Source organism: Lissotriton helveticus, chromosome 5_1 (assembly GCF_964261635.1).
Source record: "Lissotriton helveticus chromosome 5_1, aLisHel1.1, whole genome shotgun sequence".
NCBI classification, from domain to species: domain Eukaryota; kingdom Metazoa; phylum Chordata; class Amphibia; order Caudata; family Salamandridae; genus Lissotriton; species Lissotriton helveticus.
The window spans coordinates 1,756,196,933-1,756,269,021 of NC_136065.1; positions in this window are offsets into that span (position 1 = coordinate 1,756,196,933).

Sequence of the window (72,089 nt, forward strand, 5' to 3'; positions counted from 1 at the left end):
ATAACACCGGCAGGGATACGCCTTTTAACCTGGGTGCATCGGCTTGGACACTTTTTAAAATTCCATCAATTTCATTGATAAATAAAATAAACAATAATGGAGCTAAAACACAGCCTTGTCTTATGCCGCGTCGGACGCTAAATTTGGGGGTGCATTCTCCCTTGGTTCCAAAGTGCACACAGGTTTGCAGTTTTTGGTACAGCCTGGCAAGGAAGAAAATTATACCCTCAGGGGCTCCCATTCGCAACAAAATGGGCCATAAAATTACATGGTCAACCATGTCGAAGGCGCTGCTCAGATCAGCAAAACATAAGTATAATGCGCCACCTTTAGCTTCGGCATATTTCCCAAATATGAGGTCAAGATTTAAGCATTGGTCTAATGTGCCCCTACCTTTCCTAAATCCAAACTGGCTTTCCACCAGAATTCCCTTTTCTTCAACCCACTCCTCGTGCCTGGCTAACATGAGTCGGCTCATAACTTTTACAGAGGAGTCCAGGAGGGAAATGGGGCGATAATTTTTTACTTCAGACCTATTACCCTTCTTGAATATTGGGATGATAATAGATTCCCCCCAGGTATTTGGAGCGACTGAACATACGGCTGCATTAAAAATATTGGCAAGGAGGGGGCTCCAGATCTCCGGGACTGCTTTATAGATATCAATAGGAACCCCATCGGGACCCTGAGCTTTCCCCCCCCTTGCTTGCACGGATTCCTGACTCGACCTCGGCCACAGAAAAATTTAAAGGTAGAACGGGCCCGTTGCATGGGGTAGTAACTGGGCCACAATCAGAGCCAAAAATATTAGAAAAATGCGTTACCCAGCAATCACTAGGGACATTAGAGCTTAATACAGGGATATTATCCTCACTGAGGAAGGGGGAATTAACCGTTGCCCAGAATAATGTATTATTGTGTAGCTCTGCAGCTTGGTTAAGGGAATCCCATGCTTCCTGCTGTAAATCTCTTTTCCTCTTTTTCAATGCAAGTTTATATTCTGCTCTTTGTTTAGTTATTAAAGTGGTGTCCCTAGGTTTTTTAGCTACTGAGTTTTTCAGCTCTGTTAATAGCTTAGTGCACGAGTGGTCGAACCATCCTTGTCCGTGACTGCGTTTGTCTCTAGTTGGTCTGGTAAACCTAGCATCAATTGATAGGTTAATGTTTTTAAAAGCAGTTAAAACACATTCACACTCAGTATTATTTTCGAGGATGAGGGTAATGTCTGTTAAACAATCAGAAACAATAGAGCCTATAAATTCATTTGCTCTATCCCCAACCCATCTGACTCTAACACCATTTGGTCTGTGGGGTTCCACATTAATGATAGTATGACCCACAGCTATAGGACTCTCACTCCATAGCGAACAATCTAGGATAATATAATTATGATCGCTCAAAGATGTAACTTCAATCCTAGGGGCTTCACAATGAGAACTAATACTCGAAGACACAATAACGTGGTCAATCACCGAACTGGTCCTCCAGTTTTTAAAAGTAGGGATGGTCAGCCCGTTTACATCTTTAGCAAAGTCTAGGATTTCCAGGTCATAGTTGCTAATAAATTTGTACAGAATTTCTCCATAACTATTATGCCTAAAGTGGAGATCTTCACATCCAGCATTATTCACAACCCCACAGACTTTCTGAGATGACAATTCACATAAAGAAATGTTAAAATCACCCAACCAGATAAAATCAAAGAAAACATTAGATTGATTAATTAAGTCATCGATAGTGCTAGCTAGGTTTTTTACAACAGACGTCCTACTATCATCAAAAATATTATTATAATAGTTGATTAGGAGGACGTTTCGACTGTGGTCATTGCGTAGCCACAGAATCTGTACATGTGACCCCACAGTCAGATATTTTATAATCTTAATCTGTCTATTAATCGAGACCAAAATCATAAGGCCCCCTTTAGCTCCCCGCGAGGCGGAACTGACTGCCTGTAAGTTAAACAATACAAACCCCGCAAAATATACCTCCTCCCTACACCAGGTTTCCTGGAAACAGAGTATGTCATAGGTGTTAATAAAATCCTTCCAACCCAAGGCGTCCTGTTTAGATTTTAATCCAGCGACATTCCAACTGACTATGGAGATGCCACTAAATACTTTGGCACTGGGGATATTTGGGGGATTAGAGCCTACTACCTCTTCCACATTTGTAAAGTTCTCAGCTGCTCTAGAACTGGTACCACTTAATAGGTGTTGGCCCTCCACCAAGGTCAGATCAGGGTTGGAAGAATTTTCACAAGGATTAAGCACCTGAGCAATAGCTGGCTGGCCTGGAGCAGGTTCCCCTTCCTTGGCGAGTCAGTCATTTGAGTCCAGAGAGCATAAAGCTTGGAATCTGTTTTGAATGGGGACCCCAAATGCCGGGTAATGGATAGGCGGGGAATTTCTGTTTCCATGGTTATACGGGGGAATTTTAGCTAAAAGACTATAGAAATAGCCAAGAGGGTGTACACCGATTCTATCTTCACCGGGAATTAAGAACGCTGCCCCTTAACAAAACTGTGGCCACGTGCTGGGGGTGTTTAAAGTTGACAATGACACAGTCACCCCTGCATGTTTTACTAGAAGTACCTATCCAATCAGCCCTTCTGGTGGTTAAAATTTGATCGGAATAAGTAGTTGGGAAACCACAGTTATTGTGCAACCATGAAACCGTTTTGTTTTTTAACGAATCGTGAGATTCCTGCTGGGGCCTAATAGAGTCATTCTCAAAAGGTGGAACATTAGTCAGAACGACCACATATGGTGCACAATCTGGGGCAAATCAATAGGGCGTTTTCTTCTGGTTTCGACAACTCTGGCTGGGTTTGATGGGCCCACAGCAATAGCAGCTGGCTTGTTCTGACAAATGGTGGACGATGAGTCAGAAGGTAAAGGGGCCGATATAACAGCCTCCTTTACTAGTCCTCCCCCAGTTAACTGTTTTGGAGCTACTTTGGTAGGGACTAGACCATCATTGACGGGCCCATACTTTTCAACCAGAGCAATATGCGAATCAAGAAGACCACCTAATCTGATTACTTCTGTTGAAATCTGGTCCAGGTTATCCACCAAGGGTTTAATGATCTTATCAACCTTGGCATCTATAATGCTTATTAAAAGCTTAAATTGTTATGTATTCATAAAGGTTGTAACATTCTTAGCTGTCAACTCTTCGTCCCCTGCAGAGCTTTTGGGTAGGGTTTCACCTCTTCTTTTGTTATGGGTACGGTACTCCCCCCCCCCGATTAGTAGGAGCTTTTCGGCATGCTCTCAATGCTCTAGGTGCCGGTGAGAATTGAACAGGAGATACACTGGGTGCAGCAGAAATATCTTGAATGACTACAGTTTGGACTTAGGTTTCTATTGAGATATCAAGGTTAACGAGGTCAGGGTGGTCATCTGTATGTAAGACGGTGTGAGAATCAGGCAGGGTAAGGCATTTAGTTGGGGAGTTCTCCTTCCCTAGTGACATCCTTCGTTTCTTATTAATTTTACTGACCACTTTCACCAAGTAGTTATCCATTGTGGACAACACTGGGGGATTTTTGGGAGCCTTCTGTTTAGACATTATATAGCTAAATGCACAAAAATGACCTACGAAAATGTAAATTCAAATATGTGAATAAAATAAACAAAGCTTTCATGAACTCCAAAAATGCTGGTGGAATAAAACCAGCAATATAAAATAAATAAAACTGACCCTTAACGTTTTAAATAGTCAGAGGTACAATATAAGCATGAATAGAAAAAGTCTCACTTTGGTCCATAAGTCACCTCACCAGCGAGAGCCAAGGGGGGAGGCCCAGCCCAGCCTCGGCCTGCCCCAGACGGCCACACCGGCCCGCCCTTTTCCCGGGCTTAGCCCGGCGCACTCCCGCGCGCGTCCCACGGGGCGGGAGACGTTCTGCGCTGTTATAGCGCCTACGGGCACAGCAGGAGCATCACGGGAGCGCTGGTGTGCCGGGGCTGCTGGGGGATGTAGTGCGGTCTGGTCCCGCTAGTCCCGCTGAAGCCGTTCCCCTCACAGTAAGAATGGCATGGTTGCTGGCCGTTCCCCTCACGGCAGGTAAGGCTGTTGGCAAGTGCCTCAGAATGCCCCATGCCCCGCTCGATGCTCTGCGCTGTTATAGCGCCTACGGGCGCAGCAGGAACGTCACGGGAGCGCCGGTGTGCCGGGGCTGCTGGGGGATGTAGTGCGGTCTGGTCCCGCTGAAGCCGTTCCCCTCACGGCAAGAATGGCGTGGTTGCTGGCCGTTCCCCTCATGGCAGGTAAGGCTGTTGGCAAGTGCCTCAGAATGCCCCCATTTTATGTCTATAATAATATATTAAAGGAATCTATACGTATTTTACATATATATTTATCTATTCTTTTGGAATTAGTTCCCTCCTTTTGATTCTATTTATAATCACATTTATTGGTAAATATATTTCATTCAGTTTAAATATGTACTATTTTGTTCAATGTTTTTAGTTGTATCTAGGTAATAATGAATTCTTGTCTATTTTTATGATTGTTGCTCTCTTTTAACACTCATTCTCTATCTGTTTGTTCTCTATATTTTTTCCACACACATTTTGCTCTTCTGTTTCCATCTTTATTTTCTTCTATAGTCCTCATAGAGTCTTCAGTCTCAACCCTCTTGATGCCGTTCCTATCCGTTGTGGTGATCTAGTGAGCCCAGACCCGTGGCTAAAGCTTTAAGGTTTCTTACTTTATTTTACATTCTTTTTTTCTTTGGTAATTCTTTCCCATTATATATTCTCACTCAACAATTCTCTTACTAGTATTCCCCACCTTCCCTTTCCCCCTTTTCTTCCTACTGATTTTCTATACTCTTTCTTTTATTTCAGCCTTATTCTTTTCCCCTTCTTTTCTCCTGGTGTTTCTGTGGTAGGCCAGAGTACCCCTTTTCTATACTGTGTTCTTTCTTTTTCTATTCTATCCCCTTTAATCTATCACTTCTTCATTTTGACAAACATATTCACTCTTGAATTTTTAACTCATTTTCACATCGCCCTAATATGATGAGTACTCGCCCCCTATGTACCATTACCTGGAATGTTCATGGACTCACCCACTACATTAAAAGAAAAAAAATACTTTCCTATCTACAATCCAAGCACATTCATGTGGCTTTATTACAATAAACCCATCTAGATGAACTAGAATCTGATAAACTTTGCAGGGATTGGGTGGGAAAGGTTATCCACAGCAGCGTTCAACAAAGTGAACCTACAGATACTGCTCCTATTCACAAATGTGGTGTAGCGATTCTCATTCACAAATCACTCCCAGTCACCGTTTCCAAAACTTGGTCAGATCCTGATATCCGCTATGTGTTTGCTAAACTACGCATTGGGAATTCTTTATATGCCTGGGATCAGTTTACTCTCTGACAAGAAATAAGAAATCATTCTTCCTCCAATTGATCCGTCTACTAACGGAGATTGATGCCTCACAATTTCCTATTGGTGGAGATTGGAATATTGTATGTGACCCAATTCTGGAAAAAATGGGTTCATTAGATAAAGGGAATGCAACAGATAGAGCCATTTTGGATGATATAATTTCAGACAATGGATTGATGGATCACTGGCGTCTTAGTCATCCAACAAACACAGAATACACATTCTTTTCCCCCACTCATGGCACATTCTCCTGTTTAGATAAGTTTTTAATGTCGCATAGAGCCGTCCAATTGGTTCTGGAGTCTCGCATTTTAGAAGCAGCTTCAGCTGATCATTCTCCTGTTCTCCCATCCCTTGATCTTGGTCTCTCTCGGCCAGGACGTAAACCAGGGCGCATGAGCCTAATACGGCATAGGACCCCCAAGGGTAAACTTCAATTGCAATCCCATCTTCAAGATTATATTTCTATTAACAAGATCTCTGTAATTTCCAGTAGGACTATCTGGGCTGCGGCTAAGGCCACTCTCAGTTAATGTGTGATGCAGCACTCGCTAATAAGCAGAATGCTGCCCTGAAAATAGCGTTGCAACATGACATTCAATCTTTCTCTCATTTCTATGCATCTAGTCCATCTTTGCAGAATCGTAAATCACTTGAGCAAGCACGTATGGCTTCTGTTTACCTCCAAAGCTGAGTATGCTTTGCAGAGAATTAAGGAAAGACATTATGAGCAGGGGGAGAAAGCAGGGAGATTTCTAGCTGCACAGTTGCGTCAAAGAGAGACAACCATGGCCATTCCAGCTATTCGATCTATGCAAGGCGATATACTTACAAGACCTCAAGAGATTGTCAAAGAATTTGCTTCCTTTTACCAATCCCTTTATACTCCAAGCATTCACTTGGATTTGGATAATATGTCTTTCTTTCTTACAGGAGTGGATCTTCCTTGTTTCTCTGATGATGGTAGAGCCCTACTTGAGGGAGAAATCACTAAGGAGGAAATTTCTAAAGCCATTACTGCTCTACCTTACCATAAAGCCCCTGGTGAAGATGGATTCCCTGCTGAATTTTACTGGTGGGCAGGACACAATGGTATTGATACATTACATTCTGCATTTTAGGGGGCAGATAGGGAATCTTCATTAGGACCTCTTTCTAACAAGGCCGTTATTGCAGTATTACCCAAATCCGGCAAAGATCCCCTATTATGCAGTAGTTACCGCCCCATCTCCTTATTAAATTGTGATATCATAATCCTAGCCAGCATTCTAGCGTCCCACATCTGTAAAATCTTACCCTCCCTAATACATCACACCCAAGTGGGCTTTGTCCCTGGGCGTTCCTCTCGGAAACATTTACATACGTTATCCCACACATTGTGGTCTACTAAACATCTCACAGAGGATGCATTAGCTCTTTCACTTGACGCTGAAAAAGCGTTCAGTCGCATCGAATGGGAATATCTTTTTGCCACAATGCAATGATTCGGGTTAGGCAATCAATTTATAACCAAAGTCCGCTTGCTGTATGATAATCCTTCTGCTCAGGTGAAATGCGTTTTTTTTTGTCTGATACATTTCAGATTCGGAGGGGTACGCGCCAGGGATGCCCACTATCCCCCCTTCTTTTACTTTTGGCAATGGAGCCATTAACTGCAACAATTCGCCAATCCACGGAAATCACTGGCGTTCCACTCCCAATTGGACACTCTAAAATGCACCTATATGCAGATGATACACTACTCACCCTTACAAATCTCTCCCGTTCTCTCCCGTCCCTTCTTAAAATCATTGATGACTTCTCTTCTTTCTCAGGCTATAAAATCAACTGGGATAAGAGTGAGGTCTTACCCATTTCTGATGGAACCACAAAGGCATCTATATACGGCTTTCCTTTTCATTGATAGACCTCACGCCTTAAATACCTAGGAATCTTAGTTAATAAAGGCTTGGAAAACATAGTCACTGATAGTGTAGCCCTTTTGCTTTCTCAAATGCAACGAGATTTTGATAAATAGAAAATCTTAGGACTATCTCTCTGGGGCAGAGTCCAAGCCATCAAAATGGTCACTCTCCCGCGTTTCATTTATATTTTAGACATGCTCCCCCTTGAAATCCCTCGATCTACGCTTCGATTGATTGATTCTAAAATTAAGTCCATTGTAGGGTGCTCTGCCAAACCTCGCCTTGCAGTGGCAAAATTAAAAGCCCATCAAATGTACGGAGGAAAGGGTCTCCCATCCATTGAACACTATTCTCTTGCTTTGCACATCTCTCAGTTTTCTTACTTCCTGCCAGGTTTAAAAGACACTCTGCAATGGGTCCATATAGAGCGTCATCTTTTAGCTAGGGATTTAGGTCTCTCTCTTTTGTATGGATGCGGCACTAGTCGCCCTGATCCTAAAAATCCGTTTTTTTCAGCTATGCATAAATATTGGCAAAGAGGACACCGTCTCTTGGGTTCAAGCGCACGTATTCACATTAAGGCCCCTTTGTGGAATAATTCTTGGAATACGCATTAATGGTTGCATGTTATCTTTGCCATTCTGGCTAGCAGCAGGCATCCATTCTCCAGATCAGCTTCTTCATGATGGCGAATTTAAATCCTTCTCACAATTGAGGGAGGAATTTAAACTTCCTATCCAACATTATCTTAAATTTCTTCAACTTCAACAATGTTTGAAGAAACACTTGGGGTCTACCCCTTGGTTGCTTCAAACATCTCCAATATTATCTTATTTATGTGTGTGGGGAAGTATAGGGGTGTGATTTCGGGTCTTTATAAAACTTTTACGCTCCATCTTTTTTCACAATCCCTCTCTCATAATCTCTGACGTCGCAAACTCATTTATCAACTTCTTTTACAGCTATAGAATGGGATCACATTTTAGAAGGTCTACATAAAGGAGTTCGTGAAGCATGGCTTAAATTTTGCCTGTTTAAAATTCTCCATGATTGGAATTGGTCACCGGTCAAACTACATAAAGCTGGTTTACTTTCAAATGCTGATTGTTGGAGATGTTCCACTTCTGGCTGTGACATAACTCACATTATTTATGAGTGTCCAAGAATTAGACCTTTTTGGATTTATGTTGGTAAAACATTACACTCTACAATGCCCTTACATTTACCAGTTACATCTGCCAACATTCTTTTGCATGACCTGCGTCATTCTCCTAAGCTTTCTAAACTACAACACAGTCTCTTCCACACTGCAGTGGCTACAGCTAAAATGTATATTTTTGCACTATTGGAAATCACCGGCCCCACCCTCTCAAGAAGAGTGGTTAGTGGCAATGATTCAGACAGCTTCACATGAACGATTGATTTATAACCTACTTGATCAAGTTTATATATTTTTACAGACCTGGTCACCCTTCCTTAAAGCCAAAGCTGAAGAAACTGACACCTCTCTTGTCCCTCTTAATACTCTCAGTCAAGCAGACTAATTCATCACTTTTATCCCTTGTCTTCCAAGCTTTTACCATTACTATTTACTCTATCTCACTCATTTTGCTATATTCACATCATATTAATCATATTCATTCTTCCTCTCTCTCTGTATTCTGGCTCCACTTTTCCACATTATTCCTCATGTTTTTTTTTTTTGCTCTCCTTTTACTTTCTTATTCTCCCCTTCCTTTTGTACACTAATCTTTTACTGGATGAGTATTTTTATATGATAATATATTTCTTTCCTTTTTCTATGATGCTCCTATGTATAGTCATTATTTCATATTTACATTTAATCTATTTATATTCATCAATTGATGTATGCTTCATTAATTCATTATCTACATTGACTTTTATTACATCTCAATTTGCTTATTTATTTGCTTATGTGTCATATATCTTTATAGTCCATATTTATTTATTTTTATTCAACAGCAAAATGTGATACCTCCATTAATATATTTTATTTTTATAGTATTTATTAACAAACGTTTTATTGAATTGTTCTTAACTTGTATTATATTATAAAACTCAATAAAAAATGTCAACACAAAAGTAAAAGAAGTACCAGCTGTGCGTACGCAACATACAATCCTGCTTCCCGTACATTACATGGTCCTCCCCAAATTAGATGGTTGAAGGTATTGAATGTTCAGTGTGCTTGGAAAAACGCGGCAGGGAAGGACCAAATTATGTGGCTAAGTTGACTACATTATATGGCAAGAGAAGGCAAACTATGCACAATAACATGGCACATTGTGTGATAGTATTTCTTCATTATTTTGTCATTGTTATTCATGGTAACACTGTTTGGGCACCAACTTTCCTTCTTTAGTACCAGTTTAAGCACCAAATATAGCAATGAGTAATTGAAAGTTCATCAGCCAGCTTTTGCAAGGACCTTCGACTCCACGGGCGCGCGTGCCTGACGTTTTTAGTACCCTTTTACCCGTTTGACCTAGAAACAATGTAATTGTTAAAATCTGCAGATTATGCAGCAGATGACGGAGTGTGTGGCAAATGCTGCAAGATCATAATTGTGCGGACAACATTGCAGCCACAGAAACGCCTAGTTCCAGTGGCCATGCGAATGTTTGTGGACTGTGTGTAACTTAAGGTGAGATGGCTAGTTTTGCTAATTCACCTGGTACAACTTGAATCGGGCCCCCTGACCTCACAAGAACTTCTAGTAGCGATTGAGGACACTGTGGAGATCTCGAATCAGCATAGTTAGCGTAATGCTGTTTACTTCTCTGGCACATCCCAGTGAATGCACTTAACGGTGTAATTTCTATTTGATTCTACTCAGACCGGCCCCGCCCGCCTACTTATGAGTTTTTGCTATCTGTGGAAAATGAACCTCAAAACTCTTGGCTGCTTCTCTCGAAGCTCTTGGCTGCTTCTCCCAGGGGCTCGTGCTGAAGGTTATGCGTGCATACCGCAGTGCCTCTCGCCGAGAAGAAGACGAATTTCTAGCAATGTGGAGATTGCTCGAATTAGCAATTCAAATTGTCACCGAGTCCCAGCTGAGGAATCCACATTTATCCTCATCAGCGTGACCTTTCCGCTCGTGGAAAGCTACCCTATTTCATCAAGTGTCGGCCTTGTTTCAACAACAGGTTAAAACGTATAATCAGATCTGGAACGGCAATTTTATGGATAGACTCGGTCTCTTTAATGAGTAAAACCAATGCATTTTGGGAGTGAGACATGAAGAGACAGCCTCGTCTGATGGGTTCCGTGGATTGCGAGGCCTGGCGCAGCGCGTGATGTACTAATGCCGCGTTCCAAGTCTGGCTCTCTCAGCGGAATCTTGGCGCACGGTGTCCCTGATCTGTCACAGAATGTTTGCCCACACTGGCCTAGTGCCTTCCGATGCAAAGTAGGCTTCTCAGCGTTTGACCAAGGGTACTTGGAGAAGAGATACGGGACTGTGAGAAGAAAGTTGTATTTTATTTAATCGTCGTAGTTTTTTAAAGCTTATGGGGCAGATTTATGTTAAATGGCGCATCCCCAGGGATGCGCCAGTTAACATGCGCCACAGTGCGCCACAGCTCCGCCACCCATGGTACGCCGCATTTATGATGCGGCGCACCATGGGGCAAAAAAGGCACAGATGCGTGACGCATCTGTGCCATAAAGGTGACGCATTGCTGGAGTTGCGTCGCAAGCGCGACGCAGCTCCAGCAAGGCTCGGGGGTGCCCCATCTCCACAATGCTGCGTCAAGACCTACGCCTGCTTCAAGCAGGCGCAAGCTTTTGACGCAGCATTGGCCTGAAAGTGACTGAGTGAAATCTTATAGATTTCACTCAGCCACTTTTGCGAGGCGCACCTGCCCCGGAACGCCCACCCTGCGCCGGAACGCCCACAAGCGGCGCAGGGCTTTACAACGTGACGCATCTGCCTAGATGCGTCACGTTGTAAATCGTTCGTAGGGATGCGCCACGTTTACGCCGCCTTGCGTGACGCAACAGCGGCGTAAACGTGGCGCAAGTGCCTCATAAATCTGCCCCATAGTGCTTTATATATGCCACGTGCCTGTGTGGGATAGCTGAGTGGGTTCAGCGCATTTGGCAGTGTATGACATATCCAAACTGAGGGAGGGCAGGCTCATTTCATCTTTCTGAGCTTGCTAGCACAAGCCCTCAGTTTTTGGTAACATTTGTGCCTTTTCATACACTATTCTGATGTAAACAAAAAAGTGATGGATGTAATGCTTGAATATACCTTAGAGGCCGAGGTAGCAGGCTCTACCGGCCACTTAAAGCCTGCTGCGCGCCTGCGCTGCCCTATGGCAAAAAAACCATAAATGAGGCCCCGTATACTGAGTAGCTCTTATGTATTTAAGGATGCTTTGTAAAACTACGGGACATATTTACAGGCAGCCCCGTCCCCTGGAGGTAAGAGCGGTGGGGGTGGGGGGGCGTCTGACGGGGATTTCGAGAGACGAGGGACAATTGTTATTTCATTTTCCCTTGTGGTCAAACTCGTACTCCCCCCCCCCAAGCCGGCCTCACTGCTCTTACATGCAGCAGCTGCGGCTGTTTACAAGCCCCTTACACCGCAGGTGCGTTACTTTTAATATGTGAAAAAGTGACATAGGGCTGCACAAGGGGCTTGTAAATAAGCCACTAAGTGTTCACAAACATGAAAGCAAAACACCAAAATGTAAAGAAAACAACACCAGTAGTCTCAAGGATACTTGCAAAGCAAGAGAGAGTGTCTCGAAGTATGTGTACATATTCAGGGATACTCTTGAGCACACAGTGCACGAGGAGGACCTGACAGATCATTGGATCAGGAATGATAGCTAGCCTACTACCTACTGGACTACAATGCTCAGCAAGGCCAATGGAGCATTGGAGTCATGGCTCTATTTATCAGCTAGTATGGAGAGCACTGTGCTTGTGAAGCTGAGTAACTAAAGTCTTGGTTCTGCTTGCAGGGCTTAATGGTCGGCCATCCTGATCTGTTGCTAGTTGGGAAATTCACAAAGTGTCATGTGAAAACGACCACAGATTGTGTTTGATGATTATTTTCAACAACAATGTATATACATAAAATGGACCCCAATTGCCTGAGCGTTTGAACTGCAATTTTCAGGGAGCGATTGGCACCTCAAAAATGATGATTGTATGAAGCCAGCTGGGTCTTAGTTCAAGGGGGACATGAGACACTGCTCACATGGGTCTATAGGCGAGGAAACCAAATGGGTCTCCCTTCTCCGGGAGGTGACATGAGGCACCTAGTCTGCAGTTCGCATTAGGGGCTCCTAAAACATTGTCCATAAACAAAAATGTAAGAATATCAAAGTGCGCAGTAAACATTTAAATAGAAGGGGTTCCTGCTTTTTTGGACCTTCATCCTCACAGTAATGTATGGAGTTATGAATGGCGAGGTAAAATAAACCTATAGGGAAACACATGACAAATAATGTGTGATTGCAGGAATTGGAGGCTGACAGTAGGCAGTTACAATGGACCACTTATGGATTCTATGCATAGACTAGCACAGGTTAAGACCCTTATACTATTTGAGAAGATCATAGATATGATAAAGAAGTTAAATACATAGGATAGGAAGTACTAGGCAAGCAATTAAGTTAAGCTTTGGACCTCAGTTTCTTCAATGTACCAAGAAACTGGTAGAAGGGTGTCTTGAGCTTACACATAGGCGGCCAACTTCAATAGGTCATTGTCAGAATGTGGCAAATGCAGGCAAAAGAGAACAGGAGTTACCAAATTATGATATAAAAATAGGGACAATGATAATGATTTAAACATTTTCGTGAGAAATCAGCCCTTCTTCAAACTGAGCTTAGAGGCCTCGTGCAATGATGGGACACGAGCAGGATCTGCATGTTCAGCAACTTAGAAGTCTCGTAGATCTCAGCTGAATATTCATCAGTACTTTATCTTACGTGAAGCAGGTGAGGCTGTCTGTTGTAGATATTTTCCCTGAAGCAGCTCATTTGAACCTGTGCAGCTGTTCCAGAGTTGATCAAGGGAAAATGAAGCACTGTTGCTATGCAAGGCGAATAAAAATACTTCAGCCGGGTTAGGGCGTCCATACTGGCCTGCAAATACGATGAAATCTATATTTAATTTGCTAGTGGAGTGAGCAGAGGAGGAAGCGTCGTATTGTGCTGCATATGCACCAGCGCTTGTCTCATCCCACAGACTTCGGGCGATGGCAGGGGGAGCATATTTGGAAAGCTGATTTCTACCATTGAAGGTGATATGGAAGACAGAAGGGAATTTGAGTTGGTGAATGATGGACCACTGAGGGTCGAGGTTGGTGTGGTACCTGAACTTTACACTCAGTTTTGGCTCGCAGAGTTAATGCTGTGGGACAGTGAGGCGGGCGAGGCTGGGAGGGGGGGTAGTGAAGTCCGACTAACGATGACAAAGATAAATAAATAAATAAAAATCTGCCGTTTAATGTTGGACTCCACTACCCCCCACCCAGCCCGCCCCCGCCCTACCGCCCCACAGAGTAACCTCTGCGAGCCGCCACTGCTGACACTGAAGAACGAATCGGACTAGAGCTGCTCCTCCTTTTAGGAATCACTGGCCGAATGCCACCCTACCAGTAGGAGATCTCAAGACTCCCCCATCCACATTTCTCTTAAGTCTGGCCCAGCAGCTGCAGAAAGTTGCAGCATGATTAACATTCACTGCTTGCCCTTTCCTCAGAAGTCCTGCTCGAGGCTGTGCACTGTGCAGGATGAATGCATGACTGCCACAGATGCCCTAAGAACATCTTATACGCTGCTCCAAAGCTTTCAATGCCTGCTCTGAGCTCCTGTTAGGGGGCCTAACTGGCAGTGAAAACTTTCATGGCTACCTTAAAAGAGAGGCAATGCAACAGACGGCATACAGTGGCGATGGTATTGACTTTATACTAGCATCAGCCTCTACGGAGTCCCCTCTTTAAAGGTGCTAGAAGCCGGGAGTGCTTCTGCTATGGGTCACCAGGACCCATTCTCCTTGTAAACAGTTTGGGGTGCAGGAAAGGAGTGCTTGTATTTGATTGCTAGTGTAGGGCTAGGGCCACAATACTCATTCCAGGTACACTATCAATCCACTTAGCATTGCTTAAACCCAGGGCTTAATTGTGCCACTTGCTATTTTTAAATATTTCTTCATTAGGAAGGATGAAGGCAGGAGACTATAGCCCAAAGTCAGCAGGCTGGAAGATCACAATTGTACATACACATACATCCTCTTGGACTTCTCCGCAGCCTTCGACACTGTCTCACACCACACACCAGCCGCCAAACTCCACAACGCAGGTATACAGGGGCCTGCCCTCGCTGGATCCGTTCCTTCCTCTCCGGCAGAACCCGGAGGGTCCGACTCTCCCCCTTTTCTCCCCAACCCCACTGACATCGTCTGCGGAGTACCCAAGGATCCTCGCTAAGCCCGACGCTCTTCAACATCTACATGGCCCCTATCCCCGCCATCGTTAGACAGTATGGACTCAGCATCGTATCCTACGCTGACGACACCCAACTCATCCTCTCCCTCACCAATAACCCAGAAACCACCAGAATGAGCTTCCAGGAAGGAATGAGAGACGTAGCAGCCTGGATGAAGGACAGCTGCCTAAAGCTCAACTCCGAGAAAACCGAGGTCCTCATCCTCGGACCCTGCACCTCCACCTGGGACAACACTGGGTGGCCCTTCGCCCTCGAGAGCCCTCCCACTTTGACAGACCACGCTTGGAACCTCAGTATAATCCTGGACTCCTCACTCTCCATGAACCGCCAGATCAATGCCGTCTCATCCGCCAGTTTCAACTGCCTCCGCATCCTCCGTAAGACCTACAAATGGACCCCCCCAACTGCAGAAAGACCGTCACCCACGCACTCATCACCAGTAGACTCAACTACGGAAACGCCCTTTATGCCGGAATTAACAAAACTCTTCTACGCAAGCTCCAAACGATCTAGAACGCTGCTGCCAGGCTCGTCCTAGGTACACCGCGTCACAAGCATATGTCCCAGCACCTTTGATATCTCCACTGGCTCCCCATCAAGAAGAGAGTCACCTACAAGCTCCTCACCCATGCCTACGATCCCTCAACTAGATAGGACCCAAATACCTCAACGACAAAGTATGTTTCCACGCACCCAAGAGGAACCTCCGATCCGCCGACCTCGCCCTGGCAGAGGTCCCCAGCATACACAGAAGCAGAACGGGCAGGAGAGCCTTCTCTTACATCGCCGCCAAAACCTGGAACATGCTCCTGGTCAGCATCAGACGCTCCCCAACCCACCACACCTTCAGGAAGGACCTCAAGACCTGGCTTTTCAACTGATCCTGAGCTGCTTGTCTCCCCCCCCCGACCAGCGCTTTGAGACTCTCACAGGTGAGTAGCGCGCTTTACAAACGCCTGATGGATTGATTGATTAATACACAATGGTGCCCACCCTTAGCATTACGATGACTCTTGCATAATGGTCACAAATATTGCAATATCTAGGACATATATGGCACAATGTGGTCTGTGCAATATTTAAAGTGGGTCTGTGTAGTATGGTAATAATTTGTGGTATCTTCTGGGAATAAATTACATGGTGATGTGCATCATGACATAATATGAGCCCTACTTTAAAAGTCCTCATTTTTGAAGCTACGAAATTATGGTGCCTACTTTGTGCATTATGTTGGCCATGGAGTAACAGTGGTGATTCCTGACATTTTGTGAGCATTCATGTATGATGGTGCACATCACAGCCATGTTAGTACTGGAAGACTGATGGCAATTCGTGATCTGTTGTGAAGATCCAGGGCATAATGCTGCCCACCCATGGCATAATGGTGGCCCTGACAATATGGAGGTTGTGGCTTCTATTGTGAAATGGTAGTAACACCTCGTATAATGTTGTTTCCTGCACCGTGATGGTGAATTACAGGCATATTGTTGATCTGCATGGCATGATAGTACCCACCTTCACATAACAATGGCACCAACTTAATGGTATAAATTCCTGGCATATTGCAGTTATACATAATGTATTGTTCACTAGGGAAACCAGTAAATAATTGTAAATATATTATTGTACAAACAAGCTCAGAGACAAAGAGGGATCAGTGCAAATGAACATGAGTAAAATACACTTGTGAACATTCTTAGCCAGGTTTCTCTTTAAACAACATAATGGATATGAAGTTTCCAATACTCACGATTTTCGAGACGGAGTTGGGCAAGATGAAATCTACTGCCCTTATATATGCTTATCTGAAAAGCCGACTGTACCACATATTATACCTGCACCGTTCTGTGCTATGGATCTACATTCTGGGGTAAAACTGTACAATCCTAACATTTTGCACCATCCTCAGAATCATTTGATCAGTTTCAATTTCCGTTTTCAAGATAAAACTATGATCATTTCACGGTTGCCTGCCCAATTCCTAAGCGGCTGCATCAAATCTGTGCATGTGTGTGTAGAAGCAACCTCTAGCCTAATAAATGGGCAATACCACCCAAGTGCAAAAATGAAAGACACCACAGACAACCCATTGCCACATTTTATAGGACAAGACTGGAATTCCAGTCACTTGAAATTGTTGCATACACTGAGCCTTGTTGCGGACCCGAGCGGCCTCAAGAACTTCTGGCCCATGTCCCTGCTTCCGTTCCCAGCAAAAGTCATCGAGAAGATTGTCAACACCCAACTCACCCGCTACCTAGAACACAACAGCATCCTCGACCCCTCCCAGTCAGGATTCAGCAGGAACCACAGCACCGAGACTGCCCTCATCGCCGCCACAGACGACATCAGAATCCTACTCGACAACGGCGAGACAGCAGCCCTCATCCTCCTGGACCTCTCTGCCACCTTCCACACCGTCTGCCATCACACACTACGCACACGCCTCTACGACGCAGGGATCCGATGCAAGGCCCTGGACTGGACCACCTCCTTCCTCTCCGATAGAACCCAAAGAGTACGCCTCCCTTCGTTCCACTCCGGAATCACCAAGACCGTCTGCGGTGTCCCGCAAGGATCATCCCTCAGCCCGACGCTATTCAACATCTACATGGCACCCCTCGCACGCATCGCCAGACAACACGACCTCAACATAATCTCCTACACCCAGTTGATCTTCTCCCTCACCAAGACCCCCCTCACCCTCAAATCCAACCTCCACCGTGGTATGAAGGCCGTCGTCGACTGGATGGATGAAAGCCGGCTCAAACTGAACACGGACAAGACAGAGATCCTCATCCTCGGGCCCAACCCCTCAGCCTGGGACGACTCCTGGTGGCCCGCATCACTGGGCACCCTCCAGCACCAACCAACCACGCACGCAACCTAGGATTCATACTCGACTCGAAACTCAGCATGACCAACCAAGTCAACACAGTCTCCTCCACCTGCTTCTACACCCTCTGCATGCTCCGCAAGATCTACAGATGGATACCGACAGACACACAGAAAACCGTCACCCACGCCCTCGTCAGCAGCAGACTCGACTACGGATACGCCCTCTACGCTGGAGCCCCGTCCAAGCTCATCAACAGACTTCAAAGAGTCCAGAACGCCTCTGCACGCCTGATCCTTGATGTCCCGCGCCGAGACCACATCACTCCCACCTGAGAAACCTGCACTGGCTCCCCGTCGACCGAAGAATATCCTTCAAACTCCTGACCCACGCACACAGGGCACTCCACAACACCGGTCCAGCCTACCTCAAAAACCGACTCTCATTCTACGTACCCAACAGGAAACTCCGCTCCACCGACCTCTCACTGGCCGCCGTCCCACGCAACCTCAGAACCACTTCCGGGGGCAGGTCCTTCTCCCATCGCGCCACAAAGACTTGGAACACCCTCCCTCTCTTCCTACCACAAACTGAGGGCCCGCAGACTTTCAGGAGTCTACTCAAGACCTGGCTCTTTGACCACTAGCAGCGGCTCCCCCCCCCCCCCTCAGCGCCTTGAGACCCTCGCGGGTAAGTAGTGCGATTTACAAATCCTCTGATTGATTAATTGATTGATTGATTGCAAGGTTTACTTCCACATCCGCGAGTGACACGACTAAGTTAGTTCAGTGCAGCAAACTTGAATGTTGGAGACAGTTTTTTGCAACACTGCAGAAGTCCTCCCAAGACAGAGTTGAAGTGGCATCAATGCTTTTGGGTTACTAACAGTCCGTAAAAAAGGATCCAGGGTTACTGTGGGAATCAGAAACATAGCTTTTTGTTCTCTTCAATCATACACACACATAAGATGAGCTAAGAAAAAGGTACTTTAGCTAAACAGTATGTTCGCTTCACCAGGTGAATCCTGTTGCTCAACACATCTAAAATAACTACATAGAATAAGATTAAAACAGCACAAATGCCCATTGCACACAGGATAAAAAAACATTTCTAACATCATTGAAATTTCATCTAAAAAACTAACATCCTAAAACCAACTTCTATGCGCTACGCTATCAGAACATAGAAAGTTGAATAACTTGCAGCTAGATTTCTTTTACTGAGGATGAGCACCCTGCACACAGGGTATACCAGGCATCAGGAAGGCTGCGTTCCCTACTAAAAGCAAACACACATTCGGCATCAGCATCAGCTCTACCCTGGCACGGTATAAACTTTCAGTAGAAACTCTGTTACGTGACAGCATCTCCAGCAAGCAGGATAATCTTCTGGTAAGGCAGTATCTTGCTCATGATAATCTGAAGTAAAGGACATCTCCTGACATGTAGTGAAGTGGCATTTCTTTTATGCTGTATCTTATCTGAGATGAAATTTGCAATGTCACCTTAGGAGTGTTTGATTTAACCAATAAGCATCATGATGCTAGTCTGAGACACATTCCTTTAAACATATAAGAAAAAATTGTGACAATTTGGACTACACTATTTTGACTATTGCTCTTTGTTTGACCTTGAATTTGAGATAAAAAGCTACTTATTCCGGACTGAAATCGCTTTAGTGATTCTGTTGATGTCAAAATGACTTGACACTTTCACAATTCTTAAAAAGATAAGGATAGACAACACCTGTGATCAAGACAGACATGGATAATACACCAAAAATACAGAGAACGGATCTGCACCCTACTTAAAATGGAGTTGGGCCATATATTTTTACGGCATCCCCAGCTTGTACATCTGAATTTTGATGTCATAGGGACGGAGAGAGATATGGGGATTTATCTAATTTCTATGGCAATCCATGTGCTCAAAATATTGATATGTAACATTGTATACTTAACTAATCTCATACGATATGAAGAATATAACCAGACTAGGGAAGTAATGCAACATTACAAATGCATGAGTATACGAAAAAGTAAGAAAAAAATACAGTAAGCTATGCATTCATTTTATTTAAGCCTTGTATGTTTCAAGAAAATTAAAATCTAATAAAATATTCATCATCATGAAAGCATTTACATCTGCTAAAAGGATGCATGTTGGTGATTAAATAGATTAGGCTTGATACTGAACATGTCCAATAATACAATTATGTTGTTTTGAAAAGATAAAAAGAGAAAAGTTTGTAAAAAATCTTCAGTTCTTTGTTATAGCTTCTGTGGTAATTTAGAGTTCAGCTCCTAATTCTTATTTGAGGAGATATCAACATCGTCTGGTGCACATGCGGTGTACTTATGGTCATTGTAAAATCCAGCTAATGCATGCTTGTTGTTGTTATCTCACACATTAAATGGACCAGAAGTATGGTACAATTCCAAAGTATACTTGAATCAACAAGAGAGGAAGGGAAAAGTTTCGAACACTCCTACTCCCCAGAGAAGAAACAAAACATCAACAAAGGAGTGTATCTAAGAAATGAAATAAGAGCAAGCATGTTTACAAATCACAGTGAAAATCTCCTGTGAAGAGAACCCGTTAGGTTTATTAGAAGGCCTTCATTCACCAACCTGGTTGGTGACATGCTTCATCATCGAGCCCCACCAGGAGTGGCCGGAGGCCACCCTAGTGTGCTGCAACGGCAGTTTACTGCGGAGCTGGTTCTCACTGATTGGTGAAAGTTGAATTTGTGAGTTAAAAATGTCCAGATTGTGTAAAAAATTTTTTTATTAGTTTTGCCAAATAGACATGAATAAAATAGAGTGTACGATAAAGAACTAAATAAAAAATTCAGTTTTATCCCTGTTGTGTGGTCAACATGTTTCTGCCTATGTGTGAGCATTTAGTCAGGCTTTCATCAGGACCAAAAGTGTAGCTGGGAACCCCGGCGGTATGGGCACGCTAAGGCCCACCCTAACCTGGGGTTACTAGTGTTAAAAAGTCATTAAAAACACTGAGTACAGATTCCCTCGAGAGTAGAGAGGAACCGAGTTTATCCAAGTTAAATCATTTTTAACAAACAATGACAGACAAACATAAAGAACAAAAAAGACAAAAGGATTATGTCAGTGTGTAGTCAGTATGCAAACATGCTTGCTCTTCTTTCATTTCTTAGATACACTCCTTTGTTGATTTTTTTATTTATCTCGAGGGGAGTAGGAGTGTTCGAAACCTTTCCCTTCCTCTCTTGTAGATTCAAGTATACTTAGCAGCGCACAGCTGTAAGAGCCCCCTCTGCCCATCTTTTTTGTAAGGGAGTAGTCGGATCTTCTGAGCTTTTACTCCTTTATCTTCTCTTTTTGATTACGATCTCTGGGTTCAAGATGGCAAATCTGGGTCTGACATACCCAGAGTCTGAGGTGGATGCCATTTTAGCACGCCCTTCTCTGTTTGCGGACTCTTCCATTTCTCAGGCCATCACTCACACCAGTGAGTGGGACCAACTGTCGGAACTTAAAAAGAACAGAATTTGCACGATTTTGCATGGCACTATTCTGATGGAATATCTTCGGACAAACACGGCACCAAAAGGCCAGCTTATAACAAATGCTCCATGGATCTTCTTAGAAGATGCCATCTTTAGAAAAGAGTGGACCATGATCGCTTGGCACTGCACACACCATTGGCTGGTGCTGATAATAAAAACAGCAGTCAGATTGTCTGAAGCCATAATGGTGGAAATAGTACAAACAGAAAATCATTTCAAAACAACATTAACTGGATATAAAAAAAGACTGGACGATATAAACAAAGACATAACTGAATATAAAGTCAGCCTTACCCAAACAAAAGTAGCGCAATTTCATAAAGACCTGAAGAAATTTGCTTTTAGTAAAGTTTATCCTTCAGCTGACCCAACGTACACACCACCAAGTAAGCCTAGCTCCTATACGGAGGGCTCAGATTACAACTCTCCAAATAGCAGCGGTTCTAGTAATGGCAGCTATAGACAAAGGCAAAGGGGAGGTACAAGAGGCAGAACCTGCCTTTTTTTGCAACAACCAATGTGGCCTCCTTATCCAATGCAAGAAGGTGGAGGAATGCATCCTATGCATTTCCAACACCCACAAATGCCGCCTATGGGTTGGAACCCTGGTTTCATACCAACTCCCATGTATCAGTCCAATTCCAATCGCCCACCTTTTTTAGAGAGGGGCCGCAGAGGAAGAGGCAAGACGAGAGGGCAAACACAAGTACGATGAGAACAAGACAACCCGGTGGGCAATCATACTCTGAGCAAGCAACAGCACGTGAGCATGAGTGCACAGGGAGTTTGATTGTCAACCTCTCGAATCAAACTTTATCTGACATAGAAACCAAAGTCCTAGAGAGGGTCTGGGTTTCGTGCCAACTGCTCCTTTGGATAAATTGCGCCTACACTGCTAGCTCTCCAAGTTCTTCAGAAAATTGAAGCTTAAAGCTTACTTTGAAGGAAAGGATTCAAACACCCAGGAACACAGTATAGGTGAAACTACCTTGAGGGTAAAATCTTCTTTCAATCCACCTCCATATACTGTGCCAGTGGAAATTACTGCCTTTGAACAGGCAGTCTTCAATGAGATTGAGAACATGGAGGAGCCAACAACATTCAAGAAGGCCCCCATCGCTACCAGACGCTGCAAATCCTTTATGACCAGTGAAGCACTCTATGGCAACACCAAGAGGAATTAAAAACATCAAGTAAATGCTACCAATATTTATTTATATCAGTTGAGAGAACTTATTGGGCCAATGTGGTCCAAATAAATGATCCAGAAAGGGATGTTGGAGAGTGTGAGGGGAGTTGGCAAGGGGCTCTTAAGAGTTGATTGTTTAATCTGAGGACAAATGCCACACTTCCTGGCATAATCTCTAGTATGTTTATATAAACAAGGGCACCAGTAACTTTGCAGTGGCCTTGCAATGATTGCATTAATTCCAGCATGGGAAGATGTCTCCCCTGCATGAGCTTTCCTTATTAAATCTAATCCAGCAGCTTGTTAGGTATTATCTTGTTTTCTATTCCTGATAGTGTGACTAAAGAGTATGATCTGAACTAAGGGTTTAGGAATATTTAAGAGGAAAGCCTGTGCGAGGTCTTCTGCCTTGTATTTCTTTTTAAATGTATTTATTTGCAGTTAGTGAAGGCAGACATGAATAAACAATTAATCCGAATAGAATTCTCATTAATATACATGATAAATACTCATTATAAACATAAATACAAAATCTATACTTGAGTATATGAAAGCTGACTTTTCCTGGATAAGGACATGCATAAACCAAATTCCCAACCCATGTTTTATAAAATGTACTTAAGGCACCTACTCTTTGCAAGCATAGCTTTTCTTTCACCTTGACTCGAGACATCTTACACAGCCATTGCGAAAATGTTTGGTGCATCAGCCTCCTTCCATGTTTGCAAGAACAGTGATCTAGCAACAAGTGATGCAATAAAAACACATTGTTGTTGTCGTATTGGTAATCCAAGTGTATTAGTCATTCCGAGAAGAGCCGTACTTGGTGCGGGCACTAAATTTATTTCAAGCTTGTTGCTAAGTCACTGATGCACTTGGTTAAAAAATGTAGATAAAACTGGACATGCAAAGCAGATATGGAGCCAGTTCCCAATTGGATGTTTGCATCTGAAACATGCTCCAGAAATAGAAGGATACATTTTGAAGAGTCAAAATGGAGTGTAATAAAGTTGCCATTTGGAAAGAAAGGCCATACGTTTAAAATTAGCACCCCTTTTGGCTTAATGGGCCCAGATGTTATAAGCTCTCCATGTATGCATTTCCAGCCTAGAATCAAAAGAGTGTTGGATCATATGTAGAGCTTTAGGCACCATTTTTGCCTGAAGATGTCTAAGTTAAATTTGATACCAATTGCCTGTCCCTCTACTCTCTTTCACATAAAGATTAAAACTAATCAGATTTACTTGTGGAGCTGGGGAGACTTGAGAACTTAAAAAATTCTTAAACTGAATACATGAAAAAATTAATGAAATGGAAGTCCTGGATAGGACTGTTTAATTTGATTCCAGGATTTAACTTGACCTCCAATGAAGAGATCCCTAAACCAAACTACTCCTAATCTCTTCCAATCTGTTATATTTCTTTCACTTATTTGAAGACCTTTCCCCCTACTGGGAGAAATTAGCATTACTGGATGAAAGAAATAAACTGATATTCCAGCTTCATTTGAAGAAACATATGAGAGATAATTTGAGGTGTCATGGATCTACTATGCTCTGGGAGCCTCGGAATTTTAATAAAAGGAACAAGGTGGTTGCCGGATTCCAAAAGCATCTGCTTCAAGTTAAAATTGTAGCCAAGATTATGTCTGGTAAGTGATCTTGTGCACCAATCAAAAAAAGCAGCTTGATAATACTTTTTGAAGTGAGGAAGTGCGAGTCCACCGTCTGCAACTGGTAATTGTAGTCTCTAATTTCGTACGAGGTTTCCTGCCAGAACAAAATACCGAAGTATTTGGTCTACCTTGTTGAAAAACCTTTAATTTATAAATTTGAAAAAATAAAAAGAAGTAAAGGCAAAATCATCAGTTTGACAACAGCAATTGCCCTATCAATGAGAGTGGTAATTTCTGCCACTGCTTTAAAAGATTTCAAGCCTTCATATGCGCGCTTTCATAATTAAGATGGTATAGCTGAGAAGGGTCCTGTGTCACATATATCCCTAAATATCTAATGGGCCCAGTAGAACAAACCTGATTTCGCATTTGTATTGGAAGTACCTGGTCAGAGCAGTTAAAGAACAAGATGTCAGATTTGGATTGATTGATTTTATATCCCCCAGGTCCGAAAACGAAAAAAAAAAATTACAAAAATTTAAAGGCATTCACAATGTTATGTTTCTGACCAGACTGATATAGAATTAGGCCAACTGCAAAACGTTTTAGTTTTGGAGCGCCCTGGATGGGTGCTCTAATTTGCGGGTCATATCGTAGTAAGAATGCTAGAGGCTCTATAAATAATGCAAAGAGCAATGGAGACATTGGACACCCTTGCCGAGTACCTAGTTTGATTTGTAGTGTTCCAACGGTTTGAGAATCTAGGGCCAGATGTAGGTAGGGCAATACCGGTCGGTAATGGGCGAATTTACCGAATTTACCGAATTTCGGCCCTTACCGACCGGTATTGGTCAATCGGGATGTAGGAGAGCCAAAAACATCCGAATCGGTAAATTTACCGAATCGATAAAGTTACCTAATCGGAAACCGTACCGAATCGGTAAAACTTCCGAATTGGTAAAAATACCGATTCAGTACAGTTACTGAATCGGAAATATACCAAATCGGAAAATATACGGAATCGGTAAATATACCGAATCGGAAACTATACCGATTCGGTAAATTTACCGAATCGGAAAATAATAAATGGTAAAAATGAGTTTTCGAAATGTAGGTGACCACTTAAATACCGAATTTGCATGAAATTCGGTATTTAAGAGTCGGTATTTAACATGGATTGCAATCAGGTGGTAAACAGGTGCTGGCTATAAAAAAATCCCCAAAATGCAACATTTTGACCAGAATGGCGGCATTCTATGTCATTGCGAGGCAGCTACGGCTACAAGCAGATGGAGAGAGGGTCTGGAGGAGGGAGGAGCAGGTGTACAGGCAGAGGATCACTCTTTTCCAGTTAACTGAGCCAGAGATCCTGCAAAGGTACAGATTAGCTCCCCAAACTATCCTGGACCTTATCAGGGACCTCCACCCACTGTTGGACCATCCAACCCCAAGGGCACATGCCATCCCACCCCATGTGCAGGTACTGTGCAGCCTACACCTGCTTGCATCTGGGAGTTACCAGAGTGTGGTTGCTGCGGTAGCGGGGTGTCCCAGAGTTGTCTGTCACGCTTCTTTAAAAGATTTCTTGATGCCATGCTGCAGAGGATGCAGCACTATATCAGCTTCCCTGCAACGCATGCAGAACTGCTAAGGACAAAAACTGAATTTTATCAGATGGCACATTTCCCCAACATAATTGGCTGCATTGATGGTACCCACATACCAATCATTTATCGGAACAGGAAGTCCACCCACACCATAAATGTATAGGTCATCTGTGATGCCAATTACATAATCACTGACCTAGTAGCCAAATTCCCCGGGAGTACCCACGACTCCTACATCTTCCAGAACAGTGGGATCTACGAACGCCTGACAGCAGGGGAATTTGGAGAAGGATACTTGCTAGGTAAGAGATTGTGTGAAAGTCCCTTGATACGTATTGCAGGTGGATGTGTGTGTGTGCATGTGATTAATTTTACTCTTCTCGCTATTCGGGGACAGTGCATATGCTCTCTGGGCCTTCATCCTCACTACCTACCTCAACCCCACAACACCAAGCCAAAGGAGATACAATCGGGCGCACAAATCAACCCGCAACATTGTGGAGTGCACCTTTGGTATGTGGAAGAGCAGGTTTCGCTGCCTCCATAAAAGTGGAGGTGCCCGCCAGTACACACCAATCACCTGCTGCAAAATGATTGAAGCCTGTGCAATGCTGCACAACCTGGCGGTCAAGAAGGGCACAGAAGTGGAAATCTCAGAATATGAGGACCATGACGACGAGGAAACAGTGCCTAAACCACACACACATCAAGAGGAGCAACATCAACTGATGGCAGACACAGACGGGAAGAGGTCACACAGAACTATTTTTAAGTAAGTAAGGAGACAAAGACAGGCGTTGAATGCTAGAACACTAGTTTAATTTTGTAATGACGTTGGTTTATTAAAGCACAAAAGTGCAACAAAAAGTATTTAACAGCAATGCTCTCATTTCTGTTCATCTTCACCATGAACTGTGAAAGTTATTTCCTTGCTCGCTTCCCAGTAACACTAGTAGGTTGTTCAACCTGCTCACTGTCTTGCTGGCCTGTGGCCTCAGCATGGCGCCTGCTTCACCTGGTTTCAGTTACAGGGGTGCTTCCAATGCTGCTCCTGCTTGTGCTCTCCTCACTTATAGGCACATCCAGAGCAGCTGTGTGTGCAGTTTGTGCATTCAACAACGCCTCAAGGGCACTGGTCATCCTGCCCATGCCCCTGGTGACCTCATTTGTGTTTTGGTTCATGGCCTCCTGCATGTTGGAGCTTCTCCTGCATAACAGGGATGTGGCAGTGGCCAGGCGGTTGATGACTGCACTTTGGACATGTGCACGACGCCTATCCCTGTGCCTTGCAGCAAAATCATTGTCTATTTTGGTGCATAGTAGCTGCACCGAGTTGTTGATTCCCCGCATCCCTGCTGCCATCTCCTTGTTGACCTGTACCATCTCCTTGTTGACCTGTACCATCTCACTGATGCCCTTTCCTATCTCTCCCATGTTACTATTTAGGGACCTCAGCTGTCGTTGGCATGCCTGGATGGCTCTTCTCTGCATCCTTTGTATCCGCACCATGCTCCCCTCCAGACCAAGAAACACACTTCCACCCTCAACTGGTGCATCTGCTGGCCTTTCTTGCACTCTGTGGCGTCTTGCAGTACTATGGCCCATCCCTGCACTGGAGTGTGTTGTGCCAGGGCTCACTGCTACAGGCAAGTTCTGTTGTCCGTCACCCTCCTTGTCAGCTGCTACGGACTCCAAATCGGGGAGTGGAGCCACGACATGCCTCCTGCCTGGTTGTGATGGGGGTATCACATCATGCTGTGATGCTGGCATTTCTGGTGATGACAGCAGGAGAGGGGACTGTGATCTGCTAGGGGACCCCAGCAACTCTTGGGCCATTTCTGTGTGTTGGGCAGGTGGATGGCTACTTGATGCAGCTTTCTCCTTTCCGTTGGGGGTACTTTGTCCTGCATCCTGACTCTCCTCCCTCTCAGGTGGTGTCCCTTCAGCCTCCTGCGAGCGCCTGCGAGACGTTTCATCTGTGGACATATGAGCGTACGTACATTAGCTAAGCGCTACTGTCTCACAGTCACTACAATTAAATAATTATCACACTGGCCATGTTCTGCATGCAGTCATTACATGTACTAATTGGTTGGTGTGCTGTATGACATGTCCTTACATTTCGTGTCTATATATTGCATCATGCATTTGCCCAGTATATTGCTAGCATTACTGGACTTGGGTTCACTTACCCACTGAGGGTACAGGTAAGGGTGTTGCTATTGGGGGAATGCAGTGCATTTGTCTTACCTTTGTGGCTTGCAGCTCTGGCCGAGCTGTCTACTTCTCCCAGTCCGCAGACGCTGTCTGGTTCTAGGGTTGAGGCCACCATCTCCTCCAGGTCAGTCAGGGGGGGGGTGCTGGGTTCTCTGCCTCCGCCTGTTTTTGATGCCTGCTTGTGGTGTTCTGCCATTTTCTTCTTGGTTTGGCTCCTCAGGTCATAAAAACGTTTTTTAAGGTCATCTATGTCCCTGGTGGTTACCCCCACAGCATTCACTTTCTCCATAATGTCCAGCCAGATTTTTCTTTTGGCTGATTCAGCCACAGTGAGGGACTGCCTGCCAAACAATTTGTGGTGCACCTTGACCACCTTCTCCACAAGGACCTGCAGGTCCATGCTGCTGAATTTCAGCGTTCTCCTCCTCTCAGGCTGCTCTTTTTCTTGGCTGCTTGTCATTTTTCACTTTTAAAAGTGCTCCAAACCCTTTCTGTTGTTCCTGCACTCTGCTTAGCTCCAACTGCCTTTCCAGAAGCTTCTAATTAGTTGCAGCTGCCTGTGTAGCCACTTCCTGGTAGGGAGGGGGATGGTGATGGCACCTGATTGGCTGCCTACTTGAGTTTCACTTTTGTTAGCTTTCCGATTCGGTATTTACGGAATCGGTATTTACGGAATCGGTATTCCCTATTCATTCCTATGGGCCTTTTGGCCCATGGGAATGAATGGGGAATACCGAATCGGTATTTACCGATTCGGGAAATACCGATTCGGTAAGTTCCGATTGTCCGATACCAAATTTTACCGAATCGGTATTTTTTACCGATTTTTTTACCTACATACCATTTTCCGATTCTAAAATACTGATTCGGTAAAATTCAGTATTTTAGAATCGGTAAAATCGATTTACCTACATCTGGGCCCTAGTATGATATTTACTTCGGAATTATTGTAAAGGTTGCTTAATAGATTGACTAGTTGTCAGGGAAAAATATATTTTCTTAATATTGCAAATAAGATTTCCTAAGGAACTAAATTAAAAGCTTTTTCCTCGTCTATCATGATTATGGTAGCTCTTATGTTTTTATGTATATAATAATCGATTGCCGGGACTAGAAAGTTGGTATTGCTTGACATCTTCCTCCCAGGCAAAAAACCTGACTGATCTATATGAACCACTGATTGGGCAGCAGAAGTTATTCTTAGTGCCATTATTTTGGTAAATAATTTGCAGTCAGCGTTTAACAGGCTCATCGGACGATACAAGCCCTTATTGTCGGGTGGTTTGCCTTCTGTGATGAATAGCTGCCTCGGAGAAAGATTTAGGGAGATGGCTTCCTTCCAGTATTGTGTTAAATAACTCAGATTTCAATTAATTGAGGTAGAAAAACCTTATAAAATGTGGGTGGAAAACATTCCAGCCACATGCTTTCCCATTAGGGGACCCCTTGATCTCCTCCTGAACTTTAATCATAATTGGAGCTACTACAAGAGCTTGCTGTGAGTCGGTAAGTTTAGGTAGTTTTATAAGATTAAGGAATTCATCTATGGAGGATGTGTAATTGCTACCCCCTAACTGCAGCCCCTGCTGAGGCAAAAGATTTGGAGAAATAATACTAGGTAGCTTGCAAGAAGATGTATCTCCTCTTAGTGGAGAAGTGTGGCTCACTGGTTAGAGGAGGCAGACCTGGAAGCAGAGGTCAGCCCGGGACCAGGGTTCAATTCCCGGCTCAGCGGGGTCTTGAGTCCTAAAATGTCCATGGACTCAACAATTCTCGCTCCGGTGCCTACTCGATTCATGGGTTCACACTCTGCGACTCTGGGCAATAGCTTGCTTAATCTCCACAACGGCCTGGCTTTCACCTTGCGGATACCCTGCCGGGGTTATCTCACTGGGGAATACCAGGACGGGTTCCCTAAGCAAGCACTTAGAAACCGCTTGGTGATTTGCGCTATATAAATTCCTGTACATTTACATTTACATATAGATGCGTTTCCTGAAGTAAAATAATCTGGATTTGTGCAGAGACCAGACACTGCAGCGTAGGTTTCAATTTTACATGATTGTTAGCCCCTTTGAAATTGCATGAGGCCAATCTATTTGTTGTGTAGACATAGGGACTTGTAGTTGCACCAGAATGATAAAACTACTATGAGATTCAAAAAGCTTTTTTGCCTCAGTACTTTCAAAATTTTACCAAAAAGAATAACTCATATTTTTACTAACTGCAATTTTTCAGTTTTGACCCCCTTACCAGCAACCCGATTGAAGCACCCCACCACTCCAAACCCCGTTTAAAGGCCCTACCTGCCATAGGCCCAAAAAGCTGTCCCACCCATGCCCCTGTGCCCCTGTACCCCTTAAGTGAGTACTCCAAAGCTCGTCCCAGGAAGAGCAGTGGATAGCTCAGAATAGTCCGAGCTTGCGTTAATTGAACCATTAAACTTGATCTTTTTCTCCTTTCTTCTTGTTGCATCTCTATGCACACTCTAGAAAGGACAAAAGAAAAAGAGCCCATTACCCTTCCTTCCCACCACCCTGCTTCACTATATGTAGTAATTCTTTTGCTGGATCTAGAGACTGAAAAACATGTGTCCATCCTTTATAAAGCACTCTTAGTTTTGATTGTTGCATAATCCCAGCGGGTGTCCCAGAGTTCTTAAATTCATTGATCAATCCAACAAACTGTCTTTTTCTTCATGCCACTAGTATCGACATATCCCAGAAGATTCAAAATGAAAAGTTCTCAGTTGTGCAGAAAGACATTTTGGAGATTGCATGAGATAACATCTGTTCTTTTATTCACATGTCCCCAAAGCTGGACTCTATAGTTCGAGGATATTTGGCGTTTGAAGGACGAGTTGGAGAAACATGATAAGCCCAGAAGATGGTAAGATCTTCCCCCACAGCTGCCTTGTCCACCAATTCATACTTACTTGAATCAAATCAGAGCTCAATTTTAAAGAGGAAGAGCCGGTTTCTGCGTCTTCTGGATTCCCCCTAGTCGGAGGTTGGTACGTCGTGCCCTATTTTCCAGATTATCAATTTAAAATTGGAGATCCTCAAGCTCTGACCGCATCTTGCTTAATGTTGTACCTTGATTTTTAGAGGGGTCCTCGACAGAAGAAATTCGAGGCTCTGCCTGCGTCAGACGAGAAGACAATTGGAGGAGACTATTGGTGATCTGTTCGAGTTGTTCATTAGTTTTCGTATGAGCTCTTTCTTCCAAGATCTTGATGTCACGTAGCTCACTTCGAATTTGATGCAAAGTTGCCTCAACTGGGAGAGGCTGGGGAGGAGGTGCAGACAATGGAGATAGTGCAGGAAATGCTGAAAGTGTGGGATCGGCGGCTTAAGGTGTTGTCGTAATTACAATTACTGGATCTTTCTGAGCAGTTGAGTTCTGGCTTATAGTCGGAGGGGAATCAGATGTCTGACTTGACAATAGTTGAGATGATAATTTTGGTGGTTGGTCTAGTCAAATGCGAAGACGCATAAATACTTGTTTGTGCATCTTTTGTAGCAGCCCAGGAAACTAGAGAGTATTGTTGTTTCCCTTTATCTGGCTTCTGCCTTGTTTGGTAAAATAGATGACTGTTCATATATCTGTATCGATCGTCATCTGAGATCTGATTAAGTCTGCTACTCTTACAATCTGAATTGCAGAATTGGCAGCTCATGTTGTCCCTTTGAATCCTTGAATTCATTCATCAGAAATTGGGTTAAGAGTTGACTGGGGTGTGAGGCCTGGTCTAAGAGCAACCACAATCCTAGTCAGGCTAAGGCACAAGCAAACCCCAAATAAACCTGTGCTCAACACCTTGGTAGCTTGGCACAGAGCAGTCACGCTTTACTTAGAGGCAATGTACATAGTCTTTGTGGAACACTCAAAACAGTAAACCAGTGAATACGGCACACAAACATTTTCCCACCCCAAGTTAGAAAAATAGAGCAGAATTTAATCTAAAAAACAAGAACAAAACGACAAACACCTAATCAGTAGAACCGGAGTTTAGCATTTTTAAAGAATAAAGTGCAATAAAGAGCCTAATGGCATAAATCGGCAAATGCGGCTAACTGGTTGAGTTGGACCGAGTCGAAATCAAACGTTCAGCCTGACTGCAATGGAGTGCAGGGCAGATACAATCCTTGATTAGTCCAGCTGAAGTTTTATCATCTCAAGTTTTGTGCCAAGATTCCTGTTTGCATTGGAGAAGGTTGTGGTGAGCAGGGAGAGTGTTGCTGACAGTGGTCGGTGTGGCACAAAGAGCAGTGGGGCTTCATGGACAGGCAGGCTTGAGCTTTAAATTGCTGGTCCTCTGTGGCAATCTATGCTTGCTGTGGAAGTAGACCAGCTGGTGGTGGCTTGCGCTGAATTCCCATGCAAGCGGCACGGTTTCAGAGCAACCTGGCCTGTTCATGGTTGCAAAGAGTCAAAAAGCTTTAATTTAAGCGCTAAAGAGCCACATCAAGGGTCCAGGACCTGAGAGGCACCTTTTCGGGTACAGGAATTCACTGAAGACGAGTCCAGGAGCTGTTGTGGAGCCTGTTATGTCCCTGAGGCTCAGGTCAAGAGGCCAGCAGACTAGGCCTTTGAGTCACTCTGTGGTCCTGGATTCAGGATGGGTTCCAAGTCCAGTTCTTTCTCGCCAGGCAAGAGGGCAGCGGCATCAGATCAGCACAGCCAGGCAGCAGCTCCTTCAGAGTAGCAGTCCCACAGAGTGACAGTCCTTTCAGTAGCACAACAGCCCTTCTTCCTGACAAGGTATTCCCTGGTCCCAGGAGTATAATGAATAGTTGGTGTCTGAGGTCCTTCTTCAATACCCTGTTGGTCTGGTTCTGGAAGGTAGGAAAAGGTTCTAGACAATGTTTTTGAAGTGCATGGTATTCCCTTCATTCCCTGCCCAGCCCCAAGCTGGCTGAAGTGACAGTAAAGGGTTGTAGGCCCTTCGTGAGGCAGAGTGTTGGTGCAAGCTATTCAGTTATCAGTGGGGCTGTGCTCAGCTACACCCCCCCATACTGCAAGCAGATGACCCAGTCAATACCTAATACCTAATACCTAATATTACTATTGTGTGGCTGTCTGGGAGGAATTCACTAAGTGTAACTGTCAGCTGCACCCAGCCATATGACTCAAGACAGGCTACAGGCTAAGCATGGGCGGATTTTGCGGATTCGCAATCCGCGAATTTGCGGATATGCGGATTTGCGGATTGCGAAAATACGCAAAATCCGCGAATTCTCGCGGATTTGCGTATTTATTTTCGCACGGGTTTCTGCAAGTTTGCGAGGGTTTTGTACAATTTCGCAAATTGCGAACTTACTTGTCGGGTCGCCAGTTTTGCGAACTTGTTGTTTCTACGTGCCCAGCCTGTTTGCAAGGCTTTCTTCATCACTGCCACCCTCTGTCACCACTGGCACTCTCTTTGGTCACCCATGCCACCCTCTGGCTCACCCATGTCACCCTCTGTGTCATCACAGCACCCTCTGGTTCACCAGTGTACATTATTGGGGCAAAGCAAAGCACTGCTACCCTCTGTCAACACTGGCACTCTGGTTCACCCATGCCACCCTCTGGCTGGCACACCCATGCCACCCTCGGTATCATCACAGCACCCTCTGATTGACTAGTGAGTGTACATTATTGTGGCAAAGCCAAGCACACCTGCACTAAGTTTTGCAAACAACACCACCTGCCCTGCCCCAACTGACATTAATGAAGGCTGGCACCTGCTTGTCTGCTCCCTTTCCTTTTTGTTGCAATAACAGGATGCAATGGCATACTTGTAACTATTCTGTGACTGTCAGAGCAGGGTCACACAATAGTTGCAAGTAGGCAACCGGATTCTGGAGGGCCCCTTCAGGAAGCACTACAGGTAAATGGTTACAAATGATGAGCTCGAACTTTTGCACCTGCTCGTTGGTTTTGCTTTTGCAAAACTCGTTTTTCGGTAATTTCGCCCTATTCGCGAGGCGCGGCGTCGTGCAAACTCGACCGTGGAAGCCGCGAACTCGTGCGAGTTACCCCAAGGTTGAGTATGGGCGCCGCCATTTTGTTTGCGTGACGTATTTCCGTTTCCGCCCGCTATGTGTAATCTCGCGAATGCAAGTTCGCACGAGTTCGCGAGAGAAATCGCGTGCGAACTTACTTACGTGATCGGGCCGCCATCTTGTTTTTCATTCATTCCTATTTGTCTGGGTATGGTGTTTCTATCCTCTGTATATCTCTGCCATCCTTTGCTTGTTTTAATATTTTTTTGATCTATTTAACTTATTTTCTATCCCTCTATTTTTCTAGATCTATATTTTTGTGTTTTAGGCTACTTTTGTTTACTTTTCAACTACTTTTTTAAACTTTCATTTCCTTCTTCCCTACTCTTATTCTTTTTCATTTTGTCTCTTCTTTACTGCTAACACCTGCCCAGAACATGGTCAAGACAGCTGTCAAGCTGCCCAAGACGGGCACCGCAGCCCGTGCCCGGCTCCCGTGTGGTCGCTTGAGGGCGGAAATGGTGGTGCCCCGGGAGATCTTCAGCCCTGAGGAGGTGGGCGCACTTGTTTTTTATGTGCAGCGCCGTCTCCCCAGGACCATCGCGGCAGGCGGCAGGATCGCTGCTGGTTACACCAACAGCCAGGAGCGACGGAAGCGGTGGGGGCAGGTGTGCCGGGCCCTTTTTAAGATCACGGGGGTCCAGCGCACCTACAATCAAGTCACCCACCGCTGGACCGATATCCTGGACCGAGAGCGTGACCTGCTAGACGTGCTGGGAGTGGAGGTCCCCGGGCTTGGTGAGTAGTAGTAGCAATTTTTTCATCACTCACTACTCTGTTTTTTCTCCTGCTCTGTGTGACTGTGTTATATTGCAAATGTTTGCTTTAATTTTTTTACAAAGAGCAATAATGCTGCTGATTACATTGATAAGAGAGGTAAATTAATATTTCAAAATCTTCTGTGCATTTCAGGTGCACTGTTCTCCTTCTCTGTGGCGGTGCCACTGCTTATTTGTTTTCTATTTTGTGTTCATTTAATTGGGCTGAGTAATGTATGAGTGTATTTTACAGAACTGCGTAATGCTAGACACAAAGGGGCAGATTTACAAGCCCCTTGTTCCACGTTTACGCTGCCTTACCTGACCCACAGCGACGTAAACGTGGCGCATCCCTGCGAGTCATGTACAACGTGATCCATCTAAGGAGATGCGCCACATGAAGGCCTGGGCCTGCGCCACAATGGGTGCGTTCCCACGCAGGGGGGGGGGGAGCGGTCAGGCAGCTGTGCGCCTCGCAAAAGTGCCTGCGTGAAATCTACAAGATTTAACGCAGGCACTTAAGCGACGCTGCTATGTCAATTCTTTATGCCTGCTTGCTTGAAGCAGGCGTAAGGACTGATGCGGTATGTTGAGTATTGGGCAGCCCTGAGCATTGCTATAGTTGCATCGCGCCCGCGACTTGACTCTAGAGATGCGCCCCTCTTTCGTCACGAGATGCGTCACGCATCTGCCTACCCTTGCGCCAGGGTTTGCCGCATTGTAATAGCGGCGCATCTGCCGTGACGCAAGGTTAGTTTTGCGTTACGCATTTGTTCTGGTGCACATCTGGAGGTGTCCAGCTCAGAACTCGTAAGTATGCCCCTAAGTGTCAGATTAGCAATTACCTGCGCATCCCTGCAAAGTGTGCGGCACGCCAGCACCACCCATGGTGCGCCGTATTTACAATGCTGCACACCATGGTCCCAAAACGTCACCGAAGCGTTACGCATCGGTGCCGTAAAGGCGGCTCATTGATGGAGTTGCGTTGCAACGATGGCGCAGCTCCAGCAATGCTGCGTCAAGCCGTAAGTCTGCTTCATGCAGGCGCAGGGTTTCAGTGACGCATCATTGTCCTAAATGACTGATTGAAATTTTATATATTCCCCATAGCCACTTTTAGCATGCGTTCCTGCGCAGGAACGCCCTCCCTTGCGCTGGAACGCTCCCTAATGACGCAGGGCTTTAGAATGGGATGCATCTCCCATATGCGTCACATTGTTAATATACGCCACACCATGGCGCCTCTCTTGTTGTGGCGCTGCGTCACAAAATTGACGCAAGAATGAAGCAAAAGAGCTGCAAGGGGCTTGTAAATCTGGATGAAATAGTTGGTTCTTGTTTTTTCTAAATGTTTGATTTGGTTGACAAGGACATCGGCAAGCAGCAATCATCAATGTTTTCTGTTAATTCTTTCATGTTGTACGTCAGGTCCGCCCAGGGGCAAGCGGACCGAAAAATCGGATGCAGTGGCTCCAAAGGAGGAGGATGCAGGCCAGGGCGGCGAGTGCTCCTTTGCTGGCCCCAGTAAGTTTTCATTTAAATATAGAGGACCTATTGTTGTCCAAGCGTTCCTAATTTAATTTTTTCGAAATAGTGTTTAGATAGGAGCAAAATCAATAATCCTACTGTTGCAGGGACAATTCTCCACAAACCGAACTATGGACACCAAAGACCAGAGTAATAATATTTCAGAGTGGCGTGTTTGGCACACTGTATAAACCTGGTAGTGTCAGCGGCACGGACTCCTCCTTGCAAAAATTGCAAAACTTTTCGCTCAGTCACTCTAGTCTGGAGGACCAAAAACCACAGAGTCTATTCAAGTTTAAAAGCTTTATTAAAAGTTTAAGTAAACACATATATTAAAATAAAGTTAGTTGGAAATGGAAAAGTGCTTGGTGCTGAGTTGATGAGTAATGGAACACATTTCTTGTGGTCGAGCCGAGCTTTCACCTGGTTTGAAGTTGCTGTTGCTCTTGTCCTTAGAAGTCCAGTTTCTGTCTGTTCAGAGAAAAATGGTGTGTGTTAAAATTAAGCAAGCAAGCATTCAACAATTGTGACAAAAAAATGAAGCAAGACAACAGCCTTCCCTGGAAGGAGGGACATTTTTACTTTAGACTAGAGTAGACAGTCAATTAATTTTTCTGTTGTTTTCACATTTTTTCATTCATAGACCAAATACTAGTGAGTGGTGTAATCTAACATTCTTAAATCTACTTTGTAGGTGGAACATCTGGTGGCGGGGCCAGCTCGGATGTGGTGGTGATCATTGACTCTGAGTCCGAGGATCACTCTGGGGAGGAGGCGGCGCTAGAGGAGTCAGACCAAGAAGTACAGACTGTGAGGAAGGAGACAGTGGCGGTGGCGAGTACAGGTAAGCTGGATCATGGTACTATCTGACTCTTAGATAGGATATGATGTGTATCCAGTGGTGGCCCAGTGACAAATTACAATATGGTAATTACAGCAGGCTGGGACCGACAGACAGATAGAGGCAGAGACAGAGAGAGAGGAAGACAGAAGGAGAGAGAGAGAGGGAGGGAGCCAGAGGGAGGGTGAGGGAGGGAGACAGAGGGAGACAGAGAGAGAGAGACAGCGAGGTAGAGGGAGACACAGGGAGACATAAAGAGGGAGACAGAGAGAGAGAGAGGGAAACAGACATATCGCCTGGGCTTCTGCCAGATCTCTTTCATATGAAAGAGCATCAAACCAAGGATACAAGTGAGTTGTGGGAAGGGAAATGGTGATTCAAGCGCCCCCCCTTGTCCCTCCCTGCGGACGCCCATGATACTGGCCTGAATAGTTTTGTACTGCGCTGGCTAGTTGCTAGTTGTACTTTGACACAACTTCCTGCTGAATTATTTTGTGTTAATCATATTCTTAAAGAGCATTGGTTACATATTATGTCTTTCTTTCTTCATATAGTTGGCAATACTAAAACCTCCAAACCGACGAGGAGTATGCTGGCTGTACTGGCCCGGCAACGGAGGCTGGAAGCAACTGTTGCCGAATATCGGCGGCTGGTGGAACTGGAGGGGGACGACACGCACTCCAGTGCATCAAATCTAACATCTACATCCTCCTCCGTGACCCCATGTTCTGCCGGTAAGCGCAGTGCTCCAGCGAACCGGAGCCGTGCTGGAAGACGCCACCGCCGAGCAGCAAAAGCTGCACCTCACAGTACTCTTAAGGCTCGCTTGCGCCGTGCACTCCGCAGAGTGTCCGACCTAGAGGCGGAGGTCGAGAAATGGAACGAGTATCAGAATGTGGTGGAGGGCCTCCGCCTAGATCACGCCACCCTCCAGGAGAAGTATGATGCCCTGGCCCTAAGGCATGATGCCCTGGAGGCCAAACTTAACAGCTTGCATCCCTAGAGTGTCCCTTGCCCCTTTTTTAGAGACTTTTGGGGGGTGGGAATTGGGAGTTGGGTTTTTTGGGGACTTTTGAAGGACTATTTATTTGTTGGGGTTAGGGAGGGTCTTGCGGGAGATTATTTTGTTAGGGATATAAATATACTTTTTCAAACTTTATCTGAGCATACCTGTTTTTTTACTACTTTTGAGCTTGGTGGGTGGTGGTTTTGCAGTAAGTTCATTTAACTGAACACTGTCATCGTGTTGGTTCACGTGCAATAGGCCAAATGTTTTCCAAAGTAAATGCCTGTCACAGAGTTTGTTAATTCAAGAGCCCTAGGACTTTACTACTAGTACCACTGTCACTCTCTCGCCTCTCCGAACACTCCATTATACTACCTCCCATCCAAACGCTTATCTTACCTGTAACTTGTGTTTGAGGGCTGGCTCCACCTGGAATTCACAGAGTCCTAAAGCGTTCTGCAGCAGGGCCACAACTGGAGTTTCCCGGCGTGGATTTTCTGCAAAACAAAAGCAATCAACATTAGAAATGTGGCAGCGCTGCTCACACACCACAAAAACCTAGAAGCCCCACAGACAGCACCCCTAAGACAGGCAAGCAAGCAATAATAACACCTAAACGTTCACGTGCAATAGGCCAAATGTTTTCCAAAGTAAATGCCTGTCACAGAGTTTGTTAATTCAAGAGCCCTAGGACTTTACTACTAGTACCACTGTCACTCTCTCGCCTCTCCGAACACTCCATTATACTACCTCCCATCCAAACGCTTATCTTACCTGTAACTTGTGTTTGAGGGCTGGCTCCACCTGGAATTCAGAGTCCTAAAGCGTTCTGCAGCAGGGCCACAACTGGAGTTTCCCGGCGTGGATTTTCTGCAAAACAAAAGCAATCAACATTAGAAATGTGGCAGCGGTGCTCACACACCACAAAAACCTAGAAGCCCCACAGACAGCACCCCTAAGACAGGCAAGCGAGCAATAATAACGCCTAAACGTTCACGTGCAATAGGCCAAATGTTTTCCAAAGTAAATGCCTGTCACAGAGTTTGTTAATTTAAGAGCCCTAGGACTTTACTACTAGTACCACTGTCACTCTCTCGCCTCTCCGAACACTCCATTATACTACCTCCCATCCAAACGCTTATCTTACCTGTAACTTGTGTTTGAGGGCTGGCTCCACCTGGAATTCACAGAGTCCTAAAGCGTTCTGCAGCAGGGCCACAACTGGAGTTTCCCGGCGTGGATTTTCTGCAAAACAAAAGCAATCAACATTAGAAATGTGGCAGCGGTGCTCACACACCACAAAAACCTAGAAGCCCCACAGACAGCACCCCTAAGACAGGCAAGCGAGCAATAATAACGCCTAAACGTTCACGTGCAATAGGCCAAATGTTTTCCAAAGTAAATGCCTGTCACAGAGTTTGTTAATTCAAGAGCCTTAGGACTTTACTACTAGTACCACTGTCACTCTCTCGCCTCTCCGAACACTCCATTATACTACCTCCCATCCAAACGCTTATCTTACCTGTAATTTGTGTTTGAGGGCTGGCTCCACCTGGAATTCACAGAGTCCTAAAGCGTTCTGCAGCAGGGCCACAACTGGAGTTTCCCGGCGTGGATTTTCTGCAAAACAAAAGCAATCAACATTAGAAATGTGGCAGCGGTGCTCACACACCACAAAAACCTAGAAGCCCCACAGACAGCACCCCTAAGACAGGCAAGCGAGCAATAATAACGCCTAAACGTTCACGTGCAATAGGCCAAATGTGTTCCAAAGTAAATGCCTGTCACAGAGTTTGTTAATTCAGGAGCCCTAGGACTTTACTACTAGTACCACTGTCACTCTCGCCTCTCCGAACACTCCATTATACTACCTCCCATCCAAACGCTTATCTTACCTGTAACTTGTGTTTGAGGGCTGGCTCCACCTGGAATTCACAGAGTCCTAAAGCGTTCTGCAGCAGGGCCACAACTGGAGTTTCCCGGCGTGGATTTTCTGCAAAACAAAAGCAATCAACATTAGAAATGTGGCAGCGGTGCTCACACACCACAAAAACCTAGAAGCCCCACAGACAGCACCCCTAAGACAGGCAAGGGAGCAATAATAACGCCTAAACGTTCACGTGCAATAGGCCAAATGTTTTCCAAAGTAAATGCCTGTCACAGAGTTTGTTAATTCAAGAGCCCTAGGACTTTACTACTAGTACCACTGTCACTCTCTCACCTCTCCGAACACTCCATTATACTACCTCCCATCCAAACGCTTATCTTACCTGTAACTTGTGTTTGAGGGCTGGCTCCACCTGGAATTCACAGAGTCCTAAAGCGTTCTGCAGCAGGGCCACAACTGGAGTTTCCCGGCGTGGATTTTCTGCAAAACAAAAGCAATCAACATTAGAAATGTGGCAGCGGTGCTCACACACCACAAAAACCTAGAAGCCCCACAGACAGCACCCCTAAGACAGGCAAGCGAGCAATAATAACGCCTAAACGTTCACGTGCAATAGGCCAAATGTTTTCCAAAGTAAATGCCTGTCACAGAGTTTGTTAATTCAAGAGCCCTAGGACTTTACTACTAGTACCACTGTCACTCTCTCGCCTCTCCGAACACTCCATTATACTACCTCCCATCCAAACGCTTATCTTACCTGTAATTTGTGTTTGAGGGCTGGCTCCACCTGGAATTCACAGAGTCCTAAAGCGTTCTGCAGCAGGGCCACAACTGGAGTTTCCCGGCGTGGATTTTCTGCAAAACAAAAGCAATCAACATTAGAAATGTGGCAGCGGTGCTCACACACCACAAAAACCTAGAAGCCCCACAGACAGCACCCCTAAGACAGGCAAGCGAGCAATAATAACGCCTAAACGTTCACGTGCAATAGGCCAAATGTGTTCCAAAGTAAATGCCTGTCACAGAGTTTGTTAATTCAGGAGCCCTAGGACTTTACTACTAGTACCACTGTCACTTTCGCCTCTCCGAACACTCCATTATACTACCTCCCATCCAAACGCTTATCTTACCTGTAACTTGTGTTTGAGGGCTGGCTCCACCTGGAATTCACAGAGTCCTAAAGCGTTCTGCAGCAGGGCCACAACTGGCCAATTTCATCCCTTAATAGACCTTGCCAGCAATGGCCCAGCCAAGACCCGTAAACCCAAGCGCAAACAAGTTTGACAGTTGACACCCCCAAACAGCCAAAAATGCAAATCGGGGAAAAAAAGTCACACTTAGCAAAATGTATTTAAATGAGGACTCACTACTTCCAGTCCCTCTTTAGGGGACTCAACGTAAGTTTCTTCATTGTGCAGAATCCAGGCATCAGCATTACGGGAAATGGATAGGATGAGTGGAGGAGGAGGATAGACGACCAGGACTGAGTTCTTGTCAACTAACTGTTGTGAACATGAGGAATGCTGCGGCATCAAAATCAAGACAGTTCTGCTGATGGGCTTGTTGTTGCTTGTGATGGGGTGATTACAGTTTTGTTGTGAATGTGATTAAGCACTTGCTAAACAAAGAAAGACAGACACACAGGAATAAAAGTGAATAAGGAGGACTAAATTTACAGTTAATGAGTCATTGACTCATTTTCAGAACTCGCTGTCAGGGAAGCAGAACTCGTCCTCATACTCTGCTAATTCATCAGTCGGTTCTACTTCTGGTAACTGAGGAGAACTTTCCTCAGGTAGGTCGGTGTCCTCTTCTTCCTGCGTGCATTCTCGTACTTTGTAATCTGGTGGTATGAAGTGCTGGTTCATCTTTATCACGGTGAGCCGCTCCACATTTGCGGGCAAGAGGCGGGACCTTTTGCAAGTCACAATGCCACCAGCAGAACTAAAAACACGTTCTGAAGACACGCTTGCGAGTGGGCAAGACAAGTAATTGATAGCCAGGTTGGTGAGCTCTCGCCATATTTTTCTTTTCCCATGCCAATACGCCAATGGGTCCTCAGTAATATTGACCGCTGTGGAGTCATCCAGATAGGCCTGCACCATTGAAAGAATGTCCTCCCGCATTCCTGTACTTTGCACTTCTGTGTCCTTTCTGGGACAAGGAAACCCTAGCTCACTTAGCCAATCCGCTTCAGACATATCGCCTGGGCCTGGTGCAGATGATACGGTTGCTGGTGTGGTTAACGGCTTAGTGGAAAAGTCACTCACTTCTGCCAGAGGCACAGATGCAGAAGTGCTTTTTTGGGACGCCTGATGGCCTGCTGATTCCCTAGTAGTACTGGCTTCTCGTACAGTTTCCTTCCGCTCTCTTTCAAAACGAATGGCTGACTGAGCTAGCCAACCTTTGTACTCTGTAACATCTGATGTTTCAAAAGGAATTATTACTTTGCCAAACAATGGCTTTTTGTAACGTGGATCCAGAATAGTAGCACAAATGTAGTGCTGTTGTTTCTTGATATTTACAAGCCGTTTATTGCTAACTAGGCGTTGTAATAATCTCTGCACCAACTCATATTCTTCATTCTTTCCAGCATCTTTTAATTGTGAAGACACCACCTTGACTTGGTGCTCGAGCTTCAGCAACAATGGGATAGCTTTGCTCAAAGAACAGTCCTCCCTGCTGATGTCACGCGTGAAGACCTCAAAAGGACGAAGCATGTCTGTCAGGCTTTTAACTAGCTGCCATTGCTCCACCGCTAGCATCATTTCTGTCGTATCACCACCCAGGTTGTAGAAATACTCATTGACTACTGGAAACAGCTCATGCAGACGCTCAAGCATGTAGAAGGTTGAGTTCCAACATGTTGCCACCTCCTGGATAAGTGCTTTCACTGGCATACTACGTTCATTTTGCTTGCGCCTCAGCTCCTTCCGGGCCTTAAACGAATGGTTAAAATGTGTGCATATTCTTCTGCAGATGGTCAGTATTTTGTCGACGCAAGTTCTTTTTTTAAGAACTTTTGCACGACAATGTTCATACAGTGCGCCAAACACGGCACTCTGAAATAGAAACCGTCCTCCATGGCCCTAACTACATTGCTGCCATTATCAGTAGAAACATAACCAACCTTGCATTTTCTTGGGGGAAGCCATTGCGAGACCTTTTTGTTAAAGTCATCCAAAATGTTGGCTGCAGTATGACTTTTCTCCATGCCAAACATGGCTAATGTTGCATGTTTACGAGCACCCTTAAAAATCTCGACCAAGTCCCAGTGTGCAGTGATGGACATGTAATCAAGAGCTTGGCAACTGGTCCACATGTCTGTTGTCAGGTGTATAGTGTGAACTGCACTCTTCTGCAAAGCTGCCCCAACCAACTCAAGCACCTCTTTATATAGTGCTGGAACAGCAACCCTGGCAAAATAGAACCGGCTAGGAACCTTCCATTTAGGGGCCAGTGTTGCCACGAGTTCAAGGAAACCCACACCTTCGACAAACGAAAAAGGGAGAAGGTCCGCCGCTAGCATTTTAGCCAGCTTAGTGTTATACAGGCGTACAATTGGGTGGTTGCGTTGAAATTGCACATCTGAGGAGAACATGGCTGAAATGGTGTGCTGGACAAATTTACGGGATGATGCTGATGCCTTCTTCGACCCACTTCTGATCAGTGTTGACATTTTCCGCATTGGTGTGTCTCCCAGACTCTCAGTGTGCCTCCTATGTGTTCCGGAGGGTGTGGTGCTGCCAGGGGTACTGGGTGCAACCGGACACATGTCTGACGCTTCTTCTACCTCCCCGTCATCTTCAGATGAAACACCTAGTATGGGTATATTTTGGCCACTTGCCCTTTGGGATTGCTTTCCCTTGATGTTTGCTAGGTGCGCAAACCATTCGACAGCGTGCCTTCTTTCAAGATGACCTATCTGGCCTCCGGTTCCATAGTTGGTACCAGTCTTACCACGGCTAACGCTAGTCTTACAAATGCAACAAACGGCTATGTTATCATACTTTGCATGGACACTAAAAAAGTTCCAAACTGGGGACTTGAAACCTCTGGTTTTGGCGCACGAGATGATACTGCCAATGCCAGATGAAGCAGTGGTGGATGAGCCTTGCAGACATCTACTGGGTTGTGCAATTATTTCAGCAACCCTACTTGAGGGAGTCGAGCTGGATGGAGTCCCCCTCTGGGGAGAAAATATGGGAGCTGTAGGTTTTGTTGAACTTGTTGTACTACTTGACTGCATTGGTGGTGCTACCAGTGGCATGTCGCCAGGGTCACGCTCAGCCTGACGTCGGGATAGGGTATAAATGTCTGTCTGCTGCATGGCCGGTGTGGCTGGAATGACGTGTGTGATGACTAGGTCATTGCTGTCATCCTGTTCATCAACATCAGAATGAACCACTTCATCAAGTCCGACGTTCGGATCCATAAGTATGAGCTTTCCGGGGCCCTTCCTTTTAACATTTGATACCTTTCGCAGCTCATGGTGTGCCTCCCTCTCAGACGTCGCAGATGGTTGCCAATCTAGATCCAGATCATCATCTGATGGAGCGGGGCTTGAAGAGGAACTTCTACACACACTCCTTGATCTTTTCTTTGGTGGGGAGCTGGGAGAAAATGAATCATCAGGAGGAGTGCCTTCGTCTTCCTGACATGATACCCCGGCTCCAAAGTCAATTTCCTCCTGTGCCCCTACTTCTGGAAGAACAACCATTGTGGGCACTTGCACCGCTCCATGCGCCGCTACATGGGCCTCTTCATTGATCGCTACTTGCAACTCTCCATTGACCTCTCCTTCTCGGCCTTCTCCTTCTCGGCCTTCTCCTTCTCGGCCTTCTCCTTCTCGGCCTTCTCCTTCTCGGCCAGCTCCTTCTCGGACAGCTCCTTCTCGGACAGCTCCTTCTCGGACAGCTCCTTCTCGGACAGCTCCTTGCGCATGTACTTGTGCTTGTACTAGTAGCCCATACAGTTGTTGTTGCGGCTTTGATTGTTGAATAGTACTTGTGAGATGAGTTACAACCTGTGTTGATGGTGTGCTGCTACTTTCTTGCGATGAGCCAACATCACTGGTCGTTGGTGATTTAACCATTAAACCGGCTACCTGTGCAGCACTCATGGTGGGCCTTTGTTTTCCCCACAAAAATTTAGTGGTGGTGCCACCAGTCTCCTTGGTAAGTGGTGCCACTTGCTTCTTCTTCTCCTTAGTAGAGACATCTTTCTTGCTAGAGGACCTACGGGCACCTCTTTTTGAAGCCATCTTCTTCAGATGTCGGAACAACAGGCCGCAGCAGGACTTCTTCCTGGCACTGATGCTCAACGATGATGCGGATTTATTGACTTTATGCACCTACAAGCAAACGAAGACAGAGGAACATCAGTAAATATATGTTGCATATGTAGCACTTCAATAATTAGTTTGCAAATAGGCATTTATGAATACACTCGTGCACACCACACAATATGGAAATTTCAAAATTAAGAATTGCTAAATTTTTGGGAAACAGGAATTTAACATTGATCCAAGAGAGCACACACAGAGAGGGTTATAGTTTCATGTACCACTGACTCCCCCTGGGCACAATGGGTGAAAGCAAGGCAAAATGGGTGCAGGCCTATGGCACAAAGCTCACTGCCTGCCTTCAAAATGGCCGCTTGACCCCCATCCACATGGCCAGGACCATGCCTCAAAATGGCCACCACCAACATAGCCAGCCCCCAACCCTTACTCCAAAAAGTCAAAAAACACAACACAAATCAAATCACCACAATCCAATGCCATCCATCAAGTTTCAGAAGGCTTATGCTGCCTGCTGGTGGTTTTCTGGTGCAAAATTGCAATTTTTACAATTTCGCGAGTGCGAGATTGTTGCTTCACGGCGCGAACGTGCCGAAAAACCAGCAAAATCCGCGAACAGACCGATTCTGGGCCCCCTGGCCATAATGGATGAAATCAGAGCACACTGGGTGCAGGCCTATGGCACAAAGCACACAAACTGGCTTAAAAATGGCCCATAGATCCCCACCCACACGGGACCAGGCAATAAAATGGCCCCCACCCACATAACAAGCCCCCAACACCACCCCAAAAAGTCGTAAAACACACAAAAATCACCACAATCCAATGCCATCCATGCCCTGGCCAGAATCATGTTAAAAATAAAATTCAACAAAAGTTATACATGCATGCAGCCATGCACCCATAACTAAGCCTGGTGGTTTTCAATTCATGTGCAGAATTGTAATTTTTACAATTTCGCGAGTGCGAGATTGTTGCTGCGCGGGACGCGAGCAGTGCGAACACAAGCAAAAAAATCCTCAGCTCGCGAACTTGCAGATTTTCCCCCCCAAAAAGTCGAAAAACAAGCAACACACACAAAAATCACCACAAACAAACAACATCAACTTACTTCCTTGTGAAATAAAATTTCGAATCCAAAAGTAATCCAAAAGGCCTCAAATCCAAATATCCAGCAGCATCCACAAAAAGTAATCCTTCCCAGTCAAGATCGAAATCAAAGTGGCCAGGAAATGGACTAAGCAATGGGAGGAGCTTGCTGGACAGGAACAGGAAGTTGGAGACTGGGCCACTTCCTTCAGCCCTCCCCAATTGTAATTTTTGTACGTTCGCGAGTGCGAGATTTTTGCTGCCCGCGCCGCGGCCCGCGAGCAGTGCGAACACAAGCAAAAAACCCGCTTCGCACGGATTGCGTATTTTCGCCACATCCGCGAGAGTTCGCGGATTGCGGATTTACCGAAAATACGAAAAATCCGCGAGCGTAACGGATTTTACGCCCATGCTTACTACAGGCACAAAAAGGGCAGGAAAATGACAACTTTCTAAAATTATACCTTTTTGTATACTTTTTTTAATACTTTTTTTGTATCCTTTCTAAAAGCGGCATTTTCAGAATTTCAATTTAAAATCTGATTTCACCGTACAGTACAAATTTAAATTGCGATTCCAGAGACACCAAGCATGAACTGATTATCTCTTCCAATTTCGAAATCACAATTTTAAAATGTTATAAGAGAACTACAATGTTATTCTGTGGAAGAAATAGGCCTTACAGTAGTGAAAATTGAATTTAAGATTGTTTCGCTACCAGAACATGTAAAACTTAAAAGTAAGTCCTACTTTTTAAATACATTACTCCCTGCCCTCTGGTCTGTCCAGGGCCTACCTTCAGGTTGAATTATATGTATTAAAAAAAAAGGTTTGAGCTTGGAAAAAGGTATATTTTTCCAGGTCGAGATGACAGTTTAAAACTGCACATACACGCTCTGCAAGGGCAGGCCTGAGACATATTTAAGGGGCTGTTTAAGTGTGTGGCACAATCAGTGCTGCAGTCCCACTAGTAACATTTAATTTACAGGTCCTGGGCACATGTAGTGCCTCTTTACTAGGGTCTAATAAGTGAATTAAATATGCTAATTGGGTATAAGCCAGGTCTACCATGTCTAAAGGAATGAGAAAAAGCACTTTAGCACGGTTTAGCAGTACGGTAAAGTGCAAAGAGCTCGTATGCCAAGAAAACCAAATTCAGAAAAAAGCAGAGGGAAAAAGGCAAAACGTTTGGGCATGACCCTGCAGAGAGCCAGGTACAACAGTATTCAATTGCTGATGTTACAAATCATCATTGTAACCTTGCTCACAGAAGGATGAATCTGACACTATGAGTGGGGGAACTGATGGACTGACCTTTTGTAATGCAAGTAACAGGGCATGGAGCTGTGCATGTTGCATAGTGCTTTCACCATCGACAGTAAGACCACAATTGGTCTTACTGTCCCTACGTTGTAAATATTTTGTCTAAAGCATACATGTTTGCAAAGTACATAAGATATCCGTGTGCCTAGTCCTCCACCGTTTTGCTGAAAATGTGGGTGAAATCAAGTCATACAGGTGCTTTACTCACAGCGTAGTGAGGCAAGTATGTTTGTCTGAAGTTAAGGAATTCCAGGAGGGAATTTCCAACTTCTTCGGACTGTTGGGCGGCTGCAAGGTAGCACCCTTCTGAAGGATATCAGAAGCTAGACTCCTGCCCTCAATGGATAGCATGTGTCAAAAGAAGGTTAACGTAAGGTAGGCAATCTTCGATGTTTTTAATTTAATTCTGCAGCTGTGTGATGTTAATAGTCATACAACGCTGTCCTCCCTAGTTAGGTGCACGTCTACCTCATCATCAGTAACATAGATATCATCAATCTATACTACTATTATAAAGGAAGAACTTTGCACCTTTGAGGCTGGTAAACTCGGGAACCACAGCGCCAATCCACACACCAGATACATAATTTTAATCGTCAGGGTGTGCAGAAGGACATAGGCTATATAAAAGTATAAAAATATGCGTTATTTAAAAAATTAATATAAAAAAAGTAGTCCCTTCGAAGTAGTGCCGGCCGCGACCTGCGTGCTGACGTCAGGAGCGCAGGGAGGAGCGGCGTCCAGGAACGCGAGGAGGAGCGGCATCCAGGAACGCGAGGAGGAGCGGCAGACATGGCGCGGGGAGGAGCGGTGACAAACGGCGGAATGGCGGTGAGGACAAGTGGACAGGCGATAAGCGGCGAGGAGCGGCGGAGCAGTGAAATGAGGAGTGCGGGGGGAGGAGCGGCGGCTGAGGTAAGGCTCCAGGCAGGCGGGGGTCGGGGCAGGTGGGGGACGGGGCGGGCAGGGGCCCGGGCTGCTTCACAATGTCGGGGCGGGCGGGGGCCGGGCTGCTGCACAATGTGCGGTGAAATGAGGAGCGCGGGGGAGGAGCGGCGGCTGAGGTAAGGCTCCGGGTAGGCGGGGGACGGGGCGGGCGGGGGCCCGGGCTGCTTGACAATGCCCGGGCCGGCGGGGGGCTGGGCTGCTGCACCATGTCGGGGCGGCCGGGGAAGCCTGATTGCTCCCGGACAAGGTCGGGACGGGCTGCTAGTATATAATAAGACCTCAGGATCTGGTTGTAAGATCTCCATAATGTGAACTAGGAATAGGCCAGGACTGTTCTTTTACCCCTTGGGCAAACGTTGAAATGAGAACTGCACCCCTTTGAAACGAAAGGTGATTAAGTTGAAAAGAAAGGTGATTAGATACTCACTTTCAGGCACTATGTTTTGACTGAAAAACCCATTAGAGATGTCTTGGGTCATTTTGTATTTTTCTCACACGTGATTCATCATTCATCATTAAAACTGTGCTATGTGCCTTTTGCACCACATATGTTCTTGTATGTGTGTTTACATTTCTATATTCTAAAACTATCCTATAGTATTCACCAGGTTTGGAGATGGGAAAAAGGGGATTGTTAAAGGATGAAAGGCAAGGGCTACTATCCCTGGTATTGCAACTGATCTAATTTTGCTTTAATACCATGTTCTGCTTATGGTTTTAAAGAGCTTGCATTTGATGTTCACTGTGTAAGGGAATGGAGAAGAACAGAATGTTTATCCTACCCTGCTTGTTTTCTGTATTAGGCCAGAGCCTGTCGTACAGATTGTTCAGTGAGGTATATTTCCGTGATATCTTCAGGTACAATGGGAGAAAAAGATAATGTGATTACTTCCTCCTACTGGAGTGCTTCCCTAATATAAACTGGAGGCCAGTCTTCCTCATCAAATATGATGTCATAATTGTCAGATAATTGTGCCCAGAAGACAGCTTTAATAGTGTGTGGTATGTCCCCTTCAATCTGTAATTCTAAATCATAAACCCTATCAGGAGTTTTTAAATATTTGGTTGCAGAATAGATTGAACTCTTATGATCTCACGAGTTGGTTATGTACTATTGTGCCTTTTTCTGTGCTATCTATGAGCACTCTTACCCAAGTCTTGCTTTGCAGGAGGATCCGTAGTTGGATCAGTGTTTTTCTTAGAAAGTTTAGTTATTGTCTTCTTCTTAATGGGAGTCTTTCACTCCAGTCCTTTCTCTTCCCTCTTTGCGCTGACTTTAGCCTCTTGTCCTGTGGTACATTTTCTGCTATACGCCTCCTTCCTTCGGTTCTTGGATCAACCACCCCCTCTCTGTCCCTTTACCATCAAGGGTGCTGAAAAGATTGTGCAGATCAGATATCAGAATACTGATACCATTCTGTTTTGTTTTATTTTCTTGCAGTCCCTTACATTATAATCAGTAAAAACTTCTGCAATGATTTTTGGTAGTTCTCGTTCACAATCTGAAACTTGTACACTTCCAGTCTTTGGTGTATGGCCAGAACTTAAGCTTTTCCCTTATTGTTCCTCAGGATGATAGAAGAAACTGTGGAAAAGTTCCCCACTAATTTATTTTCTAAGTACAGAGCTGGTGGAGCTCCATGTTCATTCTGTACTTGTTTCAGTATCTCAGGGGCAACTGCTAATGAAGGCATGCCATGCGTGGTAGTGTACATGCATGCACATATGCTTCCCCAGATGTTATATTTCTATTTAGGTGGCACCATCCCTAGAGGGAGACATATAGGGCTTGATTTAGATTTTGGCGGACAGGTTACTCCGTCACTATGTTGAGAGATCTCCCATCTGCCAAAATATAAATCCCATAGGCCATTATTGGATTTATATTTCAGCGAATGGGATATTCATCCCCATTGTGATGGAGTAACCTGTCTGCCAAAATGTAAATGAGTCCCATTGTCCATATTCTAAATTCATCTAGGGGTTCAGTAAATGGATAAACCACTTTTAATTGGTGGGTCTTGTGGGCAACCCAGTAGGGAATCTCTTCTCGTTTCACAAAGGCGTTTCCAATGGTAGCGTTAACAGTCTGTAGACTTACATATAGTATCAGTACTGGAGCTTCTGATCCCGCTGCGAAAGCAGGTCTAGAGGTCATGGTATGTAATACAAACAGTACAAGTCTCTTGTTAAAGGTGACTATGTAATTTTAAAAACCTACCACCTCAGTGTGTGCCAAGGTGTCAGGAGAAGAACAGACATGTGGCCAGCAAGACTAGCCACGTGATCCCTCCATTGCTCAGGGGTCCGAGGCAGACTCTCTTGTGCATGTGTGCTAACTGTCGAGCAAACCAGTTTTGGGGATTTACAAATCTTGGTAAGCCTTGTATTGTACAGACATTTGAGCGCCCTTATAAGCCTGAAACTGCCAGGAGGCAGAGTCTATAACTATTACAAAAGTTCTTGCTGTAGGAAAGTGCCCCTTTGGACATGGTCACCCAAACTTTTTGCCTAGCATTCAATGCAAATTTAACATAAAGTGCACTGGGTTCCTGCTATCCAGGTTCCCAGTGCCAGATCTCTTTACCTAAACTGTGCAATTGTACCCCAGTTGGAAATACCTTTAGCACTTCTTGTAATACCCTAGTAAATGTTACCCCTGGAACCTCCCTAGGAGCTGAAGCATGCATTGTGCCACATTATGGAACCCCTCACCAAACTCATGCAGACTGCCATTGCAAGCTATATATCTTGGTGCAGACAATAGTGAAAACATGACATGGCACACAACCCTATGTACCATGCCTGCAGACACTGCATGCAATGTAGGTAAGTCACCCCTATAGCAGGCCCTACAGCCCCCAAGGCAGGGTACACCTTACTACTTGTGTGGACATATTTTCATTAGCAGATATGCAACTGGGCTGGCTAGCTCAATTACTGCCAGTACAAGTGAACAAGTAACATTTTAAGTACATGTGCTGGACACTGACCAACACAAGTTCCCCAGCTACATGATGACTTCCCTGAAACCAAAGATGTTTGGTATCAAACATCTTGTATTTATAAAGCCAAACTGATTACAGTGATGGATTTATTAATACAGGCACCCAGAGATCACCTTAGAGGTGTCCCCTGAAAACCTACCAACTACTAGTAAGCTGGTTGATTGGTTCTGTCCACCCTGCCACAACAGCCTACTTCCTGACCCCCACAGTTGAGAGCCCACACACTCCAGAGGTCAGAAATAAATCCTGGTCTGGGAGAGGGTGTTCTGCATCTTCTCCAACAGGATTTTTCATTGTTTTTAGGAGTCCAACCACTGTACCACTGCTAATCAGTGCTAAAGTACATATGCTCTCTGTGCTCTTTACAAATGCTGGTATTTATTTCTATTTCTCTCCATGTAAGTTGTGTTATGATTGGTCATCCATGATTGGGATATTTGATTTTCTAGTAAGACCCTAGTGCAGTGCACTGTGTGTGCCCAGGGCCTGTAAATCAAATGCTATTAGTGGGCTTGCAGCACTGGTTGTGCCACCCACACAAGTAGCCTTTTAAAGGTGTCTCAGACCTGCCATTGCAGTGGCTGTGTGCAGTTTTTACTGGCATGTAGATTGCACCCACTTGCCAGGCCCAAATCTTCCCTTTACTTTTATTTATGGCATCTCCCAGGCAGGCCCAAAGTACCCCCATGGGCAGCTTGCAGGGTAAGTAAAAGGTAGGACATGTACTGGTGTGTTTTACATGTACTCATAGTGAAATACTGTGTATTTCGTTTATCACTATTGACAGGCTGTCAGAATCAGCCTGTTTGCAAACGCAAAAAATGCTTTTCAGATGCAGCAAACCCTAATTTGTGATTCGGTAACCTGTTACCGAATCGCAAAATTGGTTTGCGATTCTATATTTGGAAGGGGGGTGTTTAGAGCGTCCCTTCCAAATACCGAATCCTAACAGTATGTATGAATGTTTTGTGACTGTGAATGCGGTCGCAAAACATTTGCATATCACAACCTACTTCAAGTAGGTAGTAACCAATTCACAAAAGGCTATGCTTGTCAATGCATTTTTTTAAGAGCAGGCAGCGGGACCACAGACCACTGCCTATTCTTTTTAAAAGCATCCCATTTTCCTTTAAGGAAAACCGGCTGCACTTAAAAACAAAAAATACGGCTTTATTTAAAAGCTATCACAGACATGCTGGTCTACTGACCTCAACAGGCCACCATCCCTGTGATGGCGTAGATTCCTAATGGCTCGCAAATTCCAACCTACCTCATTAATATACATGAGGTAGGTCTATTTGCAACCCTTTAAGAATTGCTAATGAAACTGAAAACAGTTTCATACATTAGGAATAGAGATTACCAAATTGTTATTCGGAGAAAGTCGCAATTAGGTAATCACTACTTGTAATATTGAGACGTAGGGCCCTTTCTTGCGGAACTACCCTGTGTGCCTCTGCACTTTGTGTATTCACCGTCTGGGTTTGGAGTGACAGGAGCTGAGGATGTGAATTCACGCTAGACAGACACAAGGGAGAGGTTGAGGTTTTTGCTGCCTTTTCTGGGTGTTTCATACCCAGGATGAATAGAGCTGGCTGCAATTAGAGTAGTAGGAGGAGTTGTAGCTTGCACCTGAATGGGCTGTGGCTGCGTTCCACAAAGCTGTCTCCACCTCCTGTAGTGCACCTGGCCTGGGCCAGGTAGAACTGGTTTATGTGTGCCAAAGGAAAATGTGGTATAAATATTGGAGTCCTGACCCCGGATCTTTAGATTACTGCTAGACTAAGGAGCCTGCCAGGAAGAAGAGCTGCCTGGAAGAGTAGTGCCCCTTTGCTGTGGTTGCTTTTTTTGGTTGGCCTGCAGTTGCTGCTTCTGTCTTGAGCAGGGGAAAGACTGGACTGTTATTTGTGAATATTAAGTGTTTCCAAGGGCTTGCTGTAGAGCTTGCCTCCTGTTGGAAGTCTCAGTTAAATCAAATTCTTCAACGAGGTGAAAGGTAACCTGACGCCATCAATGATGCTGTTACCAGCTCCATAACATGAATGTACCACTGAGGCACCGCCTCACTTTGCACCGTAACCCTGGTCTACCTGACGATGATACCCAGTTGATCCACCTAGCCGCTGCCTGCACCTTGACCTGTGGGCACGGCGCAGCACACCACCTTGCTTCATACTGCCACCCTTGTATCGCTGACGATGCTGGGATGCCATCACCGACACCGCTGCCCGCACCATGACCTGTGGACCCCACTCATGGGAACAAGGAACACAACCCCACTTTGCTCCGTAGCCCTGGTCTCACCGCCACCACCGCTCCATGCTGACATCGAGGCCGCTGCCAGCACCCTGGTTTGGGGGCACCGCTTGTAAGTTACACAATGTACCGCGCCGTCCCACACTGTAGCCTTGGCCCACCGAAGCCAGCGCCATCGACTCCAGTTCCAAAACCGACACTGCTGCCTGCACCACGAGCCAAAGGCTCCACACACTGCAATGACCCATCTTGCACTGCTGCTTTGGCTCTTCCAACAATAGCACTGCAGCAACAATGACTCTGCTGCCTGTACCGAGACCTGTCAGCACCGCAATGAGCAACACAACAAGCATCACCCTGCTTTGCATTGCAGCCCTGATCTCACCGATGCTGCTGGATGACCGTCACTGAGCCGCTACCTGCACTACGACCTGAGGGTCCTGCACGTTGCACCACTCTGGTTCACACCGCAGCCCCAATGCCTGCAGATGCCAGTGCTCCTGAATTCAAACTCATGGAGTTTGTCCTGCAATGCATGTGACTTCAAGGGCCCGACAACTCCTGCACTGACTTCCGGAACCGTTGGGTCTCCTCCTGAGCTCACCACAAAGTCCGGTGCCTTACATCCTCAAATATACTGTTTTACGGGTCTCCTCAAAACTGTAGCTGGGCCGAGAAGCCGCGACTGGCCGGAAATGTTGGATTTGTTTGTTCACTACACCGTGATAGCCCAAGACGGAGCTATCGACTTCAAGGAACTGTATATAAAGCCGATTTTTGCATTACTCATATTTTGATAACTGTATGCTGGATTTTTTACCTTTTGGGTCTTGATTTACACAGATACATATTGGATTTTTTTCTAAAACTGGTGTGGAGTCTCTTTGTAGTGATTTCACTGTATTCATGTTTGTTATGTGCAAATGCTTTACACGTTGCCTATGGGATAAGCATGACTGTTCCTACCAAGCTACCAAGAGGGTGAGCAGTGTATATTTTAGACGTGTAATCCCCTTAGCCTGACTAGATTGGCTGATTCTGCCTGTCTTATGTGCATACCCAAGCCAACCAGAAAACCCATTTCTAACATTGGTTGTCAGCGGTGAGGATAGTACACTACTACCATATCACAGACCATTATGTACCATATACTGTTTTTCCCTGTTTTCCTTCTGGCTGTATTGTTGATAACTAGAACTCTGGTTATTTGTTGTACCTGTGAGGCCTTGACAAAATGGAAATCAACTTTTGACACTTATACATCTGCACGATGAAGAAGTTACAAGTCTATTGTAAGGGGAATGGTTGCCTGTGAAGAGGAGATCCACAGGCAGGATCTGGAGGCAGCCCTGTTTTTTTTTGAGGAAACACATTGGGTAGCAGCACTACCAGATTACTCTGAGGGGGAGGATCTTAAGCCAGATTACCAGCAGGCCAGTGACCCTGAGAAGGAAACATGGTGGGAAATATTGGCTTGTGAAGAAAAGAGTAGGATTCAAGCTTGAGATCAGAGACTGAGAGAGTAATACCGGGAACTCAGGAGGGTTGAGGCCAAGAGGGCCTTAGCCAAAGGAAAACAATGTGTGTTGCTCCTGAACTGAGCTTGGCTGGGCTGGAGGGGTAAGCCATGAGGGCAGAGTCCAGCTCAGATGGTGACAGCAAAGGTATTATGTCCAGTAATGAGGGAGAAGTACACACACCCAGAGACGTGGCACTTGACTTGAAGGAGGGTGTTGACCTTCACCCGGGGATTCAGGTTCTTGATGTGGCAGTTCTAGTGCACAGGGTCTCTAAGATATAATGGGTAACTGGCACAGGGGATCATTTTCCTACTGTTGGAAGGGACACTCCACCGACTCTAAATGAGAGAGGCAAGGAGGGAGGTCCACCCCAGGGTAGACAACCTGGGGTGTATGGAGACCGCTCAGAAGAGTTTGAGGTGAAGGACAGAATTAGTTATTTATGGTCTTACCAGTCTCAGGAGGATGTTGTAGGGTACTCTTACAAGGCACTAGATGGCGAGGTGAAAAGTAGCTTGGTTAACACCTGTGTTGGGCTCTGTGATCTAATCGTTGGAGAGGATATGTTCAGTACCTGTTATCCAGAGCTATGCCAACACCCGGTGGAGTGTGAGTTCTCTGACCCCAGGGAGCTTGCAAAGGAGGCAGACCTTTGGTGGATTCCAGAGGGTCTTGAGAAGCTTTGTGCCACGTTTTTACTGCTGACATATTCTGCTGTCTGTGGTACACCACAGCAAACAACATGGCAGATGAAGTAGGAACAATATCATGATAGGGTGACTAGAAAAAGTGGAGGTATGGGGGTTCACCCATATATAAGCACAATAGAAATAATATACCCACCCCTAATGATAAATGGAAGCAGGGCACAGTGGCACCGCTTGTAGAAAAAGAGGCATGGAGGCACCCCAAAACAAAAAAAGCAAGTGAGCCTGAAGGACGTGGCTCAGGGTTTACCCAACCAGGTGAGATAGGGGAGGTTGGCAGTGAACCAGATAGGTCCCAGTGTACTGGGATGAGAGAAGGGTCCCATGCCCTGTCTCTGAGTAGTGCGAGTGGAGTGGTCTGAGTCCAGGGTGCCCAATATACAGTCCCAGACCTGAGTTTGTTCCATGAATGAAAACCAGGAGGAGGGCCTGGTCTGTACTGGGAGGCCATCCACTGAGGGGGATTCCCCAGTGTCAGGAGAGATGGGGACAGCTATCACCAGTGCCCCTCCAGTTCTAATTTCTGGCAGCCCCACTCCAGAGGGGAGGTTGCATACGTATAGAGAAGAGGGTGAGGGAGAGACAGTCCTCAGTGGTAGGACCATTGGGTCAGTAGTTGCCAGCTCTGAGAGCAGAACATCCCAGGACTGACCTGTTGAGGCCCGTTCTGGCCTGGGGGGTCTTCATGCAATGTCAGATGACCAGAGGGCTGGAGACCTGTGCCAGGCAGACTCTTACCCAATACTTCCAGAAAGTGTTTCCTTTGACGGGGTGGTTATGCACCCCAGAAGTCCTGACATGCCAGGCACAGGTCCAGCCTCAGGGGAAAGAACATGGGTATGGAGGACCTGGTTCAGGTTGTCCCCCCTGGCCTGGAGGAAGGGGAAAATGCTAGCAGTGCCCCCAATAATTTTGCCTTCTGGGGATACCGCTCTGGGTGGGAGGGTGCAGAGTCCCACAGGGGTGAGGGGGAAGCCTTACCGCTGACTCCTGTCCAACCTAAGCGTATAGACCCTAGGCTGGCAAACCAGTTGCAGGATAACACCCTTGAACTGGTGGGAGGATGGTTGGCCCAGTTACCCTGACAATTCCAGAGCCTGGCAGTACATCTCCACAGTGGAGGGTGCCCAGGAGGGGGGACTGGGTATGGGAGAGCCCACCCAACTCTCCTGGTCAAAATCAGGGTACAGGCCCTTAGCCAAATAACCAGTTTCTGGATAGCACCTCTGAACTGGTGGGGAAACAGTGTAGGACACTTGCTACAGGCGCACTGACAGTTCTGGAGTTTGGGGGTACTCATCCACAGTGAAGGGTGCAGGACCCCAGCATGGAGGGCAGGGTGTGGGAGAGCTCATCCCATTTATTTTTATTTTATTTTATGTGCTTATATAGCGCATGAATAGACCCCCGAAGGGGTATCTCCGCGCTTTGCCATACAGAAGGAAACATGTGCTGTGCCAAGTCATTACATATAATAGCTGGGTCATGGGGGGAGATTAACTGCTGTTGAAAAGGTAGGTTTTAAGGGATTTTCGGAAGGACAGATGGTTGGTTATGCATTTTAATGTGAGGGGAAGGGAGTTCCAAAGAGCTGGCCCAGCATGAGCCAGAGCACGACCTCCTTGTCGAGATTTCTTTATTTTGGGGACCTGTAATAACTGAAGGTTACTAGAGCGTAATGAGCGACCTGGGACATAGGGTAGAAAAGCTTTTGTGAGATATTTTGGGCCATTTCCTGACAAACATTTATGAATTGTACATAAAATTTTAAACTTGGTGCGTTGTCGCACTGGTAGCCAATGAAGTTCAGCCAGTAGTGGACGGGAGGGGGTCCTAGATGGTACGTTGAGGACTAACCTCGCCGCCGTATTTTGGACTACTTGTAATTTATTAAATTGGCCTTCATTGGTGGATAAAAGGAGGCCATTGCAGTAGTCCAATCTACTGATGACTAATGCCTGGACTAGGGTTTTTCTATGGTTGTCGGAGAGATAAGGAAATACTTTTCGCAATAGCCCAACGGCCCTGAAGCAAGTACTGGCAACTTGGTTGACATGATCTTTGAATGTCAGGGATTGATCGAATAACACTCCCAAGTTTTTCACGGTTTGCTTTGGGATGGGAGCTGGTCCCAGTTCTAAGGGCCACCACTCATCAGACCATAGAGTCACTGCATCTCCAAACAATAATACCTCTGTTTTAGCCACATTACATTGGAGGCAGTTCTCAGTCATCCACTTTGAGACTGCCCTCATGCCATCTGCAAAGGATTTTTTCAGGGCAGGTGTTAAGGTTTTGAAAGGGAATAGAAGTTGGGTGTCGTCGGCGTAGGACACCGGGGTAAACCCAAAGGACCTCACTAAGTCGGCCAGGGGGGCCACATGCACATTAAACAATGTGGGGCTTAGGCATGAGCCCTGTGGCACTCCCCTGGTGAGCTCTCTAGAGGTCGATTTGTGGGAGCCCATCCTGACTTCTTGAGAGCGGTCGGAGAGAAAACTCTCCATCCAAGACAGAGCAGTACCTCCCAGTCCCACCTCCTTCAGACGGTCGAGAAGCACTTTCCTGTCCATCCACAGGGTACAGACCCTGGGCTGGTGGTCCAGTGTCAAGATGCCATCCCTGAACTGGCAGGAGGGAGATTGGATAAAAGGTACCAAGCACCTAGGGGTACCGCCTCTCACTCCCAGATGCCACAGAGGTTAGAGAGCCTGGGGGTCGGGCTCTCCTCCCTGACAGCTGTCAGTGGCCACTGTGGCTTGCTTGCCTAGTGGACAGCATTGTCCTGGGGAGGACAGGAGTCACACCCCGCGGTGGACTGGGTCACCCCACTGTTTTGCCCGTGGTGGTACTGTCTGCCTCCTGGGACATATCTGTGAGCAAGCTAAGGTTAGATACTGCACAGATGGGGTCTCCAGGTGAGGAGAAGGGTTCCCAAGGCTTAGCAAAGTGAGCCCTGAGAGTGTGGACAGAGGGATCCAACTGGGTTCAGGAAGGCGTAGAACCAGAACGTGCCCAAGCTGTTGTGGTCCAGGTCTATGTTCCATGCTAAGGTGCACATACTCTCCATGTAAATCGAGTTATGATTAGTTTTCAATGAATGGGCTATTTGATTTACTAGTAAGACCCTATACCAGTGCACTGTGTGTGCCCAGGGCCTATAAATCAAATACTACTAGAGGGCTTGCAGCACTGATTGTGCCACCCACACAAGTAGCATTTCAAAGGTGCCTCAGACCTGTCACTGCAGTGTCTGCACACCGTTTCACTGCCATATCGACCTGGTAGGTGAACCCACATGCTCTCCATGCCACTGGAGACAAGCCATCCTGGCTGATGAGGCCTGAAAGCCCGAAACCGGTCCTAGGATGCATGTTTCCAGTCCAGGGAGGACCTGGCCTGGTAGTTCGGGCTGGACTGTTCCCATTGGGTGCAGGGTCAAGACTGATTTGCATATGGCTGGGTCCAAACTGTAATGGCATTGTGAGCAAAAAAACAATGGATTTAGGCCCAGATCTCTGTACTGGGGTGAATGTATAACATTGTTCTGCATTCTGTGCATCAAATGTTCTTTTTGCATTTGTCACCCCAGATAAACCCACTTGCCAGGCCCAAACCTTCCCTTTTCTTACATGTAAGGCACCCCTCAGGTAGGACAAAAGTACCCCATGGGCAGGGTGCAGTGTATGTGAAAGGTAGGACATGTACTGGTGTGTTTTGCATTTCCTAATAGTAAAATTCTGTGTATTTCATGTTTCACTATTGAAAGGCTGTCTGTCCCATAGGCTATCATGGGAGCTGCACTGTAACATTTTACATGTGTAACTCTACACTGGGACAAGATGGAGAAATTGAGTTTAGGCTTCCTGAACACATAATTTAAGAATACATCTTTTAGTAAAGATGATTTTTATACTGTGTTTGAAGATCCCACTTTTAGAAAGTGGGCATTTTCTTGCTGAACCATCCTGTGTGCCTCTGGTATTTGTGTAATCACCGTCTGGGTTTGGAGCTGAAGATGTGCTTTCACACTAGACAGATACAAGGGGAGGATGAGGTGTGTCCTGCCTTTGCTGGGTGATTCATAGCAAAGCTGATTAGACCTGGCTGCATTTAAAGTAGTGGGAGGAGTTGTCACTTGCACCTGAATGGAATTTGGCTGCATTCCACAAAGCTGTCTCCACCTCCTGTAGTGGACCAATACTGGGCCAGGTGGAACTGGATTATGTGTGCCGGAGGAACTTTGTAACAACTTCAAAGTAAAATGTGGTATACATATTTGGGTCCTGACCCCAGAACTTTAGATTACTACTGGACTGAGGAACCTGCCTCATAGAAGAGCTGCCAGGAGTAGTACTGCCCCTTTGCTGTGGTTGCTTTGTTAGGCTGGACTGCAGTTGGGGCTTCTGTATTGGGCAGGGAAAGGATTGCACTGTTCTTTCTGCATAATAAGTAGCTCCAAGGGATTGATGTAGAGCTTGCCTCTTGTTGAAAGGCTCAGGGAAATTAATGACTTCAATATCTTCTAAGTACCAGCTTCTAAAACTGGATGTTTCAGCTGCCACAGAGGAGAAAGGTAAACCAACACTGTCAACAAGGCCACTGCCAGCTCCGTGACCTAAAGGCACCGTAATGGGCACCACCATACTTTGCACCGCTACCCCGATCTCACTGACGTGATGCCCACACCCAACGCTGCCACAGGGCGGCTGCTTACACCCTGACCTGTGGGCATCGCACTCCGCACCACCTCGCTTCCCGCCACCACCTGGGTATCCACCAATGATGTCGCAACACCATCACCGACACCACTGCCTTCACCATGACATGTGGATACCACTCGTGGAGAACACAGACCACCATCCCACTTCGCACCACAGCCCTGGCCCCACTTACACCGTTCCTGCAAGCTGACATTGACACTGATTCCTGCACCATGGTTTGGGGGCACCCCTTGTAAGTTACCACAAAGCACCGTCACATCTTGCACTGCAGCCTTGGTTCTACCGACGACAGTGCTTCAGCAATGACAGTCTCACTGCCTGCACCATGACCTGTCAGCACCGCAACAAGCACCACCCCACTTCACACCACAGCCCTGGTATCACCGATGCCACTGAACGACTGTCACCAAGCCGCTGCCTGCACCCTGACCTGAGGGCACCGCACGCCACACCGCTCCGCTTCACACAGCTGCCCGAGGCCTGCCAATGCCGGTGCTCCTGACTTCGAACTAACAGAGTTCAACCTGCAATGCGTGTGACTTCAAGGGCTCGATAATTTGCTGCGTCACCTTCAGGACCCGCTGCCGGGTGACCCCGCTCCTCCGGAGCTCACCGCAAAGTCCGACGCCCTGCATCTCCAAAGGAACAGTTTTACACATCTCCCCAACACCATAGCTGGCCCGCAAAACACCGCGACTAGCCAGAACTGGTGGATTTGTTTGTTCACAACGCCGTGATAGCCTCAGGCAGAGATATTGACTTCTAAGAACTGTATATAAAACCGAGTTTTGCATTTTGTGTATTTTCATAACTATCTGTTGGATTTTTACAGTTTTGGTCTTGTTTTACACATATACATATTGAATATTTTTCTAAAACAGATGTGGTGTCCTTTTGTGAATTTCTCACTGTATTGCTGTTTAATATGTGCAAATGCTGTACACATTGCTAGTGAGATAAGCCTGACTGTTTGTGCCAAGCTACCAAGGAGGTGTGCTAGGGTGCTTTGCTTAGCTGCATACCCTGGTCAACTAGATGACACATTTCTAACAACTGGTAAATTAGCATTCCAAGGCAGGGAGCTACAAAGAGCCTACTGCTTTTGGTATGCAAATCGGGCTTCCCTCAGAGGTGAGGGGATGCTATTCCCCTAGCCAGGTCCCATTTGCACCTGGTCTGGTGGGATAATTAGTAGTCAGAGAGGTGTGGTCCCCCTCAGGATAGTTTCAACCCTAAGGTGGGCAATCTGATGTGGACCCAAAAATTAGAAGTCTGTCGTTGTGATGGCAGAATTAGGAACTCTGGGACAGGGTTGTCCCCACTTCCCACAGGAAGTGGTCATGTAGGGGGCGTAATGGCCCCAGGGGTAAATAGCCCATTTGCTACTCCCCTACACTCCCTTAAATCTAGTATTTAGGGGAGCCCCAGACAACAGGAAATCAGATGCTGTTGACCTGAAAGAAGACAATGGACACTGAAGAGAGCAAAAGCAAGAACAGAGGTGCAGCAACTGACTTGGCGCCACGCCTGCCGGCCGGCCTTCTGTCCTCGACATTTGCGTCAAAGACCACTCGTCTCGTGGCTGCTTTACCTCCAAAAGCCTGGCAGGACTATCAGCACTTCACCCAATATCCACAAACTTATGTGTAGTAGCAGAGCTGTTTCCCTGCATCCTGCATGCACTCCAGGACTCACATTAACTCCAGGCGATTGATCCTGTAAGTTGCTGTGAAGTATCTGTATGCAGTATATGTCTTGCCTCCATAGGATAACATTAGCTCTTAAGAAAGTGTCGATTTTTAAAAACTGTACAAATTCATAACTCAAAACTACTTACTTGACTTTGATGATATTGGTGGCTTAAGTTATATAAAAGATAAGTGTTATTTGTATAAATTGTTGTGGGTCTCCTCATTGAGTCATGTATGTAACTTATTGACTGTGTGTATGCAGCAGATATCTAACACTCCTCTAACATAATCCTAAGGCTGCTCGACGAAAATGCCGCCTAATAAAGCACCCGAAGATTGGTAGCGCAAGCTCCTGTCCACTTACAAGGGGTGCCTAGACTCTCTGCACAGTATGCCTCTTTTTGGTGTATTATATAGACAGCCAGCTTTCCATACCTGCCTCTTTGCCATATCAGGGACAGCTTGAAGCTTGAGATGTAGAGTAACTACTTCCCTGTTATAAGCAATAGGGGCCATCATATGAACGGATTCAAATGAAACAGAATCAAAGAATTTGAAAACCAGGATGGGGAATAACTTTTTTAAAGTGAAGCATCCTTAATCTACTGCAATAGGTGCTCCCTTATTCCCAGTAGGAGATTAATATCTTTACTATAGACTTCTCTTTATTGACATAATAATGTTTCACATGAGTCAGTATGTCAAAAAGAAACTAATCAAGGGATTCCCAAAAAATCTAGGCCCAGGGTTGATCGCTAATGGTGCATAAAGTGAGTCTCTGGCTCAGCTCTTTAAGGTTTGCTTTCAGACACACAGGTGACCCGAGTGGTCTTAGTTTAATGCACCATGCTTGAATGTGAGAGACAGTTTTGGTAGCCATGCAGAAGTCCTGTCAATACATATTTGAAGTGGCGTCAATGCTTGTGGGTTACTAACAGAAGGAATCCAGGGACCCCGTGGTGATCACAAACAAACCTTTTTTCGTTCTCTTCACTCACACACATAGAAGATGCGATACGGAAAGACACATTAACTAAAAAACACTGTTATTTCAAAAGATTTGCCTGTTGCTCAACATAGCTGAAATATCCACACAGAATATGATAAAAACAGCACAAATGCACATTGTGAACAACGGAAATATAATGAACATTTCTAAAATGTTTAAAATGTCATTAAAAAACGTAACACCCTAAAACCTGATTCTTTGTGCTATACTAGGAGAGCATGTAAAGAAGAGTAACTTGCAGCTAGATTTTCTTATGGTGGATGAGCGCACAACATACCTTGTTTATAGCAGAAGGCTAAATTCATTAGGAGTCATGGATGCCGTGTTCCTGTAAAAGGCAAACATGCATTCCACATCAGCATCAACTCCTCCTGGGAGCAAGCTCAGCATCAGCTTTCAGTAGAAAGTGCGATGCGGTACAAGCATCTCTAGCAGGCAGGATATTCTTCTGGTCTGGTAGTATCTTACTGCTGATAATCTGGGGCGAAGGCCCTCTCCTGGCAGGTGGGTAAGTAGCAGTCCTTTTCTACTGTATTTTATCTGAGATGGAATTTGCAATGTCACCTTAGGAATGTTTGATTTACCCAATAAGCATCAAGATGCTAGCCTGAGACGCATTTCTTTAAACATATGTGGTACAACAATTCAGATATGCTATTTTGACTATTGCTCCTGTCTGACCTTGAAATTGAGATTTTACTGTGACATTGAGATAACAAGGCATTTGATCCAGACGGATGTTGTGTCAGATGTTATGTTGATATTGATATCTAAATGACTGCTAATTTCACAGTTCCTAAAAATATAGGGACCGACGACATCCGCGTAAAAGGCAGACATGTTGATGTTTCTACCAAACTACAAAGATATAGAGTTGGGCCTACTTAAAATGAGGTCGGGCTTTATATCTTTACTTCAAAGTTTGATTTATGATCATTGAATTTAATTTTAGTACAATGTTTGTGCCACAGCTCCCACCTTTCATTCAGCTGTTAATTCATGCCAATGTGCTGCGCGAGTGCTGAGAATTCCCAAGTCAAGAGCACGTGGGACTCTGCTCCATGGATCCTCTCAATTTGCGCTCTCATTCTTGTTCGCAGCTCCCATCATGCTAATTCTGACATTTCTTCATAGTTGGTTTTGCATCTTTAGCTCAGAATTTAATCCAGCAGCCCTTAATGACTCCTTCTGAATATCAATGAGCCTGCTGGCTCAATCGCAGCTCCCAGAGGCTGCTGGACAGCAGCGGCTAAATAAGACAAACATCTTCGAGTAGAAAAGATTTTTATGTCTACACATTAATTAATGTATCTTTTGACCCAAAGCTTGTAGCATGTTTGGAACCAATTGCATACATTCCATGCTCTGCTCTGATTTAGCTTTTGCAGCTAACCAGAGTTCCAGTAGCTGCAGAGGGGACATTCAGAAACATTGAAGGTGCCCTCCCTTTTAAGAAAGAACCAAATGTAGAGGCTCGCAGCCTCTGAGGGATCTTTTGCCTGCACGTCGCACTTCTGAAAGTGCTTTGAGACTGTTGCCCTGCTCGATCCTGGTATCCTGAACCTACGAGGACCTTGGACTTACGTGGACGCTGCCGGGGCCGGGACTGCGAGACCCAGGGTGCCTAGCGCTTTGTGATCCCAGCGCACCTGGTGTCTCTTCCCGCCCCCAGCTCTCTGTCCTTTACCGCCCTTCATTGCTTATTTAAGGCTCGCGGCCCCCGCTTCGCGGGAGCCGCTCGCAGCCTCTGAGGGATCTTTTGCCTGCACGTCGCACTTCTGAAAGTGCTTTGAGACTGTTGCCCTGCTCGATCCTGGTATCCTGAACCTACGAGGACCTTGGACTTACGTGGACGCTGCCGGGGCCGGGACTGCGAGACCCAGGGTGCCTAGCGCTTTGTGATCCCAGCGCACCTGGTGTCTCTTCCCGCCCCCAGCTCTCCGTCCTTTACCGCCCTTCATTGCTTATTTAAGGCTCGCGGCCCCCGCTTCGCGGGAGCCGCTCGCAGCCTCTTAGGGATCTTTTGCCTGCACGTCGCACTTCTGAAAGTGCTTTGAGACTGTTGCCCTGCTCGATCCTGGTATCCTGAACCTACGAGGACCTTGGACTTACGTGGACGCTGCCGGGGCCGGGACTGCGAGACCCAGGGTGCCTAGCGCTTTGTGATCCCAGCGCACCTGGTGTCTCTTCCCGCCCCCAGCTCTCCGTCCTTTACCGCCCTTCATTGCTTATTTAAGGCTCGCGGCCCCCGCTTCGCGGGAGCCGCTCGCAGCCTCTGAGGGATCTTTTGCCTGCACGTCGCACTTCTGAAAGTGCTTTGAGACTGTTGCCCTGCTCGATCCTGGTATCCTGAACCTACGAGGACCTTGGACTTACGTGGACGCTGCCGGGGCCGGGACTGCGAGACCCAGGGTGCCTAGCGCTTTGTGATCCCAGCGCACCTGGTGTCTCTTCCCGCCCCCAACTCTCCTATTTAACACTTGCAGGGAGCGCGCACGCGGGACGCGCGCGGGACATAGCCCGGGGCTAAGCCCGGGCAAAGGGCGGGCCCTCTGTGGCCCTCAGTGGCTGAGGTAGGCTGGGCTGGGCCCGGTTATTTTCACTGACATTGTTTTGTTTGATTGCTAATTCTAATACGCCTGACTGTTCGAGGAAGAACCATCAATTGAAAGTTATTCGTTGCTTCCTCGTACTCTACTACCGGTCAGTCATTGTTGCATCTCCAGGACATTATTTATTACTTGTACGAATATTGCATTATTTTTTGCTATCATTCTTCTGGAAGAAAATCACTTCTATAACATAATTTCACGGAATAACCTTACAGAAGATGTCCAAAAAATTACGTTCAGGAAGGGAAGTGGGGGGTACACCTGGTGCTAAAACAGATATTATCCGCACAAGAAACAAATCAGTAAACAATCCCCCGTTGAAGGGTCAATGCCAACTCTTTGAGCTTTGGGACTTGCCTTCCCCTAAGATAGCTAATTTGGCGGCAAACAATACTCCCTGTGCCATGGTCCAGGAGGTCCATACTCAAGGTATCGCAGACCCTCCGCCTCTTCCTGTGCAGCCCGCATTACCACAATCTGTGGCAGTGGTGTCCTCTTCCCTTGTTCACTCTGAAGGGAAGGGTGAGAGTATTCTCGATCTTCCGGTTCCTGAAAGGGAACTTGTGAATCAACCATCTTTGCCTCAAACCCTTCTGAATGATAGGTTGGGCGGTGATCTGTCATCACTATCTATTGACCTCGAACTCTGTGGCCGATATGTAAATACAGCTAAATTGGAGACTCAGGACCCTATCAAGCCTCCGGGGGGTGCTACTCCATCTGGGCTTATGTTGTATAGTAGTACCCCTTCGTTAAACGGTCAGGATATGTCCGATTTGTTAGATGTTTCCGGGAGTCCGGGTCTCAACCTATCTGGTATCTGCCGTCCAGTGGAAGCGTGTGAAAAAACAATCTCTGAATCCATGATCGCTTTGGAACAATTATTAGCCTCTATTCTATCTCTTCTGGGGAAATTTGTAGGCAGCTCAGATTGTATCTTGGATTCGGTTACCCAAATACTAAAGTCATTGTTACAAAAGTCACCAGATATGAGGAGTGTCCCCCACCCCATGACCGAACATAGCTTGCCAAAGGGGAAAATTAATTTGCCTTTAGCGGACTCTGACATGAAGGCTGCAACAGTAGTTTTGAAAACACACACCGTAGCTATCCCTTTAACCGCAGTGCCTAATTGTATTAAGAACTCAGTCCTCGAGATCGAGGAAGAAAACAAATCCATTTCTGGCCCTAAAGTGGTTCAAGACCTATTCCCTATCTTCATGTCTGAAAACAAAAAAGAACCTATGGACTATAAACATGAGGTAAAGGTAAAAAATGGTAAACACAGAAATATTAAAGGGAATAAAAGGAAATCAATTCGAAAATACAGGAAGAAAAGGCAGCGTCGGATAATCTTTCAAAATTCTTCGGTTGCACTGGAGAACGAAGAAATTTACTTGGATCCCACCTCTACATCCTCAAAGGCGGAAACTGAATTGAATTCACCCATCTCTACATCTCTAAAGGTGGAAAGTGAACTGTGTCCGCCAACGTCTTTGGAAGTTTTGTCACAAATGGGGGGTCCTCTTCCAAGTCTTTCTCCACCGGCTGCGACTGGAGCTCCAATCCAATATCCAACTGGGGCCCTTAACCCCTTGGCCCCCCCTTTCTCCGCAGCCTTAGAGATTGGAGACTGCTCCCCACCGGATCGCCTTTTAACAACTCTAAAGGCGCCAGTGGACACTCTCGTGTTAGACTTTTTACCTCTATTTGATGTTGACCTACCCTTAAACAGAGCCTGGCTTCTTAAGTCCTTTAGCGAAATTGAAAGTCTTCATCATATACAAACTAGGGACATTGAGTTAGTTTCTCTGTTGGGGGAAGCCAGGGTATCGAGTATAAGGGTTAAATTGTATTCTCCTATTATTGTAAATTTGATATTGCAGCAAGCTGAGAATTTTCAACGTACAGGTATCGACATTCTCCCGATTTTTAACCTTGGTAATGCTGACCTTTCTTTTGGGAAGGTATTTAGAAGGGATCAGCAAAATGGGGGTAGCCTCTCCTCTTAGAGACCTGAAGATTTGGGTCTCTAAGGGAAAACGCTCGGTTTCGCAAGTGAAACCACTTCCGCTAACTCAGAATTCCTCTTTTACAGAGGATAACAATCGGTGGAATTGGCTGCATAGTGCCTTATCTACAAAAACCAAAGATAATCCCAGACTGTTCCATCATCTTTAACACCTCACTAAAAATTATTTCCTGGAATGCGGCTGGGATTCACAGTAGCCCAGAGAAATTTGATCTCCTATTTTCTCTAGGAGCTAATGTGATTTGTTTACAGGAAACTTGGTGTATTAATATTCTGGATGCTTCTAAGGATTTCTATGCCTTGGAAGTGCCTGCTGCCCCCTCCAAGAAAGGTCATGCTAGGGGGGGAATCGCTTGTTTATTATCAAATAAATTGCAATGGAGATTTTCCCACTATATCGACCCTAGTAAACTTTTCCATGCTATAACCATTGGAAATTTGTTTAATAATGGCATAAAGTCACCTATTGTAATCTTAAATGTGTATATCCCTCCAGAAGAGTGTTTTAACGTGATATTGAAGCAGGTATTCCGATATATTGATCAAATCAAAAATGTCCCATCCCCTCCGGAAATTATGCTTGTGGGAGACTTGAACTGCAAAATCTCCAATGTTAGTTTGAATCTCTTTAGGAATAAATCTAAAGAAGAGGCGCATTTTGTTCCTCAATCACTCTTCCCTGATAAGTTAGTGACAAATAAAAGAGGGAAGATTCTGCTAAAAGAATTAGCGGCCGTCGACGGTCTTATATTAAACGGGAGATTCCCGTCTGACGTGCCTGCAAAATTTACTCACAAATCCCCTTTTGGGTTTTCTATCTTGGACTATGCAATCGCAGACTATGGTTTGTTTCCTTTTATTCAGGACCTTAAGATTATACCTACTTCTCTGAGTGACCATAGCATATTGTTTATAACTATTTCTTTAAATCCCATGACCACTGCATCATGGTCCCTCAACGGCAGTGACGCTGCCTTCCACGCTTTTTCGGGAAGGTGTTTTTGGAATCCTTCCGCCATTAATGGGGTACAGGATTTTTTATCTGATACCCTATTAGTTTTAAATGAGTGGCGTGGGAACGAAATAGTATATTTTGAAGAATTCATGCGAAACATCATCTCTTATACTAAAAAAACTTCTCGACCCAGAAAAGGGGTAGTGGTCCCTGGTACACTACGTATCCTGAACAAGGAAATAAATAAACTAGTCCGTGAACAATATCTAGATAGAGTCATGGAACGTGAAAAAGAAATTTCCAGGTTAAAAAGAAAGAGATGTAGACTAAAGCTAAAAATAAAAAAGGTAAGGGAGGACAATATTTGGATCAACTTGAGGGAATCTGTTGTTCATGGTAGGATCAGAGAATTTTGGGCAATAATCGGTAAGGGGTGCGGTTCTAGACTTAGCCCCTCTCCCATCCCTATAGCGGAAGAGGTATGGATTACTTATATTCGGGATCTTTATGCAGGGAACGGGACTACAGGTGATGATACTGCCATAGACGCTACTCCCGAAGGTCTCATCAATTACCCCACAGAAGAAGAAATTGAGATGGCTATAAAAAATATGCGTGTCTCTGGGGCAATGGGCCTTGATGAACTCCCCATGACGGTCCTGAAACAGGACCCTTTAAGGTGGAGTAAAATCCTGTATCCTCTGTATAGAGCCTGTTTTTTGTTTAAAATGGTACCTGCCTCTTGGAGGGGAAGTATCTTGGTCCCTATTTTTAAGAAGGGAACTAGGGATAGCCCCAGTAATTATCGTCTGATTGCTCTCCTCGACTCCATCGGAAAGGTCTTTGCGAAATGTCTCTTAAATTCCCTCTCCGTTTGGGTAGAGGAGAATAACATCTTGCCGTTTGAACAGACCGGCTTCCGCAGGGACCACGGTACGTTAGATAACCTCACCGCCCTTCATGTGGTCACAGATAAATATGTCCAGGTGAGAGGAGGGGTAGTGTATGCCGCTTTCATTGATTTCTCCACAGCGTTCGACAAAGTTGACCGTAGAACGCTGTGGAGAAAATTGGCAGCGCTTGGTCTCCCAACCTATTTGTTGGAGCTGGTGCGGGCTCTCCATACAGAGACCTGGTGTAGGGTCCTGTTGGGGGGCGAAAGGGGGCTATCTCATCTAATTCCATCTGCGAATGGCCTTAAACAAGGCTGTTTACTGGCTCCCCTTTTGTTCTCCTTATATATGGCAGACCTACCCGCCGCCTTGTCTGCCAGAGAGGGCATTGCCCCGGTGGTGGGGGGGACCCCTATATCCTGCCTGATGTATGCCGATGATGTCCTTATCCTTGACTTGACCCCTAAAGGACTCGCAAATCGGCTACATGCTCTTCATGCTTTTGCTGTAGCCCATTGCATGAAGATCAATATTACCAAAAGTAAAGTTATGTGTATAGCTGGCAAGAAGAAGTGCCGATCTGCAGATTTTGGTTGGTTTATCGGGGGCCAAAAACTGGAGGTTGTAAATTCCTATACCTTCCTGGGAAAAATCATCACGGCTAACTTGAGTGACAGGCTCCATATAGAGTATTGTTCACGCAAAGCTTTTGCCCATGGCAAAGGTTTAAATTCCCTATACCAGGCAACGGGGAAACGGCACTTCCCGAGTCTATTGGAAGTGTATAGATCTAAAATCCCCGCAACAATACTGTATGGTATCGAACTGATAGAGGTGAAATATTGGGACTTTTGCCATAAGATTGAGGGGAAAATTCTAAGATCTCTTTCTTCCCTAAATACTGCGTGCTCTTTGGCCGCTTGCAGGCTTGACTTTGGTCTTAGGAGTAGCTGGGTACAGGGATTATGTGTTTTTAGGATTGAAACTGGAGGATTCAGAGGAGGAAGCGTAGGAATGGCCGAGTACTATGTATGAATTTGGGACACCAGCTCTTTCTTGAACGCGGAGGCACAGGGATACCGACGGTGTGTCAGGACAAGCGTACCCTGTAGAACGGCTCCACTCCTCGCCGCACCCGCTCCGCGGGTGCCGCATCGACCCAATCTGCACAGCAGCCACCTAGGAGGTCTTCAAGGCGGTTCGGGTAAGAGGCTTGGCGGGGCTGCGAGCGTGCAGGGACTCCAGTGTCCAGGAGTCCCTGCGAGACCGGGGAACAGCTGACGGTCCGCTCTCCCTGCTGGCCCGCCCCCCGCCCATCGTCGCTGTTTAAAGGCGTGTTTCTCTCTGCACCTGTGGGACACCAGCTCTTTCTTGAACGCGGAGGCACAGGGATACCGACGGTGTGTCAGGACAAGCGTACCCTGTAGAACGGCTCCACTCCTCGCCGCACCCGCTCCGCGGGTGCCGCATCGGCCCAATCTGCACAGCAGCCACCTAGGAGGTCTTCAAGGCGGTTCGGGTAAGAGGCTCGGCGGGGCTGCGAGCGTGCAGGGACTCCAGTGACCAGGAGTCCCTGCGAGACCGGGGAACAGCTGACGGTCCGCTCTCCCTGCTGGCCCGCCCCCCGCCCATCGTCGCTGTTTAAAGGCGTGTTTCTCTCTGCACCTGTGGGACACCAGCTCTTTCTTGAACGCGGAGGCACAGGGATACCGACGGTGTGTCAGGACAAGCGTACCCTGTAGAACGGCTCCACTCCTCGCCGCACCCGCTCCGCGGGTGCCGCATCGGCCCAATCTGCACAGCAGCTACCTAGGAGGTCTTCAAGGCGGTTCGGGTAAGAGGCTCGGCGGGGCTGCGAGCGTGCAGGGACTCCAGTGACCAGGAGTCCCTGCGAGACCGGGGAACAGCTGACGGTCCGCTCTCCCTGCTGGCCCGCCCCCCGCCCATCGTCGCTGTTTAAAGGCGTGTTTCTCTCTGCACCTGTGGGACACCAGCTCTTTCTTGAACGCGGAGGCACAGGGATACCGACGGTGTGTCAGGACAAGCGTACCCTGTAGAACGGCTCCACTCCTCGCCGCACCCGCTCCCCGGGTGCCACATCGGCCCAATCTGCACAGCAGCCACCTAGGAGG